Source organism: Pinus tabuliformis, chromosome 7 (assembly GCF_031772625.1).
Source record: "Pinus tabuliformis cultivar Carrire ecotype Pingquan chromosome 7, CPIR1, whole genome shotgun sequence".
Lineage (NCBI taxonomy): Eukaryota > Viridiplantae > Streptophyta > Pinopsida > Pinales > Pinaceae > Pinus > Pinus tabuliformis.
Genome location: NC_142293.1, coordinates 487192741 through 487264829, shown reverse-complemented (window position 1 = coordinate 487264829; position 72089 = coordinate 487192741). Strand labels below are relative to the sequence as shown.

The 72089-nt window shown below is 35.7% G+C and overlaps 1 protein-coding gene across 1 annotated transcript; it reads left to right on the top strand.

Moving 5' to 3' along the window:
• Positions 1-23634: 23634 nt before the first annotated feature.
• Positions 23635-63523, top strand: LOC149248148 (benzyl alcohol O-benzoyltransferase-like). Its single transcript, XM_089447864.1, has 2 exons — positions 23635-23910; positions 63161-63523. The coding sequence occupies exons 1-2, from the start codon at positions 23635-23637 to the stop codon at positions 63521-63523; spliced, it is 639 nt and encodes a 212-aa protein (XP_089303990.1).
• Positions 63524-72089: the final 8566 nt, after the last annotated feature.

Genomic DNA, 72089 nt, shown 5'->3' with positions numbered 1-72089 from the left:
AGCGGGCCATGTCATATGCTTTTCACGATATCACGCACATTATTGAAGCTTACTTGGATGATTTAGCTTCTCGTTCTTGAAAGAGAATTGATCATCTTAAACATATTCAATTGATTTTTGAACTATGTCATTTTTATAAAAACTGGTTGAATTTGAATGAGTATGTTTTAAACATCACATCTGGTTGGTTGTTTGGATTCATCATGTCGACTTAGGAGATTCGTGTAGATCCCTTCGAGGTTGAGGCAATACTTCGGTTTCCTCCCCCGTCCTCTATACGTCAACTTCAGAGTCTCCAAGGAAAATAAAATTTCTTAAGGAGATTTATAGCCAATTATGTCGAGATCACAAAAGGATTTATGAGATTGCTTAAGAAAGGGGTCCCATTTCTATGGGATGATTTCGCACAATGCTCTTTTGATGCTTTGAAAAAAGCATTAACCTCTGCTCCTTTGTTGAGTCCACCTGATTATAGCAGAGATTTCCTCTTGTATCTCGCTGCAGCAGAATCAACTATTGGTATGGTTCTGGTTCAGGAAGATGATGCCTTATGTGAGCATGTAATATACTATCTGAGCCGAGGCTTGGTAGGTCTTGAACTACACTATTCTCCCATCGAGAAATTAGCTTTAGCAGTGGTCCATGTTGTCTAGTGGCTTAGACATTACATTTTGCTTCGAAATTTTTTTGTCTTAGCAGCTGTCAATCCATTTCAGTTTGTTCTTAGTAGGTGGGTGATTGGGGGAAAATATAACAGATGTATTGTCATTTTACAAGAATTTGACCTCGAATTCATGTCAGCTAAGTCTAAGAAATATTTAGTGTTTGTAGAGTTGATCTCAGAGTTGCCTTGTGAGGAAGAAATCATTTATGAGGAAACTTTTCCTGATGAACATTTGTTTCTTATTTCCTCACAAGATTCTTGGTGTGGGGATATCATTATATATCTCTAGACTTCGAAGTTTCCGCTCTCTTTTTCCAAGGATGAACGTAGAAAATTGCGTCACCTCGCTAAAAGTTATATTATTATAGGTGGCACTTTATATCACGTGGGGTTGATTTAATCCTCAAACGTTGTTTAACCTTGGAAGAAGTTGAGTCCATGCTTAATGATTTCCATAGTGGAGCTTGTAGTGGTCATCTATCTGGGCTTGCTACAACCCAAAAGATTTTGTGAGCATGCTACTTTTGGCCTTCGATTTTCAAAGATTTTATTGAAGCAGTCAAGAGATGTCATCCCTGTCAGGTTTATACTCAAAAAATTTGTGCACATATAGCTCCGCTTTTTCCTGTGATCACTGTTGGTCCTTTCATGAAGTGGGGTATTGATTTTACTACTTGTAATCTGCCTTCGGCGGGAAATCACAAGTATATAATCGTAGTAGTAGACTACTTCACTAAGTGGGATGAGGCTATGCCTACTTTCAAAAATGATGGTGAAACAGCAACCTTGTTTCTCTTCAATTAAGTTATTTCCTGATTCGGTATTCCTAAAGAAATTGTCACTGACAATGGTAGTCATTTCCAAAATCAAATGATGTCTTAATTGGCTCTAAAGTTGGGTTTCCGACATGAGAACTCATATTTGTATTATCCTCAGGCCAATGGGCAGGTCGAAGCCTTGAACAAATCCATTAAAATCATCCTTCAAAGGATGATTAACAAAGCTATATCCAATTGGCAAAACATGTTATATCTGGCACTTTGGGCATACCGAATGTTAGTTAAGACTGCCACTGGTTTTACTCCTTTTCAACTAGTTTACGGCTTGGAATCTATTTTTCCTGTAGAATGTGAAATTCATTCCCTTAAACTGGTTGTTGAACATCTTCCTGACACTTCTAGTCTCAAATGATGCCTCGTTCATTTGGAACATCTTGATGAGCAACGTCGAGATGCCGCCATAGTCAACGAAGCTCATAAGGGGAGGGTAAAAACTCAATACGATAAAGTTTTCCGTCCTAGAAATTTTTCTGAAGGCGACCTTGTCCTGGTCTACAATCAAAACAAAGAAGGCAAGTTTAAATCTTTGTGGTATGGTCCCTTTATTTTCAAAAACATTTTGAAAATGGAGCTTATGAATTGGTTGATTTCGAAGGAAACAAGTTGGAAGAGCCCAGAAATGGGCTCTACCTTAAGAAGTACTTTTCTTAGTCTTCGACCTAACATTTACTTGATTGTATATATTGTATTATTGTACATAGCTATCTATGGGTTTTTAGTGATGTCGATATTTTTTATCTGCTTTGGTAGGTATTGATGGATGATTTGATATATGTAGGGTTCACCGATGGTGCCAGTAGACACACCTGGAACCTTTCTTCCATGGCTTGGGTGATTTATTATCCATCTATCCATTTGTTGGTTTCGAGAGGAGTATGTATCGGTCTCACTTCAAATAATATCTCCAAATATACTGATGTTATTAATTTACTATCTGAGGCAATATCTCTTTATATTGATTCATTAGTAGTTTATTTAGATTCACAACTGGTGGTATCTCAACTAAATAACATCTATCACGTGAGAGATCCTTATTTATATCACCAATTTCTGAGAGTGTGTTTATTGCAAAGATCATTCATTTATATCACATTTGTTCATATTCCACGATCAAAAAATTCCTTAGCAGATTCTATCACTAATCAAGCATTGGATTGGCATATAAATCATTCATCACATTAAAACATCAAAATTAATTGAAGTATCATCTGTATATATATATGATCATCATGATAAAACTGTCTGTATATAGATAGAGTTTTTTATGTCCAAAAATAATATACAAAATCGGGACAAAATGTCCTACAAAATTAGGGCTTACCAAAATCATCATGTCTAACAAAAAAGATTTGATCATCTATCTAGCGATCCTGCTCAGGATGAGCACCAAGAAAGAAAACTATGGCATTAGCCACCCATCAAAATAGTCGTACCCAATCCCATGGTACTCCCACCATGCGTCATTGCATCTCCTCTAGTAGGTCCTCTATGGCCACCATAGGTACTTGGTGAGTTAGCCTCACCAAGTTTCTTTGGACTACATGGAGGGTCCTCTCAGTCTCTGTTGCAGCCCCTTCGGCATCTCTTCCATGATGCCTGTGTCAAGGAAGACCATCAGGTCTCACTGGTCCAACATCTGTGTCATGATCAATAATTTTGTAAGTATTTTGTCTCATCAAAAATATATTTTTTCATTTATACTGAAAATCCAAAAAATCCAAAAAAAATCTTAAAATTCAAAAAATAAAAATCATTTATACCTATGGCACCCCATGTTGCGTCTAGTGGCAACACTAAATTTGGATCTCCTCAGAAATCCATGTCGGCATAAGGGTAGTATACAACTGTAATGACTTGTTCCCACCAAAGGGGAAACTCGTCATCAAATGTAGTCTTAGGGACCTCACTGCCCCCTAGTCGTTTCATCAATTCAGCCCACTTGCCCATCTGTGGATCTCTTGCACTGCTAATGGTGGATAATACCTTGAGACGAAGCCTAGGTACTCTCTCAAAAAAGAAGGAACACAAGATGGTTCCGTATCCAAAATTCTTCATCTAACCCTTTTGGATAGAAGTAAGTTGTTTCTTCATATTGGCTAGCAGAGGTGTGCACCAATCGAAGACTGTAGTGAGACAATCCACTACAAGACTCATGGAAACACGTGAAGCCTAATGTAGAGCAACATAACCATTTACCATGGCTATGGTAAAAAGCAAGATTCTCAGTGATAAACTCTCTACGTGCTTGATTGGAATCTGACTTCCAATCTTTTCATTGTTTCTAGGACATTATATGTGAACTTAGTCTTCTACACTAAGGCTATCTCTTGCCCTTCTGGTTGAGTGGACCCTCTCTCCCCTCTGAGAGAAAACTATAATGAAATAGATGTCCTCTATTTCAATCCTCAAGGGCATCTGGTCAATTACAAAAGAATCTTCTTCTGCACTCTAGTAGTGGATTAATAACTCAATCAATCTGGTATTTGCCTTCATATTCGGCGTTTTGAAGAATTTTAACAATCTGCATCCATGTAAGGCATCCAATGCATTTTGATCCTCCACTACCTGATTATCAATTGAACTATGCTCTCTTTCACGCCAAATAATTGACATCCTACAAAAAATGATGTTTTGAATCATTAAAACCATGTTTTTAATTTTGAATATGTGCACACGTAGTTTGTTATTTACACAGTCATGTATAGGGCCTTCCTATATGCAGGTGACATGTATCCAACCCACGTGTATGTAGAGAAACTTTTTTTAAAAATGATTCCTTACGGTCAAATTTATGATAAAACATCTAAAAATCATGAAAACTTATCAAGAGTTTGATTAGAAGGTTATCTGGAAGATTTGAAGCAATTTGAATGTTTGAATTTGATGGAGGAATCTCGCTTGGTTTTTTCTCCACATCTCCTTCACTTAATTGGTCAAAACACAAATAAGAAATTGTGAGTTCAAAAGTCTTTATATAGGTTGACAAATGAAAAATATTTTTTTCTAAACTTGATTTTTCTTTGTGGACTTTTTTACCTTTTGGCTTGGAGTGTTGGGATGGGTTGTTTTTACATGACACTTTGGAGATTTTTTGAGAAATTGCTTCAGTTCCATGATTGCAAACCCGTCATGGTAGGTATCACTTTTTTACTTGAATATAGGTTAGGGAATATCACTTTCCATTGCATTTTTCATCCTAGCCTCCATACTACGATATTTTGTTTTTCCATAGGGTCAACCCCATCATGTCTTGGTTCACAAACCATTTTCACTCACCGACTTATAAAGTCATGATATGATGGTAGAGCCAACCTTTACATGGGCATCTTAGTTAGATCCTCACTAGCATAGGTTTCCCATGCTTCTATATTGAGTAGGCTTGGGAGTCCTCTTTAGTCCCGAAATGACATATGTGTTGGAGACTCATTCTCTTTCTTCTTCACTATTTTCTAGCTTTATACCCTAGAGGCTCCTTTGTGTTGAGTTGTACTACTACAATGCATGTTGACCATTTGTACCTTTTGGCTTTGATCCAGCTTCACTTGGACTCGTGTTTAAGCCACCTTTTGACCATGTCTTCTGCAAAATCAACCTTGCAATCACTTAGCCTTTGCAACTTAACACACCATTTTACCCATGGAAAGAACATTCCTTTGAGTTTCGTTGACCATTTTCATCACCTTGCATTGAGCATAGGAATGTTCCCCTCACAGGAACTAGCGCATATGTATTTGGACACTCGTTATTTCCATTGTACTATATCATTCTTTTATTCAGGCTTCATGAATATGAGAAAGACAAAAAAATTATATATCCCAAAAAAGAGCGAGAACGGGACATTATTACGATAATTGATGGTAGCTAGAGTTAGTTGTGTCTCCCTTGAACAAATCACTCAAAAAATAAGTCTTTCCTCCATTGGGGTGAGCTTTAGTTTGACTTAGGAGAGACTTTACCTTGTTATTTAGTAATTACTCCTTTGATTGGTTATCTCTTCCAATCATATGGAGATTTTCTCATGCCTCCTGCATGACAAACTTATACAAAGTTATCATATGCTGCCATGTAGTCAAATTTGAGTCGTGCTTTTCTTCAAGGGAAGTAAACCTAAGTCGACCTTTCTGTAGTGTCTCTTGACCTATTTTTCAATCTACCATCCCTGGTTATAAGACTCATGTTCCTTATCACATCAACTATTTGGTCCTTTGCTTGTGCTGGTTTAAGAAGGTCTCCATTGACTTCTTGTTGGCGGTTCTTGCTCTTATAAACTATGAAAAAATTCTCTGAGAGCAGACCTAGAGCCACACCCTGGCCCTATTTTCATTATTGATAGGTCACCTTGTGCTTAGCATCGATCAGTATCATGGGTCTTTGACTGAGTTGTTTCCCTTATGTTCAACGTCATATTTCATTATCACACATTGGGATTCGTGCAGTACCTTGGTTTCCATTTAACCCTATTGGTGGATTCCTCGCGACTGTGTCAGCTTTCATTATTGGTTGGTTTAGAGCTTTTCTATCGTGCACTAGCTACATCTTGTGTACGCCAAAAACATGCTTTGGTTCGGATACTACATCTTTACTCATCTGATTCCTCCCACACTATTGGTCTACAAGTTACACTCGCACTAGATTAATGAAGGATGCCTTAATGCCTTCCTTCTAGCGGATCTTTTCAAATCGAATTCAATTCATTGCTATGGGAATAATATCTAGAGTCCATTTGGTAGTACCTTAGGGTTTGCAGTCATCAGTGGCAGACTCCTTCGCTATAAATAGTGGGAAACCATCATTGTCTCCTGATTGATAGATTCTTCTAAGTGTTCGACTACAGCTCATTTATTTGCACTTGTTATATTCTACTAGGTACCTTGACTCTCATCATCATTACCGGTGAGTAGTCTTGAATTTATTAATGGTATACATCAATGACTAGTAATCAAACGATTTCTCACATGGTCGAATTCAGATCATTTATTCCCACTGTGTAGAAATGTACCACAACAGCAGGTGAATACCTTGGGTTTGCATCAACATTTCTTGGTTTTCTTGTCAGTTGCTCATGTTTCTGCTAGTTGACACCATCCACCTTATATGTTGCAGTTCCTTAAAGCGACATCCTATATGTTGGCACCTGAGTTGCAGTGTAGTACCATTTGTTCCACCATTTTACTTGGTACTTTTTTGGACCAGCTTTATGATTTCAGTGATCAGCTTCCTATTTCAACTTCATTGATCAGTTCTTTATATGTGATATTGAGACATGTACTTATCTGGATAAAATCGGATCATCCACTATGTATTTTCAGTTCCTTTATACTTGTATGCATATTGGATTTGCTTTTGAACTTAACATGTAGGCATGATTTATTATCTCTGAGCATGGGTATGTCCACCTCAGACAACAGTTTCTTTCTGATTTCTTTCAATAGCTTGGCAGGATGAATTCTGGTGAACTCCTCTCTAGTCTCGGCATGATTCCTTCTATACACTTAATACATTTCAAGCATCATGTACCCCTTCTCACCTCATATATTAGGGTGCATCTTTCATAGCACCATTTACCACTCTTGGTAGATATGATTCTCTGGTTATGGCCTAGGGCAACCCTTCCTTTCCAGACTTGGTCCAAATTCTAAAAAACAGTGTTTTATTTCCCATACACTACTTTTCCATGTGTTAAAAGCATGTACATGCGGGTCAGTATATACCCAACCTGCGTATATGTATTAAAACACTAAAAAATAATAAATCTCCTTAAATTCGGGCGGAGTTTATGGGTTTTACCTGTTACTCACCTACTATAGTCCATGGCCCAACTGTTTCTCGACTAAAAAAAATAATTTGGAGAAGTATAAATAAACGTCCATGGGAAGGCCTAAGGAGAGGAAAAGAGGAGATATTGATATTACAGTTGATTGATAACTGATCGAGTTTGAAGAAATCCCTGTGCCTCCTGCACTCCCCAAGCTATAGGAAACTTTTGTTTCCTCTTTTGAGATGTCCTTCATCGCTCTTATGACATCCTTGTGTGTATTGATGAAGGAAGATTGCTGAGGTCGGGACAGGACGGATCCAGAGGACAATTCCACCTAGAGCTAGAGGAAGACTCAAGTTGTAGTTTTCCACCTTTCATTTAGCTTACATCAATAAAGAAATGTTGTTCTATTCCTGATATTTATCATGTTTATGGATTGATCCACGTTGTGATTTTCTTATAAATCTTATATTAATGCGTAATTGCTCATTTTATTATATGATCTAACACATATATCATGAACATGATTTCTATTACCGTTGTTGTATATGCTTTTCTTGAATAATTTACAGGTCTTAAAGGCATCAAAAGAAGCAGAGGATTTGGACCCTGCGGGATCGACACCGAACGTAGGACCTCCGGGGAAAACCATTGCTCCCCAGTTCAGTAGTTTAAGCATTTAGATTGTTTTTCTGCACATTTCGTGTTGTTGTATGCCCTCCGCTCTATTGGGGTTTTCAACCCAAGGCCCTAGGGTGTTCCCACCCGCAACACATTTGAATGATGCCAATTGACTACATAAATTGACCAAAATGACACATGCATGAAAGAAAATATCTTCTGAAGTTACGGATGAAGATACACAAAATTCTATAAGTACTTATTAATTTTTTATTGTTGATTATTTTGTTATTTTCCCATGGCTACAAACTTGAAGAAGAGTTTGCAGATGTTTGTTGTTCAAGATTGTAGCCATGAGCAGTCTAAATCTTATAATCAATAATGAATATGACAATAGTAAGCAAGATATTTTTCATAAAAGGGATGCATCAACCATCTTAGATTTCCAGTAGTTTATGGAAGTACATGCTTCTAATATGGATGATGAAGTGACCGATGCCATTGGAAATGCCTCAAATCCTCAGTTTTCTTGATATATAATTGATTCTAAGAACATTGTAATAGATGAGGGAGATGTTGCTAATATGACAAGGTTTGATGAAGAATTCTTGAAGATAACAATAAACATGCAGCCTTTCCCTCTATAGCAGTAAATGTGGGCTTTACATGTCAGTTATACAAATTTTATTTCTTGCACCAAGAAAGGACCTATTTGTCCTTTGTATAAGGTGCAACTAGCTTATACAGTTGAACAATGACCCAAAAAGGTGTTAAATTTGAAAGATGTTGAGGAAAAAGTTCAAAGTGCAAAATATCATCCAGGGAAAGGGCTAAATTTGGGTTCTAACACTAATGCTCATAATAAATATGAAGAGACCCAATATGTTTAATATGAAGCAAGGAAAGTTGCCTATGCCATTAAACTCCAACAATACCAATGAAGGAGAATCTGTTGTCATTCAAAATCATACAAGTCATCCTTAGAAAGAGGAAAGGCTTACGTCCTCTCCAATTATTCAAATCGCTTCTTCTCATCTTAAATCCCATTAAATGTTGGATGTATCATGTGAAAAAAAATACAAATTTGTCACCAAGGAATGGTAGGTTAAATTTTCAAAAGGACATTGAGGTAAAAACATGTTATTTGCAGCAACTCAATATATCCCTGTTCTAGTTAATAACTAAGCACTAGTGTAAATCTCATGAGTTCTATTATATGCTTGTTTTAGTCTAGCTTCACTAGCTTTTTTGGGACATTTAGTTTTTTTTTTTTTTTGGCTAACTAAAAGTGGGGTGGATGGACCTTCTTATTCATCCTCAAGCATAAGTCTATTTTTCTTGAAAAATTTGATGGTTTTGTAATAGAGGTTTCTACCTTCAAAAGTAGTATAGAAAAAGGAAATTGGTTGCAAGGAAAAAATGACATGATGACCAAAAAATGTGAAGGCATAGCTTTGTGGGGTTTATGCCTAAAATGAAAGTGTCATTGCCAATTAAGAGCAAGATAATGTGTCTCAAAATATCACAGCTCACCGTTCATGATCTTTCACAAGTTTGAGCATGCTCTAGTTAAAACATTGAAGTTGGTTATCATATTCTTTATTCTGCTTCCTGACTTTCTGTGACGTCAATTATCACGCTTATGTATGTCACTTACCATGGCAAAAGCATATTGGTAGAGAGTCCTTGTCTAATTAATTTACAAAATATTTTCCACTCTCGATAGTCATTTTTAATCTATAGTTACAAGTGCAAGCATCCCAAAGGCCAAATATATGGTGAAAATGGTGTATATTGTTTGCATATGGGCATCATGGGTGGGAATTTCAATCCAAATCTTACATTTGGAGTGTCGATGATTTATAGTTTGAAGAAACATGTTAGGCATTCTTGGGTTTTTGTCTTATGGTTACAAAACAACTTAATTATGTAGATTTTCTTGCATTGTATTATTGCTGGTAGTTTGACCCTTGAAGTAAAATATTCACCTGCTATAATTTCCATGACAAGGAAGAGTGTTCAAGAAGTTAAAAAATCATCATAGATTATTGTAATTGGGATCAAAATTATTCGATATACCATAGTCAATAGTGATAACCTGCAAGTGAAGCTCCATTAGTCTCACACTACCTGCCTTTCACTAGTAGTTTCCATCCTTGAAATTATTCATCTATATATGTGTATAGGGATTGTATTACTTCTCAGGAAGATACGTCCCTTTTGATATAACTGAATAACAGTAACGTAAATAGTCTCTACTTTCCAATTTAGAGCAATAGTCCCAATCTCTATAAACGGTCTCAAAGTTAGCACACGCGGGATAAACCATTTGAAGATAAGGTCAGTGTTACCTCTTCCACATCTAGAGCATTATGAGGAATAGGAACCAGGAAATATGATGGAAAGTATGATGGGGTTTGTATGTAAACTGATCAATTTGGTAGTTTTGGGAATCATCGTTGAATGCACTATAAATACCAAGAAAAATCTCAACAAAATAAATGAAACTATAATTTTTGTCTCAATTTTGCTAAAGCAGTTGGATGCACAACTGTCAATATTAGAACCTAAGATCTAGTTAGAGAAAGGCACTTTCTTCGCTAAATATTTTTGCATTAGAGTGTTGTAATCTATCCCCTTTGGAATCAAAGGACCCTGTGAAAAGGGCATCTTGAATCTCAATAGAAATAGTAGTTGTGGGATCTTAAGTGACTTCACTACGGCCACAGTTAGGGTTTGTTGAACAAATAAGACCAAGAATTGTGATATGTTAGAAGACATCAAAACTGCAACTAGTAGACAGAGTGAATTTCCTTCTGAAGTCAATACTACTGATTCTAAAAATCCATGTATAGAAACTGGGGCATTGTCACATTATTCTAATTCTAGTTCAACACGCATAAGTATGAATGTAATAATGGATGCAGATTAGTTGTTGTTGGATTTTGAGACAGGTTACAAGAAGCTCATATTTTGACACTTACATAACAAAGTTATTCCAAAAGTCACTTGAGAACACAAACACAAATCTGTTAAATAGTTCTAGGAGATATTTCCAAAGAAAAAATGGTTCTCAGGTATTTATCAATTGTAATATATGCAGGGCCTTGAGCATTTTCATAGTGATTAACTTGGCAAGATACATTACGAGACTTTTAATATTTTCTCATTGATGCACGTTGGAAAAAGGTTCCTCAGTGATATTGTGGATCTCTTATTTGATGATACCTGGAATGTTGGCATGTTCTTAGAACCTTTTTACATTTACCTACAAACTGTATACAAGCTAAATATATTGCATTCTAATGGAATTCAAGAATGTTCCATGAATGGATATTTGAGCTAAGACAGACTCTCCAACCCAACCCAGTATGGAAGAGAAGTTATAATGTCCAGTGCTATGTAAACAAAAATAATAAAATAATAAAAATTAAAATACATATTGACCCATGGTATTGATCTATGGCATAAATGTGTAATATAGCCTATTTAAAGGGGGCAAGACCAATCTACATCCATCTTAACTCAAGATATACCAAGTGCCATGAGGGATCAAATCTCTTCTCACTCTAAAATAGGTTTGCACCTAAAGATATTTGATCCCTATCGACACTTAGTAGATCTGGAATTAAGATAAATCTAAGTTAGTATAGCTACAAGAAAAGCTTGTCATATTTTGGAATACATAATGGCGTTATTTATTAAACATTGAGAGAAGTGTGGTAGGGCTTGAGTTTGGAAGCTAGAAATGGAGGGATGGATGGAATGGCAAGAATTCCATTTCTGACATTGCTATAACCTTCACCAGATTAGCGATTTTTCATTGAATATTGGTTTTTGATAATTAAATGCACAATTATGTCACGTTATGCATGTTGCTGCGTTGGAGTTGTAAGTTCATCACTGAAAGTCATTTTGAGTCTCGTGGAATTAGCTTACCTTAATATACCTAGAACTGTAGGGTAGTTTTCAAGCCTGGGCATAGCTACAGACTGAGCGTAAGACTGTGTATGTATTTTGTATGTTGGCGACTCCATTTGACACTATAAAAATTCTCTACAAGATATTTCCTAATCTGGTATCATGGAAATTCATGGAACTAGGTCACCTTGGCTAGTTTAGTGTCGTGGTTTATCATGATGATGGTTTTCCATGGAACTAGGTCACTTTGGTTTGGGTGGTTGGGTCACAAGGGCCATGTGCCATGTGAGCTATTGGTGTTGATCGATGGACTAAACCTTGAGTTAAACCCTAGGGATTGAAGCATTTCCATAATTGAAGGTTCACTATAATCTAGTAGGTTCTCCAAAAATATTTTTTTATATAAACCAAGCTTGGATGTTGGATGGTTCTGCTCACTTTAGTCCTTATGCTGCAATAACATTGTCAAGAATGTATCCCCCTCAAAAGAATATGGCATGTTGAAAGCGAATATTTTGGAGAGAATGTGCATGAGACATATCCAAGGCACTTTGGAGGAAATATGCATGGGAAAATATTGTGATGGTTTCTTTGAAATGCATTTTAAAAACACTCAATTAATCCTCACACCAAGAGATTGCTTATGAAAGGTTTCATGATAATTTTGCAACCAATTTGAGCTGACAAATTTATAGGTGGCTCTCTAAAATTTCCAAATAAAACCATTAAGGCCAAGGGTTTGTTGTTGGCCATCTTGTGTAGGTTGTGGATAGCTCATGTAGAGATAAGGTGAGGTCATAGGGCCACCTCTTGTCCCTGTTAAAGCTTACATGGAACCAAATCAAGGGACTTTTGAATAACCTTTTACCTCTTTGTAGAAAGTGCTTGGGGTTTGGAAAATCTTTCACAATTTCTCTTGTTTTTTTTATCATCAAGGTGGTTTCCCATGAGTTGGAATCTAATTTATCACCGTTGGACTTGTTAATAAAATGTAGTTTTCCAATGACATTAGTTCATTTGCTTTGATTTTATTCAAAAAGTGCTTATATATGTTCATCTCTAACTAGTCACCAACAACCAAAAGTAGAGGATGCTATTAGTTAGAATCCATCAACTATTTTATAAGAGGGAATTGCTAGCAAGTTGGAGGATTTTGTGATTACTATGGAAATCTGTGGAAAGGAGAAATTAATCCACGACTACCTAAAATTTGCAATTGTTTATTGGTTGAAGAAGTAGTGCAAACAATAAGGCACAACAACTGAAATGGAATAAATCTTGTCATTTAACAAATTTTCATATAGTTGATTGGGTATGTTATAAATTGGGATATGTTATTGTCCTTGAGGGAATTGGCTAAAATCTCAAACAGATGAAAGAAAGGCATTGGGCAAGTTAGTCATCAACACCATTGAGTGTTCCTTCGTACCTGTCAGACCAAGAGTAACTCCAGACTAGGAAAAAAACTGATTCATAAATTTCATTAGGTAGCTATTGTTATATACATGAATGTGACTGATCAGTTCATCTTCTTGATGACTGTTCACATTCCACATTCACCCAATCGTAGAGGATTAGGTGTCAACATTCCTCCCCTTAATCTGAAGGGATGTTGGTGAGTCCAAGCATCGTTCTGAATCTTTCAAGCTTTTCTCTTCCAAGCGCTTTGGTGAAGATGTCTGCAATTTGCTCATTTGTGGAACAATGACGAAGATGGATTGTTTTGGCCTCAACATGATGTCGAATCAGATGATATTTAGTATTGATATGCTTTGTACGATCTTGGAACTTTGGGTTCTTGGCCAACTTTATTGCAGAGGTGTTGTCAATCATGAGTGGAGTTGATTGTACTTGTTTTACCTGCAAATCTTCAAGAATTTTCCTGAGCCACACAATTTCTTTCGTTGCTTCAGCTGCTGCCACTTATTCTGCTTCTGTTGTGGAATCTGCTAGAACTGATTGTTTGCGTGATCTCCAAGAGACAGCTCCTGATCCAAGACTCATAGAATATCCTGAAGTAGATACTCCAGTTTCTTTGTCTCCATCGAAGTCTAAATCAGAGTATCCAATCAAGCTGAAGTCGTCCACCTGTGTATACTTGATTCCAAGGTCTTGAGTTCCCTTCAAGTACCTTAGAACTCTTTTTGCAGTAGACCAATGTCCCTCACAAGGCCTTTGCATAAACCTGGAGAGGATTCCAACTGCAAATGAAATGTCTGGTCTGGTAGTAGTGAGGTAGATGAGACTTCCTATAAGCTGTCTATACATTGTTGCATCCTCAAATTCCTTTCCTTCAATAGATGTGAGCTTTAAGTTTTGTTCCATTGGAGTAGAAAGAGGATTGCACTCTGTCATGCCAAATCTGTTTAACAAATCTCCAATGTATTTCTTTTGAGAAAGAAATATGGATTTTGGATGTTGGGTTACTTCAATGCCAAGATAGTAATGAACATAGCCCAAATCAGTCATTTGAAAACTTTTTCCTAATTCTTTCTTTATGGATGCAATATAGCTTTCATTGTTCCCTGTCATTAAAAGATCATCTACATATACCACAAGATATACAACTGTTTTGCCAACTTTCTTGACAAATAAAGTTGCATCATCAAGATCAAAATGATTGAAGTTGAGTTTCAGAAGATGCTCAGTTAATTTTTCATACCAGGCTCGCGGTGCTTGTTTGAGGCCATACAAGGACTTCACAAGTTTGCATACTTTTTGTTCATGTCCTTTCACAGCAAATCCTTCAGGCTGGGACATAAAAACATTCTCTTTTAGATCTCCATTCAAGAATGCAGTCTTTACATCCATTTGATGGACTTTCCAACCGTTCTGAGTTGCTAGTGCAAAGAGTGTCCGGATGGTGGCCCATTTTGCTGTGGGGGCAAAAGTTTCCTCATAATCGACCCCTTCCTTCTGTGCAAAACCTTTTGCCACAAGCCTAGCTTTGTGCTTGTCAAGTGAGCCATCAGCTTTGTACTTGTTCTTGTAGACCCACTTGCAGCCCATTGGTTTGGTTCCAAATGGAGGGTCAACCAGCTTCCAAGTGCCATTCTTTATGAGGGCATCATACTCCTTTTTCATCGCTTCTTTCCATTCATCATGAGAAGCAGCTTCTTTGAAGGAAGTTGGTTCAAAATCTGTAGACAAGTTCAATTCACAATCATAAGTAACATCCATATCAACAGGTGAATTAGAGTCATCTACATCACCTCCATTTTGTCGGTTTGAATTTCTGGTCCCTGTTTTTCCAATTTCATCAGGATGAACACTTTCAAGTGTCTTTGTCAGCCACTTTGGGGGACCTTTCTGAGATGGTCCAGGTTGCTCTGTTTATTGAGTTGGGACTGAATCAAGATTGAGTCTCCCAATTCTATCAATTACATCACTTAAAGCATCATCCATTGTTGGAGTTTCATGCAGGGGAGATTGTTCTTCAGAAGAAGATTCCACATGTTGTTCTAGTATAGGAATCCCCCCTTCAAGATGTGGAATCTGATTATCAAATTCTTGAAATGATTTCGTTTTTGCAAATCTATCCAAGCGATCAAGTTGCCACTCAACAACATTGTCAGATTTGGATGATTCAAGAAAAATGACATCTCTAGATACAACAAACTTTTTATTTACTTCATCATAGAGGCGGTATGCTTTAGATGTGTTTGAATACCCCAGGAAGATACACTTACGACTTCTAGCACCAAGTTTGTTTCTATGTACCTTTGGTATCAAAGCATAATAGGTGGAACCAAAGATCCTGAGATGTTTTACCGAAGGAACATGTCCATACCACAATTCATAAGGAGTCTTGTTTCTTATAGCATTAGATGGACATCTATTCTTTATATATGCAGCACATAGAACAGCATCAGCCCAAAACATTATCTTTACATTTTTGAAGAAAAGCATGGATCGTACCATATTCAAAATTGTTCTATTCATTCTTTCTGCTACACCATTCTGTTGGGGATTATAAGGTACAATTGTTTGATGTTTAATCCCATGTTGGCGAAGATAGTGTTCAAATTCATTTGATGTATATTCTTTTCCATTATCAGTGCGAATAGACCCAATATGAGATTGTGCATCATTTTCAATCCATTTATGAAAATTCTTGAATGTTTGAAAAGCATCAGATTTGTTCTTCAATAAGTAAACCCAACACATTCTAGTGTAATCATCAATAAATGTCACGATATATTTATTTCCATTTGCAGAAGGAACAGGCATTGGACCACATAAATCTGAATGAATGAGTTCAAGGTTCCTATGTGCTCTTGAATGTGAATCATGAAAAGACTGTTTGCTATGCTTTCCTAGAATGCAAGCATCACATTGCTTATGTTTCCTAGGAATTGTAGGCAAACCAGCAACACCATTTTTCTTCAATAAGCAGAGACTATCATAGTTTAAATGTCCAAATCTAGCATGCCATAATAAACTTGATGGAAGTGTACCTTCTTCATGATGAGAAATATATGAGAAATGTTGTGCATGAGCAGAGGTTCCTTGCAGTTTGAGAAGCCTTTCTTCTTCTATTCCCCTCATGACAAGTGAGTGGTCAGATGCTTTTCTTACCTCAAGCTTGCCATCAAACATATGAATGGAGTGACCTTGTTGGCGGATGTGGACCAAGGACAGCAAGTTTCTCTTGAGCTGTGGGAGATATAGAACATGATCCAGAAGAAAGTCTAGAAGACCAGGCAGTTTAAGCCTGATTTTGCCAAGCCTTGATGGCTTGATTTTTGACTGATCTGCAAAGTATGCTGCTCCATCAACATTGTCAGTGAAATCTTCAAAAAAATCTTTCCTATGAGTCATATGACAGGTTGCTCCTGAATCAAGCAACCAATCATTTTTCGAAGAAGCAAGTGAAGCATTAAACAAATCTTCATTTACTCCAATGTTACATTGTGCCTCAATATAGTGAGCGGATTCAGGTGCTTTACCTTTATCTGTATCATCAGTTTTACCTTTCTGGTGGTTTCTTTTCTGCTCAATTTTGTCCCATGGTATCTTGCATGTAGAAGCATCATGTGATCCATTTCGTTTGTAGCGAATGCAATGCAGATCTGCTTTTTCTCCTTGAGAATGTATGCCCCCCCTGCCTCTGAAGTATCTTCCTCTTCCTCTTCGTCCACCTCTTCCTCTTGTAGAATCTTGAGCAGGATGCTTTTCTTTATGAGAAAGGCAAACAGTCTCTTCAGAAGATTCAGGGACTGTCTTCTTTCCAAAGGCTTTCTCTCTTTCAGCAAATTTTTTCACAAGAGAGTCAAAGGTTATAACTTTAAGATTTCCATTTGCTTGTAAAGACTCAAGATAATTGGAGTAAGTAGGATAGAGTGCCTTGAGAAAAGCAATAAGAGGGATATCCAACTCAACCTTAGTGGATTTGATATCATGCATTATGGATTTAACTTCAGATGCAAGAGCAAGAGGATCATTATTTTTCAGTTCAAGAGTGAAGAGTTTAATCATGAGCTGAACAACTTCAAGTGCAGAATGTGAGTCATAGAGTTCTTTGATCTTTTGTAAAGCTTCAAAGGCAGTTGAATATGATGAAATATGGCGACTTACTTCTTCAATTACAGATGTTGCGATTAATGCATATGCTTTGTTGTTCTTGTTATCCCAAATGACGAGCTCTTTGTCTGATGTAGGCTGTACTGGGTCATTGTCTCCTTCTCCGACACACACTCCCTTCCACAACTCATTGAAGATGAGGGTGTGTTTTATCATCCGGGACCATTCAGGATAGTTCTCCTTGCTAGTGAGAACTATCCCTACCATAGAGATGATTGAATGCATTCTGTAAAAATTCTTCTGCTGAAAAAAAATCCTTATGTCACAGCCTTATGCACTTTATTTTCCTCTAACGTTTGATAGAAGCATCAGCATTTCTTTGTACATATCACTTCAATATATCATGCAATACTACTATGTTGAAAAAATGCACAAGGGATCACTTCAATATATCACTTCAATATATATCAATATATCATGCAATACCACTTTGAAAGCAGCGCAATATATCACTGTATCACTTCAATGTATCAATATATCACTTCAATATATCATGCAATACTATTTTGAAAGTAGCGCAGTATATGACTATATCATTTCAATGTATTAATATATCACTTCAATATATCATCCAATACTATTTTGAAAGCAGCGCAATATATAAACGCTTTAAAAATTTTGAATGATACTGCACAATACTCAAACGTTTTAAACTCTCAGTCTTCACTGTTTCAGCAGATTGAGTCTCTTCCAAGCGCAGAGACAGTGTACTCTGCTCCACCGTCGGTCAATTTGTGAAATTGCTGTAGCGGCTGCAAAACATGGAAAGCGGCTTTCGTTGCATTCTGGCTGGGGATCGCATCTCCATGGATCAAGTTGCTCGGCTCAGTATTGCCAACCCAAGAGTTTTTGTACTCGATGTCTTTCCCTTGCTTAAATGAATCTATGCCAGCCTTTATATAGAGAGCAGCCAATGTATGATACAGATATAATGTGTATTTAGAGAGAAACATGACACACAGAAGTTGATGCTCACCCTCACCCAAACTGCAAACCGCAGATCGAACATCGCTCCTCTTTGTGCAAATATCTCAAAACTTATTTCTGATTCTTAATCGTTGGCTCCTTGCACTTTATAACTGCGTGAATCGATGTCTTTCCCTTGCTTTTGGCATAGCTCTTGAAGCTCAGTCACAGGATGCAGTTCAAAAGCAAACTCGATCGCTTGCGAGTCAAATCTGTGGAGAGTCCAGACCCACTAACGTGTGAAGAGTTTAGACAAGAGATCTACGGCGGCCTATAAAAGTATATACCGTAGAAGGGACGATCGAGGAATATAGAGATTCAGTCTTCACTTTCGTTGAAGGGGTCGGATCTTGTACAGAGGTGTAATCACTGTGGATTGCAGTTCAAGTGTATCTGGACTCACTAGTGGTTCTAACAGCGGCTTGAAATCTCCACAACGGAAGGATTCGTCTTCAATATTTTTCACAAAGTCCTCAATGATCCGTTGCAGAGCCGGTGCATCTTGTGTGGAGAGGCAGCGAATCCACGATGGAATCTTGAGCCTTTGTCAGCGGTGGAGAGGCAGCGAAAAGGGCTCATAACCGATGCGCAGAGAATCAATGAGACGCAGGACAATCAATGAGACGCAGGACAGAGGCAGCGCTCAGGTATTCATGCGCAAAGAATCAATGAGAGGAGTTACGACTATTCTTAGGACTGGCTCTGATACCATGTCAGACCAGGAGTAACTCCAGACTAGGCAAAAAACTGATTCATAAATTTCATTAGGTAGCTATTGTTATATACATGAATGTGACTGATCAGTTCATCTTCTTGATGACTGTTCACATTCCACATTCACCCAATCGCAGAGGATTATGTGTCAACAGTACCATTTAGATTATTGTAAGCATAGGGAACTTGTTTATCTCGAAACACTATCAACTATGTATTGGTATGAGCTTGGATTGATCCCTAAAAAACCATTGCACACAAAGGCCTCATTTGTTATACCTATCCAATATTTTAACTTTGAGAATGAATATTTTTGAGCATGTGATAAGTGTGGGAAAGCATTCAAAACTCATTGATGTTGAATGATAAAATTTCAATGAAAAGTAAATCCCATAATGTAACCATGAAATGATACTTAACCAAATAAGGGGAAACTGAGAACCTTCGATTATAGAGTATCTACAAACCATCGATGTTGAATCATTTAAGATGAAATTTTCATAATTTCATTCTGAGTGATAACAAGGCTATTACAAACAAAATTTACATGTGGCAAAACTGAAATTAGATGTCAACTCCATTCATCTTTACTACATAATAGTTTTTGAAGAAATTTCTTGTTTACATCAACACAATTGGCAAGGGATGGCATGGCTAGAAGGCTATAATCAATGAACGTTGAAAATACACCACTACGATTTGTAGTCGGCAATGAACCTATTCTAGAAGATGTTTTTGAAGACTATCTTTCTTCCAGTTTGAAGGAAAAATTGTACTTTTTGATAGAACTTATAGGTATCTTGTTGGTACAAATTACAAATCAGATACCAAAGTATCCTAGGACTTGTTGGCTTATTTACCAAAGTAGCCTAGGACTTATAGGTTGGAAGGAAAAATATGCAAGTGGGCCTTGGGTGTAGTCTTCTGTCTCTGGTTGGAAAATTATATTTTTTCTTTAACACATAATTATCAACTTCCTCATTATAAATCCATTACTGTCAATATCTAAACTACTCATTGTTTCCTAACAATAAATCTGAACTAGCCATTTCATTTTCCAACTTTGCCCAACCTAGCAATAGCCCATTGAGTCCCTAGATACATCCAAAGATAGTTTTGTGCCTACAAAATCCTCATAAGTACTTGTTCATCTCCTAATTACCTGTTCACCTTCTAAGCACTTTTTCATCTCCTAAATATTTGTTCATTAACATTTTAGTTATTTATTCCTTCCACTTTTAATAAAGAATTTAGCTAAATTGTTTATTTATATTTTGACTTACAAATTGAAATTTTAATCTGATTTATCTGGTGTATATTGTTGAGCTTGTTATTCGTAGTTCAATCATCAATGCATACATGCATATTTTAATGGTGATTTAAAATTTGTATTATGTTGGTAACAAATTGAGAATAAAAAAAGGACATCAGAAACAATTGCCACTACTTAGCAGGGTTTGACAAGAGAAAAATTTAGTGGCTAATATTTACCATGGGTCTATTTCTACCCAATTTCCCGAAAAAGATTCACAAATTAATGAATATTTGCCTTAAGTTTTGGAAAACAAAATTGCATTTTTATTTCTAAAAACGGAAAAAAATAACTTCTTCTGGTGCATTATATATATAACTTCTAGTGCATTTTTTATATATATATATATATATATATATATATATATATATATATATATATTCATATTCCTTCAAATCCAAAATTTCCATTGTCTTTAAGTATGCTGCCATATTAAACAAAAAAAGAAAGACACTAAAGTTTTTGTTAGAACTATAGCTGTACTAATAAAAAAAAACTCAACTATTATGCCCCATATTACAGTCTTCCCTCAATTTTCCCTAGTTTATATAATAATCAAAGATGCCTCCTAGTGTCCTGATGGAGACCCTCTTGAATTTCCACAAGAAGTAATTCCCCAGGTGGTAGGAGAAGTCCTTTAGAAAGTGCATTTGCATGTGATTCAATTCCTTGTAGACATGGCAGATTTGTAAAGAATTTAAGTGACCCGCTATGTCCATAAGGTTAGTAGCCAATGCAACTAAGGTTCTCCAGTCATACATTACTAGCATACTTGGGCATTGGTTTTTTTTTCTTTTTCAGAAGAAAAAGCGTCAATAGATTATATTAAGACAATATAAAAAGCCTGATAAGATACAAAAGGGAGCAGCCCGAGAGGCTACAATAAAAAGATCATCCCAACAGACATAAATATACAGGTGTGCAAAGAGAAACACCCAGCACATAAAACATATAGTAGAAAAAAGAGGAAAAGACTGAGAGGAACGAGTCACAGATTCAAAGCAATGTACACATGATAACAGATGCCGAAAGAAACCTATTCCAACCTGTTGCAATCTATATATGAGCCAAATAAAGCAAAAGCGACAGATATGCCAAGAACAAAAAACACACAATGGCCATAAGATTAACCCAAAACTTATTTGGGCGGCTTTCTTGGGATTGAATCATAGATTGCAAAAATATTATGCAGGATAGACTTGTAAGGGATCTTTGAGTTCTTGAAAATCTTGTAATTTCTCCACTTCCACGCACTCCATAACATTACGCGTAGGCTCCTTTTGCCTGCGCCACCACTCGAACGCTGCATGGATAGAAATAAAAACAATATGAGGAAAACCAAAAGAGGTGGCTAATTCATAACAGATTTGTTGGGAAGCCTTGCATTGGAAGAACATATGAAGATTTGTCTCCTCGTAAGCTTCACACATCGAGCACCTACTTGGGCCATGGCAGCTCCTCTTCCTCAAGTTATCCCATGTCAGGTTCTTATTGTTATACACCAACCATGAGAAGATAATCATCTTAAGAGGGCAGCCCAATTTCCAGAAAGCCATCGAGAATTTTGATCTTGAAGACTAGGCCTTTGCAGCAACAATATCAGAATAAATGTCTTTTACTTGAGCTGTCATATTAGTATTTGATAATGACCATGTTAAGTGGTCTTCTAACCCTGCACGTAGAATCCCACTTGATACTAAAGCGGCTTTGACATTGTTCCAGGATGAAAACAAATCCACTGGCACACTGATATCAGAGGCGTCCTTCCATAAGGGCGAAAGGCCGCTCCAATCAGAAATGAGCTTGTCCCGTGTAAAATAACCAATCCTATGAAAGGTAAAGATGAGATTGTCTGGAATGGATATGCTTCCCTGAGAGCAAGCAATAGGATCCAAACCAATTAAGATATTTTTTCCAGAGAACATCCTCCATTTTAGATTCTTCAAAAAATATTTCTCGACCTTCCTGAAGCTAAGCCATATGGCAGATCCTTGTTTAGTTCCAATTGCACTTGTTTTGAACCAATATGTTGAGATAGTGTGTAGTAAACCTACAGGCTTACAAATACTCTACACATTTCCATAAATTAAAATGAATGTATTATTACAGGGTTACAACCTGGTGTAAATAGGCTTTTCCTTACATGCTGAAGCATTATTCATGAGGTTTGCCTTGCCTCATACCGAGATATGAATTGCAGGTCTATTTCCCTAACACAAAGTATAACGTGGGTAGGGATGAAATCTTGAAATAAATGAAGTCTCCCTTTATTACTAGATTGAAATATTGAATGTAGAATGCAGAAGCTGAGGGGAAAATGTCATTCGTGTCATGATTTATTCAGGTTTGTGGAACCTATAGTTAATATATGTCCCAAGACAATGACTATGTCACTTATATGGTCTGCGATACTGTGTCCTTTCTTATATGGACCATTTCTAGGATTCGGGACTCCATCTCACAGGGTTATTTCCAGAATTGTAGCCATTTTAAGCCTCCTAGCCTATTGATCTGAACATCGTTAAATGCACCATAGAAAACCATACGGAAACCCTAACCGGTTATTACTCTGGAAACCCATACAGAAAAATAAAACATGTGATGGGGTTGATTTTGTACCTCATATGCATACCACCAATGTCCCTTCAACAGATGGGTGGATTGAGTGCTTAATTCTGCACAGTTAAATAAAACCAAGTACAAATATATAGGTATACTTTCAAATGACCTTTGTCTAGCATGCACTCAAATTTGTATTGGGAGTGTAAGCTGAATGGTAGACGTATAAGTGAAGTAGACTCAGTTATGTGGATTACACATTCACGCATGAGATGTTTCCATCAAGCACTTCTACAAAACCTACACATTTCACCTAAGATCTTCCTGAATTCTATAGAAGAATTCTCATGTTTATCATCAATTAATCCAAGCTATGAAAAATATCTGAAGGTTTAACATTTTCAAAGAGTAACATTGACATTTTCCTACAACAAATTTGGCCTATGTGCAATCACCACATCACCTCCTTTCACAATTTGCTATTAATTAATATTAATGTCAAATCTATCCAAGAAAGTTCTCAGAATGCTGATTTTGACTAACATCTTGTTGTTGTTCCTGTAAGAAATCCACTAATATTTCATTAAGTGATGTTGTCTCATAGAATCATGTCTATTTGTTTTTTCAAATCTTGATCAGAACATTTTTGTCATAGTCCAGACTCTAGACAATGTATTGTTTCAAGGCCAGTGCGGAGATGGGGAATGAGAGGCCGAGAGAAGTGATACAAAAGGCTCTGAGGAAGGTTTTAGTTGCCTATTATCCTCTGGCAGGAAGAGTTGGCATCAACCAAGAAGGAGAGTTGAATGTTCATTGTACTAGTGAGGGGGTTGTGTTTGTGAAAGTTGATGCAGACTGTGTAATCGAGGACATTGGAGATATGACAAAGCCTGATCCTTCTAAGCTGGAATGTCTAGTTTACAATATTCCTGGTGCCAAGAATATATTAGAAATACCTCGTATTTTTGTCCAGGTATGTTAACTTTGTTTAGATTATCATTTTCCTTCTTTCTCCATTGGGATTCAAAGATGAGGCAGATTTATTTTGTTATGTTATCCTTGTCGCAAAACCAATTTATTTGGCGTTTTTTGTTTTTGAATAGGATATATTCAACATGGATATCATTGAAAAATCATGTTTCTCACAACCTGACCCCAAAAACCATTAAAACCACTATTAACTTGACTAAGTCAAATTTACCTGAACCACCCTAAAAAATTTTATAATGTCTTATTATGTATATAAATATTTCAGCAAATTGGAATATGGTTCGGCCATGAAATAACCTTTCAGAATTGTACAACCTTCACCGAATTTCCTTCTCTATAGCTTTCACCAAATCACCTCACCTAACTTGAAATAGATTCAAGATATTTTCATGACTTCTGACAGCTTTCATTGAATTACCGTACACAAAACAGATCAAGAATTTTCGAAGACATAATTTGCTCTTATTGTTTTGTCCACGAGGATTCTCATTCCTACCGTTGCTGGTGGCCATCTTCACATTTTTTCGGCCTTGTCACTTAAATATGTACTGCATCCAGTTTGAAATTTATTTTCTTGGACAACAACTGGTGACTTTTATTGACAATCTTTCCTCCTATTCTTCTGAGAAAGATTCATGGTCTTTCTGGATTAATGGAACATCGTGATATTTTCTTGGCAGGATCACTGAAATATGTTCTTGCTTCCTTCCGCGCCAACCTATAACTTTTATCGACAAAGAATCAAGGTTTTTTATTGGATTCTCGTCATGATCATGACAGCCTTTCCTTTTATTCTTTTGTCTGCGAATATCCTCATGCCCACCATTGGTCGTTGTCATCTTCACATTTCCTCCACTTTTCTCCATCACATTTATAAATTTTACCAAATCGTTTGACTAGGATTGACAAATATTCCAGGGTTGTTCTCCGATTATCATCATTATCATGACAGTTTTTGCACTTAGTGCAGAAAGATTCAAGAGTTTTTCCTGAATTCTTTTCATTATCAAGACAATTTTTCTTCTTATTGTTAAAGTAGGGTCATTTTCAGCATAGGTTGTGGCAATCTTCACATTTTAGGATTCACAAGTATTCCAGATTTTTTAGTGGATTATCATCATTATCATGAGAGATTTTGCACTTATTGCAGAAAGCTTCAAATAGCTTTTCTTGAATTACCAACATTATCATGGAACAAATATTCAAGAAGTTTTCTTAAATTCTTCTCGTTGTCATGACAACTTTTCATACACCAGTGACATTTTCTACCATAGTTTGTGGCAATCTTCACATTTTCCAAACCTTATCTTTTAACTATGTTCTCCATCATCTTCACATTTTTTTCTCTTATAGTTTTGTCTATTAATCTCGTATTTCCCACTATTGGTTATCTCTTCACAGTGTGTACATTTTTTTGTCCCAATTATATGGCAGTTAGGTATGACATCAGTTTTAATATTGGATGGACAAATGATGGGATGTTACTAGGATTGTGTGTGACACTCCAGTCCAACTTAAATAGTAAAAACTCCTCGTAATATTTACAGTAAACACTCCTTAGAATATTTTATTTCCCTTAGATATAGTTCTCACCCTCAACTCCCATTTATAAAATTTAATGAAATGTAAACTTTATCACTTGTTCTTCACCTATGACTTTTATTAATAAATTGGTTTTTTTCTACTTTAAAAAACCCATAATCCTTGTCCTTAGGAAATCTCTGAGAAAAACATGGATCATGGCATTCACACCATATATTTCTTTGGAAGGTAGATTCTAAGAGTACTTCTCGTGCTAACAATGGTTAAGGAAAAGGCTTTAAAACTATTCACATGCCAATAAATGAGGTCAAGCCCATGTCCTCTATTTGGAAAAAGCAACAAAAACATTAGTGAAGAGAATTAGACCCCTACTCAACATATCAATTGCATTGAAATAACTACTTCATTCTGGTATTTAACTGGACAGTCTGTTTGGATTTTGGTTGGTACTTCAACCAACTAAGGTAACATCATGGAATTTCTTGAATACATGTCCCTTCCCATAACCTTATATATGCCACATATTCAACATACCCTTATATATGACGCATATTCAACCCAACTCATATAAAATATTACAGAAACACAAACACAAAAGTTACATAAAACAAGAGAGGCATAGATATACATGGTTCACCCAATTTGGGCTACATCCACGAAGAAACAGTCAGTCCTTCCTTTTATATTATCCATTAAAATGAAGATATACAACCTACAATAGATCCATTGTAATTTTCTCTTCGCTCTTAAGCAATCTCCTCTCTCTTTCTCGCTGAGAATACACATATACATAGCCACGATACAATTCCCTCACATATAGCAAGCGGTTGCCTTCTAGGAAAAAAAACCCTAAATTAAACATAACTTCTACTATCTGATCTTCGCCAAATGAATGGCTTAGATTGACTACAAAATTACATCATTTTACAAAGCAATTTTACATCTATTTTTAGCTTTGGGGGTGTTTCCCCCGAACCCCCGCCAGGGGGGGGTCTCATAAATTCTTCATCACTGCCCCTTGGACCCCCTTGATGGCAATTAAACGATGGGCGGCATTGTCACCCTGTTTGAGTAAGTGAGTAGGCATATACAAGGATGAATGATCGTGTGGTTGTGCAAGCCCAAGCAAGCCCGTAAACTCTCAAGGTGCGCAACAAGTAAGCATCTCAAGTTCTTGCTAGCAAAGGGGGCATACCCTCATCTACAGATACTGGAAAGCAGCTCCAGCCCTCGAGAAAAGTGTGGACCCTTCTAAAGCACTTTTATCGCTCCTTTCCCCTCAATGATCATACTAAGAGGATGGAACTGGATAAATCTTTTCTATTTCTAAAGGGATAGAAAGTGATAAATGAGGAAGGGTGGCGAAAGATGCATATTCTCTATGAATATGCCCGGATATGAACTGGGGTCCAACGTGCTAATACCTCTGAATAAACAATATAATCAGGCTCCACACCCAACAATCTTAAGTAAATACTATGGCAATTATATTATATAAGATATATACCTTACTCTAGCAAGGATATTATGGAGTGGCTTAAATTTTGACATCAACCTGGAAGTGCCTAATTCATCAAGTTATGTACCTCTGGAATTGGAATTTGGTTAAGTAGTTACCTAACACTTTGAGTTCTCTTCCAAGCCTAGGTACTTGCCTATGATTTCTGGCACGTATGCAAGCCTTGAAAGTGTGAGAATATGCAAGAATAAGTTCAAGGGATAAATACCCATTTCACTCTAAGGTCTCCCTTATGGTTGTATGATGTTGTGTGTCATCAACAATGGCATTAAGGGGAGGACTCTCCCATGACAACCCAAATCACTAGTGGAGAGAAGAAACTACTACTGAGCTCAATTCCGTAGAAACAGAGATCTCAACGAGTTAAAACTCAATCCATGGACCATTGAAGTGTTAGACTCAACATTCAGTAATTGCAATAAGAATATATGAAATACAACAACCGTATCTATGCATTCATAAGAAACATCTAACAACCACCTTTGGCATCTAGCTTTTAGTGCTTTACTGGAAATGCATGAAGCATTATATAAACAAAATTCAATCTTTTTGGAAATCCATTCAATGCTTTCACTAGTGCAAAAGGAGATCTAGTCTCAAATGGGATGTTTACAATAAGAACAATAATTTATGGATGAGAGACTCATTGTCTCCTCTAAATGTGATGAATATGAATGGCAATGCATGATTATCAAATTATCTTGGTGGTGAAAATACAATTTTTTAATGCCTAGCCTATAGTTTTGAATCATGAGATATTCATTCTAGACTCACAAAAGAACTCATCGTAGTTGTACGATGGTTTACAATACATGGACATAATCTCTTGTTTGTAAGGCATCCATGATGAGACACAGAAGGAACATTTCGTGTTGCGTTATTTCTGATAGGATTTATGTTGATAGAGGCTACATAAAACGGAGGAGTGCTAGCAGGGAGGCCATTGTGTACATTCCCAATTATGATTTATGTAAACCTATTCCAAAAATGCCTACAAATGAGATCCAGCGACTTGGTGTTATGCCCACTTCCTTATGTTGAATCAAGAATGATTGTTGGCATTGGTATGAAAGATGGAGTGTGATCTAAAATCATTGTGCCTCATCAATTCCATGAAACCTTCCAGTTTCCCAATGAAACCATCCTAGCAGAAAACATTTAGTGGGTTATTAGTGTGGGTGTGACACAATTATTTTTCCTGGCACCCTTGTAGTAGAGTGGTGCCTTTTTCTCCAGTGTACAGCCTTAAATGTGAGGGTGATGAGCCATTTATTCCATGTTCTAGAACTTCTAGAAGCATATATGTAGCTTCAGTGCATTCTCCCTATGAATAACATTTTCATAACTGTATTTGGAAATTGAGTCTAAGGGGGTGTGTTGCAGATTGTGTCCATATTATATTTAAAGGTAACAAAAGCATGGATAACCACTTTAGCTTATGATTCTATTCATCTTTTTCCACCTGGATTCAAATCCTTGACCCCCACAAAACAACCTGACATCCACCTTAGTTTATGAGTTTTTGTTTTTTTTCCAGTAGTATTCGAACCCTCAAACCCACTAGTAAGAAATTGCCTCTAAACAAAGAACACTTCAAGCACCACTCAATTCTACAGTTTGTATCAAAATTCTAATATTCTATTGTGCATAGTTTCATTTTCTATGATTAAAACATAGTAATCTTGAACAGATTGAAACCTACACAAATGTTCAAAATACAGAGCATATAAACATACATGTTTTTTTCTACTTGAGGACATGTATAGCCCGTGCTTTGATAGTGTTCTGAGTAGAATTGGATCAAGTCTTCTTGAGCTGCTATTTGTATATGCAGAGCTCCATGTCCAATTTCTTAATATTTTTGTTAATCACATTATCTCTCTTGTTCATCTGCCCCAACCAAAAAGGGGAAAAAAATAAATTACACAGTGAATTCCATCACAACTTGTTCATCTCCCCCAACCAAAAAAAAAAATTACACAATAAATTCCATCACGACTACTTAGTCTGATATTCCAAAGCAGCGACATTAAACACTTACCTTCTCATATTCCAGGGGCATGCTTCTTCTTTTTGAAACTGAATAATCTCTTCATCATATTTTACTGAGTCAAACTCTCATCACTTCATCTTTTCCTAAGTCGAACTCTCCAATGCACTATTCTATCAATGAGAGAGGGTTAAGGCTCCCCTCCTACAACTCTACTATATTGTGTTGTTAATGGAATTTTATTGGTGTCTGGTTTTCCTGCGGATCCTCCTTGGCCATACCCTCTTAAAATTTACCGCCAATCCTCCTTGGCCCCTCTTAAAATTTAGGTGGAGTGGGAAAATGGAATTCAAATCAATCAAAAGAATTTTAATTGAAGGGTTAGAAAAATTTTATTATAATAAAAAAGTATTATTATTATTATTATATAAATAAAACAATAATAATAATAATAGTAGTAGTTAGTGGAATATAATAAATATTTTAATTTTTTTAATTAATTAAATACTATAAATGTTTTAATGTTTTTTAAAAGAAAGGTAGAAATCACGTTGAATTTGTAAGTCATTTTATTTTTTTACTTTCTTTTTTATTTTACGACCATTTTAAATCCATTTTAACTTCAGATCTACCAAGTGCCAAGAGGGATCAAATCTCTTTTCATTCTAAAAGAGGTTTGCACTTTAAGAGATTTTATCTCTCCATCTCAGTGCTTGATAGATATGAAGTTAAGATGGATCTAGATTGGTTGACTCAAAAAATCTCTTGTGATTTTTACCAAAAAAATTTCAATATACACAATATGGATCACAGAAGCCTCAATTAAGAAATTATAGTTATAATTATTAATTTTATGTTTTTTATTGTTTAATTGAATTTTTATTTTATTTTGATGGATTCAAAATGTTAAAGAAGACATTTCAACATCTCTACAATGGGAGAGGAATACAACAATGGAGAAACCCTAGAGGCCCATGGAAAAAATGCAGGCAAAGAAAGGGGTGTGGATTTTCACATTAGAGAAGAGTGTAGTTTTGACAAAGAGAGAATGGGCTCTGGACAATGTTAAGCTTTGATATCCTTGTCAAAATGTGAAATAAGGTTAAATGATAACCATGAGTTTTTTATCATATATATATATATATATATATATATATATAGAGAGAGAGAGAGAGAGAGAGAGAGAGAGAGAGAGAGAGAGAGATTTTCGTTATGATGAACTCTTTGAAGACACATAGCAACTCATCAAATATGCTTTTCAAATGAGATGTAGGTTTCTTCCTATCAGACCCACATGGAGGAGGAGGTGTTAGTGGATTATGCATTGGAGGAGGGGGTTTTCAACAAATTTGGGCTAGTCCCAAGGATTTTATCCATTCACATTTGGAAGTCATAACAAAAGGTCACCATGTCGTAGTTTTCGGGCCTACCAGGTATTTAGAAAGTGAACTTAATAATTCAATAAAGTAGTCATTTGGCAGTTAAGAGGCCCTAACCCCTACTCCAATTGTGCACTATTCAGGTCCTCTAGTTCCGGTCAACACATGGGCTGAGGTCATTTGTTAGGAGCTGTAAAACTCTTCTTGGGGTTCTCTAGCTCCGAGTTTCATTTCCCTTTTTTCCTAGAGATCGAAGGAATACATACAATGTGTTACGAACTTCTTAGGGTTTCCAGAAGTTTCAAAAGTTACGACTTTCTATGGTTTATTTTCTTAATTGACCTTCATCTCAAGTGTCATTTGCCTCACCCTCCTTAAGCGAATTGGTGAAGGAGATCCTTGCCTTGATTATGGAGTAAGATTGAACTCATGTTAAGAGTGGTGTTGGGGTTTTCAAGGAGAAACCCTCTTGTGAAAAAGGAGGAGTTGTGATTCAAAAGGATTTTGAGAAGGAAATGAAGAGGAAAAGCAATCGTAGTGTCAAGAAGAAGAACAAGGTCCTCCTTTCTCTGGTGTTGGGAATCAACATTGTCATTCATAGGACTAAGGAAATTTCCTAAAATCCATGGTGGGGTGAGTAAGGGGTCGAAAATTCAAGTCCTCAACCCTGAAAGTGTGGCAAATAAGGAAATTTAGCCTATTGTCAGATGTCCTCCAGAGGTGTCTTTGGTGGCCCGAGGTTGGATTCATTTTTGCTTCTAAGACACGACCCCTATTTATTGATTGTTGAAGTATTTGTCTAGTTTGAGGCATGCCCCTAGGGATTAGTATACAAACATTAACCATTTCTTTCAATCTTGGATTCAAACATTGTGAATCTAATCACAATATCTATGTATTACATGATCATGGTGATACTTTGATTATCATTTCATGTATTGGTGATTTAGTTATAACCAACAATAATCTTGATCTAATTCTTAGATTGAAGAAATTATTTACTCTCACTTTTGAAATGACAAATCTTGGGCTTATGCACTACTTTCTTACTCATGATGTTTTAACTCTATCTAATGATTTATTTATTTCTCAATCAAAAAATGAAATGGATCTGTTGAAATGTTTTTATATGGGTAATTGTAATCCATGTGGCACCCCTCTTCAATTAGGTGTCAAGTTGTCTAAAGATTGTTTGTCTCTCAAATTCAATGCCACTCTTTATTGATAGTTGGATGGTAGCCTTATATATTTAAATCATAGTCGACCTAACATTTCTTTTGTTGTCATTTATAGTAGTAGATACATCTCAAAAACAAATTCAAATAACATAAGTTGCATTATATAATATTTTGGACAGGTATGGACAACTTGAATGTTGTACACTTTACATATGTATTTGCAATGTTGTTAGTTCCACTGTAGCCATTTTTGATAAAATACTTTACCAATTCCTATTAAAAAAATGAAATTTGTTAGGTGCATAAGGTATTAACATCAATCCCAAAGAAAATATAGAGTTTAGTTTTTCTTGGGGGATAGGAGAAAAAACTAATAACAAAGCAGAAGTTTTAGCAATATTTGAAGGGTTAAAGTTTCCATAAACTCAAAGTATAAGGAGGGTGACTGTTGTAGGAAACTCCAACCTTACTATTAGACATTTCAAGTTTCACGCAACACCAAAGGATGTGACTCTAGCATGAAGAACATGCTTGAAAAATTATAACAAATAAATCAATGATAAATATACATTATGAAGACCAAACCTAGTTACAATTTCAACAACTTTACAGTAACATCTACGAGATATTTAAGAAGCCCATGAAACAAAAAATGATCACAAGTAGACTCGAATAAAATAAATATTTATGATAAGTAAATAAAAGTATATATCTATGCATATACCTTTATCTATAATAAAATATCTACATATCCATACTTCTAAATAGAAAAATATAGAAAGAATTCAAGAACTACTTAACACCTCTCAAAACACACATGCCCTTGAATGTGTATACCAACAACAAACTTTGTCACAACGAGAGCCTTCATTACTACCTTGATCATCACATTAATTAGAAAGATAGATAAATTATGAACAGATTGGTAGATACCCATTTTTTATATATGTAAGCTAGATAGACACTATATATACAAACTGACATAAATATTTTTATCAAATATGTTTTATATTTTTACCCAATTTTACATTTAGATGATAAAACCCACTTGGGGTTTCTATAAAAGATAAGAGAGAACAAATTATTACATTTTCATCATTTTCACAAAAAAAACCTTATTTTCAAGCTAAAAATAGACTTGTGAACTACTACATATACCTAAAGTGTAAGGCTCATTCAGCTACCCCAAGTTCACATATGATACTTTTCCTACTACCTAGGGACAAATATTAAGCACTTGAAATAAGGAGCTCACTCCCCCCAAACCAAACTATTTGTCTTTGTATACTAGAGCCAGAAGGAGGTATGTTAATGGCATTATGAGTGTCTCCCTTGTGTACTTGCAGAAAAGAAAATGTGCAAACAATGAAAATAAGAAGGGATAATGAGTAGACCAATGAGCTAAGCATCATTTGTTATTGTTGCAAAATATAGCATATACATAGGTATTTTTCTATATATTGAGCTTGTATTGCAGTAATTATTTAGCTTCAGTTCCTACTAGTATAATGCACTATCCATAGAATATCAACAGGCTCACATATAAGCAACTCTGAAAGGAAATTAATAATTCCATAATCCAAATCCACAATAAAGATGGAGAATATTTTTGGCATAAAGCAATCTAAAACAACCATATGAGTGGTCATATATTTGGACCTAACCTAGTCTAGCTTAGCTTCTCTTAAAATCCTTGACACGAATATCACAACAACTACTAAATTCTATTAGCCTATAAAAAGTCTAAAGCATGTTCTGAAATAGCGATATTTGCAAGTATTATCTCATAATATGAGACCACTAGTGGTCATTAATTTAATCCTATGACACATCTTTAACCATTTATACATGGTCGATACATTTAGTTCTAGGTTAACCATGAATGGTTACAAAACAAGGACTTAGGAACAAGATCATGACAATTATGTTTTTAAATCCCTTCCCAATGTAAACTTGAGGTTTAGTTTAGATTTGGTTGCCTATATCTTCTATATATCCATGCATTATATTCCGGATATGATAATCCATCAAGAACCTTACTTCCTGGATACCCCATATGCAAAAATATTATAATATGAGTTGTGTTTCCTCCTTGTATTTTCTCATATTTTGTAACTATGGCAAAATGTAGTAGTAAAAATATTGATATCTTATTTAACTAATCAAACAATGATTTTAAAATTCTATTAAAGCTTCTAATGATTGAGTCATGCAGAAAAAGGACCGAAGGACAAAAGAAACATGCAACATAAAATCACAACACACGTCTGCAGGTGTTTGCAAAAATATCAGAGAGCTCATAAACTTTTAAAAGTGTTTATGTTCCTAACTTCAAACTAGCATAAACATCAAAATATCTAGCATCCATTTGCCTAATTTAAAAGACAAAAACATTTCAATTTTGTTTTCTACTAATTTTAGGTCGTAAAATGTCATATCCATTACTTTATGTAGGTCTTTTGTAATCTCCTTCATGTTCTCGTTATTACGTGATTTTGTGTGTGCTTTTCAATTCATTTATCTTGAAATATACTTTTCTAATCCCCCTGCTTACTATTTCAAGGCTCATAACTTTTCATCTACGTTCCTTTCAGTACAATTCACCATATCTTGTCTTTTCTTAGACTAGAGTTCAGCAAAAGTCTACTCAAAAAAAAATTGTTATATGTGATATCTATCTCAAGGAGTCCCCTACTATGTTGCTAAATTCACCATATAATTAATCTCAAAAATATTGATTCAACCTTTCTTTTATACTAATACTAGTACAAGGATACCTCACCCCAATCTTAACATGTTCAGTTTTCATAATCATATTTCCATAGACCATACTCACCTTGGCCTTGGCTTGAAAAATTTAGAGTAGCAGAAACTTCCTACCTAAAAGAACGTTGTGATTCTAGATACATATCCAAGCAAGCCTCCAACATGTGTTGCATGTTTATCATTCCTTGCTCCACTTGTTCCATCTTAGTCCTCAAGTCTTTTCCCTAAGTAAATTGTAGAGAAACTTGAAACCAATGTCTTAAAAGACTTTCCTAATTCACTTCAATCAATGCCTTATTTGTATTAATAAATATTTTATTACAATTTGATAATTACACTTGCGAAAACACCAATGATCATGACTGTGGCTGGGCTATGTTAATTTCCTATGGCCTCACCCATGAAGGAAGGATTACAAGATTTTCATGTGATTCTGTTTTTAGGATTAGGAATTCTCATCATAAAATTCCCTTTGATTCTCTTTAGTGTTTTCATTTCAACTTTCTACTGCAAGTTTGAAGCATGGTGCTAGATTTTAATGGGTGAGAATGCTCCATTCACTTTCAGCCATAGAAGAATTCCAGAACTACCACACATCACAGTTTTATTCTTGTTTAGTCTGTTGATTAAGCTTTAAATTTTAAAATTTTGATGTAACATGGGTGATCTGTATTGCAGCGTTACAAATATTTTAAGTATGCAAAAGGTTCTTGAATATTCAAACTAGTAAAATCTTCTAGAAGATTGTTAATCCATCATCTATGAACAATTCAGTTGATTTTTGTTCTATTAGGCCTTGTAAACATGCATTTTCTAGAAAATATAGTGATAGGAGATCAAATCCAATTGGGTTGATGCTATAGTTCAACGGTTTAGAAGAGGCAAGCTTTGGAAGGATGTGGCAAGCATATGGAAAATCGAAAGACTGGACGCACAAGTCCGGGCACATCTAGTAAGAGGAGATTTTTCTTTATTTTGTGTGCAACGGGTTTTCCATTTTTGTGTTTTTATTGTTGGTGATGTGGATAATAGTAACAAATTTTGGTCCGAAAGTGTTTTTAGCTAGCTAGGAAAACACTTTTCATGTTATGTATATGGCTTGTGGTTTCCTAGCCCCTTTGTTTATTTTTTACTTACATTTGGAGAGCTTAGATTGGATGTATGCTTTCCTTGGGATCATTGCTAGCAAGGAACACTTCTTGATGTGGTAGTTGGCTTACATGGGTCATTTGGCATCTTCTACAAGGTTGCACTTTCTGAGGAGCATTGGCTCTTAGCATGTGAAGTAACTAGTCTGAAGGGGGGTGTTAGGCACTTGGAGATTGGGTGCTTAGCCTTTGAAGCATGTTACCAGCTTACACACAGTTTGAGTTGAGTACCATTGATTAGAGATTGCACCATCTTAGAGGAGGAGAGCTTGACATGTGTACACCTAGCTTGGAAGGTGACAAGCTTGGATTCAAAAAAACCATAGTGTGATATGTGGACACCTTGCTCTAAGGAGAGCTCCATCTAGGGATTTCCTTGTTGACTTAAGCTAATTATATCATATGATATATGTCCAAAAACTATATGAAATCAAAATGAGTCATATAGTATGAGTAAATTATCAAACCATATATGCCTAGCGTGAATAAACAAAGGTGTTTTGGTTAAACATCAAAAATTCAAATGGAGAAACTCCTTTCTTTGAGCAAGAGGAGATGTATAGCCTGTAGCATGAAGGAAAAGGAAAACTTGTTAGAAAGAGATGTTGAGGACCATGAAATGTGCTGGGGAGTACGAAAATACGAGAAATAAGCCATGTATTCCCCAACTGGAGAGTGATTATTTTCTACTGTATTACAAAAGATTTTTTTTGGTGTGTGTAAATTGAGGTACATGAAAATTGTGTGTAATATGTATGCAAAAGATGGTCTTGAAACTAGTAAGTTAATGAATCCATAATATTGTAAGGTCATTGGCATCATCATAATTGTTTCCATCAACTTCATTATCACTGCCATCATTGTTATCACTATTGTCATCATTAGCATTATCATTATAATCACCATTAATGTCATCGTCATCATCATCATTATCATGATTATCAACATTATCGTCAATTGTTCATAATTATTAGCGTCGTAAGAAATATCATCAACCCAAAAAAATGTGATGAGTGTTAGAAAAGGGTTGTTTAGGACACATATGATATATGCATGAGAAATAACAACTCTATTTTTTAGAGATGATCATCATCATCATCACCACCATTATCATCATCATTATCATTGTCATCATCCCCATCATCATCATTAATGTAATTTCTATCATCATTGTTGTCATCATTGTCATGGACATCATGATCATCGACATTGTCATCATCATTCATGCCATTATTATTGTTGATGATGACCTAGATGACAATGATAATAATGATGATCAGGTGATGATGACTTAGATGATGATGCCAAAGATAATGATTATGATTATGACAATGCCAACATTTAAAATTTGGAATATTTTCTAAGTTCAGTAGCTCGTCATCATCATAATCATTGTCGTCAGCATTATCATCATCATCATCATCATCATCATCATCATCATTGTCATTGTCATTATAACCACCATCATCTTTATTATCATTGTCATTATCATCATAATCGCCATTCATGTCATCATCATCATCTTCATTATCGTTGTCGTAATGATTATTGGCATTGTCATTAATTTTTCATAATTGTCAATGTCATAAGAAATACCATCAATGCAAAAAAAATTGATGTGTTGGAAAATGGATTCAAAAGAAAACGCAAAAATGGGTGAAACAATGGATGTAAAATTGGTTGCAAAAGTGGATTCAATAGAATTCGATGCAAAACAAGACGCAAAACTAGAAACAAAATTGGATGCAAAAAAAAATGCAATAGTCAATACAAACTTGGACACAAAATATGATGCAAAAGTGGAAGAAAACATGGGTGCAATAGTAGGTGCAAAACATGGTGCAAATTGTGGTGAAACAAAAGTGGATGCAACAACGGATGCAGAAAAGGACATAAACTTGGATGCAAAAAGGAGGTAGACTTGGATGCAAAATAAGATGAAAGAAAGGATATAAACATGGATGCAAACATGGGTGCAACAAAGGACACAAAATCAGATGCAAAAGTGGATGCAATAGAAGTAAGTGCAAAAGTAGATGTAAAATGAGATGCAAAACCTTATGAAAAAATTGATGTAAAAGTGGATGCAAAAGGGGATGCAAAAACATACACAATATTCAATGCAAACATGGACACAAAATAGGATGCAAATGTGGATGCAAGAGTAGAACCAAATGTGGGTGCAATGGTAGGTGAATAACATGGCACAACAAAATTGGATGCAAAAGTGGAGGAAATAGTAGACAAAAAAAAAATTCAAACTTTGATGCAAAATAAGATGCAAAAATGGAAGAAAAAATGGATGCAAACATTGGTGCAACTGTGGACACAAAATTGGATGCAAAAATGGATGCAACAGAACTAGATACAATACAAGAAACAAAACTTGATGAATAAACCTGACACAAAAGTGGATGCAAAAAAAAATGCATTATTTGATGCAAAAGTAGAAGCAAACATGGTTACAACAGTAGATGCAAAACATGGCGCAAATTGTGGCAAAACAAAAGTGGATGCAATGATAGATGCAAAAAAAGAAGAAAATTTTGATGCAAAAAGGGATGCAAAAGTGGATGTAAACATGGGTGCAACATTGGATGCAAATTTGGATACAAAAGTGGATGCAACAGAAGTTGATGTGAAAGTAGATGAAAAACAAGATGAAAAACAAGATGCAAAACCTTATGCAAAACCTGACGCAAAATTGGATACAAAAAAGGATGCAAAAATATATGCAAAAGTAAATGAAAACTTAGACACAAATGGGGATGCGAACATGGATGCAAAATTAGAAGAAAAAGTGGGTGCAAAGGTAGGCGCCAAACTAGGCACAGATTGTGGCACAACAAAAGTGGATGGAATAGTGGACACAATAATGGAGGCAATAGAAGATGAAAATGTGGATGCAAAATTAGATGCAAAACTACGCACAAACGTCGACGCAAAACTTGGCACAAAGGGGTATACAAAAAAGGATGCAAAAAATGAAGCAAAATAGGATGCAAAAAATAATGAAAAAGTTGATGCAAGTGTAGGCGCAAAAAAATGGATGCAATAGAGGATTTAAAAGTAGGTGAAACATAATAAGGTGTGAAACTTGATGCAAAACCTGGCACAAAACTTGGTGCAAAACCTCATGCAACCTGGTGCAACAAATGGTGCTAAAATTGGTGCAGGACTTGGTGCAAAACTTGGTGCACTTTTTGCATCAAGTTTTGCACCACATTTGATAAATGGATGCTAATAACACCAAAAATGGGCTCTATATGCAAAAAGGAAGCAAAAGGGTATGCTAATCACAGGGTTTTGTTGTAGTTTAAACCTTTCCTCTTTAACAACACAGGAAAATCAACATTCATCTTCATTCATTCAGGAAAATAACATACCTCATCATTATCATATGCATTTTAACAACATAGTAACCATTTGTATAGTAATTATACAAGATTCACATACATAAGAAATTAGTAAGGCATGTATCTTATAATTAGAAGTTTGGAAATTGATATTGGGATTATGACTCTCCATCCAACCTTATTATGATTGCAGCATGGAATTCTTGTAATTGGTCACCCCCGATCCAAGTTCAAACCTTGAGGAGAAGTGCTCAAAACATGAATGCTCATAGAATCAACACCACTCAGAATCCAAAGATTAAACATCTCCACCAAACAACCAATTTCCCTTAGGGATCCAGATATTACCCGTATCTATCCAACAACTATATACCACTGAGAATCGAGAGATTAATAATCTCCACCCAGCAAATAGAATTTGATATCCTAGTTCCTCCGCCCTAGACTGGGAATCCAAAGGACGTTGGAACACTCCAACCTATCAGAATTTGATCATTTGATTGTGCCTTTGTGATTTCAGTCTTTCCATCAATTGGTAAGAAGAACTGCAAGAAGGATTTTTCATGATTTCTTGCTAATAGTGTTCTTGACCATCCATCTTTAGGAAAAAATAATTTTTTTTTTATGTTCACAGTGTCTGATGAAGAGATAGGTTTAGTGATATATTGGCTATAGATTGTCCATTTTTGTTAAACCTCCTTGTGAAAAAAATGCAGATACAAAGCGACCATGGTCCTTTTCTTTTTCCTTGATTGGTTTGGGAAAACATTTGTAAGGATATGCTTTCAAACCCCACACTAATTAGAAATGTTTTATTCTCTTGTTATATCTTCAACACTTTATTGGTGTTATTCACTCGTGCACAAAAAACACTACTGGAAGTACATTGTAAATACTCCTATGAAAGAAGGAATTGTGGCCACTTAGATCCATTCCAGTGAGATTTGTATGATCAAATATCCCTTGAAGAATTCTTCTAAACAATATATCATAGATTTTTTATCATCTTGTTACTAGCCCAAAATGTAATGTATGTATTATTGAATTTTGTAGCTATGGTTGGTCTTTATAATGTACAATTTGTACTTGTAATGATAAAATATAAATTATATTTGTGATGAAAAAAATTATTTGAAGCATGTTCTTCATGCTTGTAAGAAAAGAAAAAAAATATATTGATTTTATATTCAAAATAAAATTTTATAAGGCATGTTCTTCATGACCTTATCAAAAGCGGGAAAATGAAAATTTGAAATTGTATTCTAGACACCATAGGATGCTCGGTTCAGCCTCCCAGTGATGAATTCAGCCCTACCCCAAGAGGAACCTATTAGAACCCTTTCATTGTGTACATATAAAGAACACTTGATCTCCAATCCAAGGAAATTCGCATCTCATCAAGAAAGTATATTTATGATCTAGCATAGTGAGGAATACTAGAAGGAGCATGAGTAAGGAGAAAAGGAGGAGTCCAAGTTTAAGAGAAACCCTTGCACATGTGACATTATGCTGCCCTCACACATGTGAAAATGTATGTCCAAATTTATTTGATAGAGACTGAGTTATAGGTCTGAAATTCTATTGTGAAGAGGACGTTGAAATTTGGCCCTAGTGCAGACCTAGAGTGAGTTTGTGGAGGAGATCCTTGAGGTGATTTTGGTGAAGTTTGACTTGGTATTTTGAGGCATGTTGTGGCTTTAATCTCGTTATTCAATTTGAATTTGATGTATCACTTGTTGCATTGGTTCTCTAAGAGAAAGGTTGGCTAGGGTTTTCCTAGGATAAAATTTTGTTGTCTGTTTGTGCATTATGATCTCTATTGTTGTATTGTATTTATGGTTTAATTCTGAATTATTTATTTCTCAATGTTACATTGGAAGTGTTAAATAAACATCTACATCATTGGAAGTAATTATCAAGTTTCAAAAATAAGTGCTCGTATAATTTGCACTCGAAAAATCAACATGTATATCTATCTCTCACTAGGTCCTTTACAATCGAGGAATATTCTTGATGCATTCCTTTGGTAAGAGATGATTAGTAATTCAATCATAGGGAATACAATATTAAAAGGAAATTTCATTTATTGACAGTTTTTTGGTGCAAATTAGGGTTAGGTATATGAATGTTCAAATATTTAAAAACCATCGCTTAAAACAAACCTAACATTCGTAGCATTTAGCATTTTCCATCTCATAACTGCATATGTAGGTCATTGTCAATTAACACTTTGTATCATGGTAAGGGACATTACTATTTTGGTGGCGTTATTGTTTATCATTCTTCCATATGTTGTGGATCTCCCTTATTCTGAAGTTAATCTTATGTATTTTTCCATAGCTTTGATAAATTCATCGATTACACATGCAAGGTGAACACCAATGGTTTATGTACAATATTAATTTGTTATTGTCTATTTGGATGATATACTAGTATAAAATGCTACCTAGGAAGAACACATCTCACATTTGACGTAGGTGTTGGAGACATTAAAGCACCAACTACTAGAAAATATCAAGAAGTGTGAGTTTGTACAACATTGTTTAGTGTATTTGGGGTATGTGATAGGTGGAGGAGAGCTAAAGATAGATCCTGCTAGGATGGAGGTCATCATGAAACGGTCGGTGCGTACTAATGTTTCTGATTTTGGGAGTTTCTTTGGGGAATCATGATACTTGAGGAAATTCATACCCTCATTTTCAGCGGTAGCAACACCGCTCCATGCTATAACAGTGAGTGGCAAGAATTTTGAGTGGGGAAGGGTCAGCAAAGGGCTTTCGAGGAGCTAAAGAAGAAATTAGTGAAGCACCAATTTTGGCATTACCAAAATTGCATCAACCCTTTGAAGTGGAGACAGATGTGAGTGGGTATGCTATGGGAATTGTCTTAATGCATGAAGGAAGGTTTATATTGTACCACTTTGAAGTATTTCATGGGGCGGTTCTTAACTGGCCTACCTACGACAAGGAGTTCTATGCCTTGGTGCAAGTTGTGAAGAAGTGGAAGAACTATCTTATGGGAAAGGAGACAATAATCCACATAGATTACCAACCAATATAATACTTGCAAGCCTATATTAAACTATAGCATACCAGGAATTACTAGTGGATGGGGTTTCCATAGGAGTTTCATCTGGTGACCACGTACAAGAAGAGCAACACAAGAAAGTTGGTTGACATGCATTTAAGGCCACCCACACCAAATATCATAGCTTTGGTAACTATTATGCACATGGAGCCATTAAGTCATGATGCATGTAGAGAGGCATATTCAAAGGATGAGAAATTCAAGGAGGTGTTTCAGTAGTTGCAAAGTCAGAGTCATGTGCACGATGGCAATAACATTGTCGACTACCATCTCCAATATGGGTTACTCTATAGGTTGGATAAGTTATGTGTTCCTAAATGTGAATGATTGAAACTGATTAGAGAGGCTCACACCTCCAAGGCTGCAAGGAACTTTGGTTTATCGATGACCATGGCCAACTTATAAAGGTATGTGTATTGGCCCAAGATGCAAGAGCAGGTAGCTAGGTTCATAAGAGGTTGCATGATTTGTTGTACCAATAAGCCCAACAATAGGAAAGATGATCTATATCATCCCTTCCCTATACCTTCTTGTCCTTGGGAAATAATTTCCATGCACTTTGTGGGAGGTTTACCAACAACCAGGAAGAGACATCACTATTGATTCATGGTAGTTGATACTTTCAACAAGATGTGTGTTCGGGTGCCCTATAAAAGGACCATCAATGGGAAAGAAGCAGCACACTTGTTCTTTTACCAGGTTTGGGTGCACTTTGGGATACCAAGGAGCTTTTTTTCAGACATGGATACAATATTTATTAGTGCATTATGGACTACATTATGTGAGAAGAGTGGACACAAAGTTGAAGAGGTCTACAACATTCCATCCAGAGACAGACAGATGGAAAGACAAAAGTAGTCAATAGGACTTTGGTACAACTTCTGAGGGGATACAACTAGAAGCATTCGAAGACTTGGGATCAAAGTATGGTTTATATACAACATTCTTACAATGGAGTAGTCCACACTTGTACAGGAAAGTCCCCATTTGAAACCTATTTTGGACATTTTCCACTTTCACCTTTGGACACTTCATATGGGCAACAAGGAGGAGTGAGGGAAGATCTTACAAGAGATGCCTTGAGGGCTTAAAAGTTTGTAGAAAATATTAGGCAGATCCATCTACAAGTACAAGAGACACAACAAAAGTCGTAGGATAAATATAAGGCCAAGCATGATCAACATAGAATAAAGAAATCATTCAAGGTGGGAAATAGAGTATGGCTATAATTGAAAAATGAGAGGTTACAGAGGCCTAGTAATAAAATCAAGGCTCTGAGGTACAAACCCTTTGAGATACTTGAAAAGGTGGGTGATAATGCCTATCAACTCAATTTAACACCATATATGTGCGTTTACTCAGTTGTGAATGCAGAGAATCTAAAACTATATGAGCCTTCCATGCTAGATCAAGAAGAGGAACAATTCCTACCTTCTGTGGAGTATTTGGCACTGCATGCTCAAGCAATGATGACAAAAGATACAGTTTTGCGGAAGAGGTCCAAAACTACAAGACAAGGGCAGCATGACCTTTGGGAGATTGGGTGGAAAGGACAACTTCCAAGAAAAGATAAATGGTACAACAAAGAGAAGGTTGAGGAAAAATTTCCTCACCTCATTTTGTAGAATATTTTGGGGACCAAATTCCTCTCAAAATGGGGAGGTGTGATCTATATTGGATCATTATATTGCTTATCATCCATCTCAATGCTTTCATAGTGGAAAAAATGAAGGCATCAACTCACGAAACCATTTTTACCGGTGGGACCTAGTTTGGGAAAACAAGGTTTGAAACCTTTTGGAAGAATTTTGGGGTATCAAACGATGTTTTTTGGGGGTAAAACTTTGTCGGTTTAGCATCACATTTTTTCATGCTATTATACACATAGGTATCCTCCCAGCGATGCATGAATTCCATCAATCAGAGTTTGTATGTGAAAGTTATGCCACTCATAAGTTGACCTTCCTCTATTTACCACCATAATTCAAGAGGATGCCACGTTAGCCCCAAATATTCATGGAAAATGGGTTAGACACATGATTATGATGTAAAAGACTCTAGAATATTTTATATTGTAACTCTAGTTAAGAGTTGAGGTAGTCAAACCTAACCACTAGTTGGTTATTGGGTTATGTTATAACCAGGCCACTAGTTGGAAAACTGGATTCCATTATTCCAAGTGCATTTCTTCCATAGTTGAGAAAAAATAGCCAAGAGGGATAGGAGGTAGAGCATACAAAGAGGATTTGTGCACTATAGTAGCCCACAGGCCACAAGCCACACTTCTTTATACCTACAGTGATATTTCCTGATGAAGAGAGAAAGGATCGACCTTAGATTCCAACTGGGTTTTCTCTTGAATGGGTTTCCTAGAGCATATCTTGTGTCTTATGTGTGTGAGAGATTTTATTTTTGGGCTCTCTATTTTATGCATAATTTTAATTTCCATGAAAGAACTATTAGCAGTAAATCTATAGATCTAGAAATTTAATAAAACTATAATAGTGTAGACTCTCAGATCTTAAATATAATTTTATCATATTTATTGTGGCAAATTGTTTAATGGAATATCCACAATAGTTTACAGATCAATCAAGGTGCATCATTTGCTAGCTCCATCCCGAGTCGTAGACCCATTATAGTACAAATTCCACATCTTGGTACAACTAGAATCTAAGCTAAAATTGTTTACATCTAAAGTACATAGTTCATTACCATCAGTTGGAGGGCAAGGAAGGAGTTCTAGATGCATATATGATGAGATTGGTGATTGTACAACTTCGTAACAATTGATGTCATATTCCAAGAAACATATCCCCAATTCTTCCTAAATGAAACTAATTGGCCCATTAGGTGCTTTCATCTCAGTGACTGTGTACTTCATGTATAGTTCACTATTGACTCTGATCTGATTTTTCTTTCCCTTGTAGGGGAGCCACAAATGTGACCAGCCTGTAGAAAAATATCCCTAGAGCTTACTAGACTAGTCTCTACTTGGAAAAAACCCATATGCTTTAGGGATATCAACAACCACAATATCTATGAATTGATTCACTCTTGAGTCAGAAGTCAATTTGATCAGTACATTATTAAACTCTCCAACAAATTTAACTTGGGATCTATTAAGCTAGATGATTTTTGCATCTGTCTTTCCCGGTTCAACATTAAGTTTCTTGCAAACCAATAAAGGCATGATGTTGGTGGATGCACCAAAATCAACAAGATAGTTGTGCACATTATCGTTAAATATCTCAAAAGTCAATAGGCAAGGAGGAGTTGATGACCTATAATTAGCATATACGACATTGAAAATGGGTTCAATATTTACTGATGCTTTAGGCTGACCAGAGTAAACAACTTTGGAAGAAGCAAAGCCTTTATCGACAGAAGACATGGAAGCAAAGGTCTCGACGATCAAAAATTTTCTTAGGTATTCTTCATGCCTTCAATAATGTTGTATCCAATATCGAAAGGTGTGGTTTCCTCCTTAGATGGTTGAGTTGCGCTAGCCGGCTTAGAAAAATTGGCAGTAACTTCAAGAGCATTAGAGTTAATATTAGTGCTTGTCGACGAGTTCTTTAAGGACTACCCGGTTGAATACTTGGTATCTAAAGGCTAGGAAAGGTTGCTCAGGGAAACATTCTTCTTAACAATGCCTTCTTCTTCTCTTCTAGATTGGGTTAAGCTATTAGAACTTTAATCCTCAAAATATAATTCTTTGTAGGTTTAGTAGGAGGTGTTTTCCCAACCGATGCTTCTTGAATAGACTGAAACTCACCTCCTCGAACAACTTCAAACATCATCATAGAGTAATCAGCATGGTTTTCAGACATAAAGGCTTCTTCTTCTTCATATTTCGCTTGTTCATCTTCATGTCCAACCGTTTGATCATCAAGCACTTTATTCACCAAAGCGTTCATATTGTGTACCCATTGTGAGCACATCTTATTTGAATGAGTAGCTTGGTGGAAGGTGCAGTAGTTTTCCATACCAAGTTCTTCGACATTAAGATTCACATTAAAGCTCTGAGTTGATTTCATCAATGGATTCATTAGGGGATTTTTGAGGTCTAAAATGGGCCTCCTAAGGAAATTATAAAATAATAGTGGAAATAATAAAATAATATTAGATTACATCATCAAATTTTAGAGGGAAAAAAAAAAAAACTATTTTTTTAACTCGTATTTTCAACTTATATCCCTATGGGCTTACTCAAATTTCGAGCAGAAACACTCGTTGGATGAAAAATTTGATTCCTCATCCAATAAATACCCATGCTGCATACTTTTGATGGAGCCTACTACACGAAAACTGAGAATACATGAAAAAAGTGATTGTAATCACGTGTTTCATGTATTTCTCTTTTTTCATGTAGCAGGGTCCATCGAAATTATGCAACATGGGTACTATTTGGATGAGGAATCAAATTTTGCATCCAATGGGTATCCCCCCCCCCCCCCCCCCCCTTCTAAATTTTATTAAAACCTTAGGGAGATAATTTAAAAATACCAGTTGAAAAAGTAGTTTTATTATTTTATTATTTTTTAATATTTTTAGTTTTTTACTCCAAAAATGGTGAATCATCTCCCATGGTTGACATCATCATCTTGAATCCTATTGGGTTTATAAACTTTATTTTTTTGTACATTTTTCTTAGGAGGCCCATTTTAGACCTCAAAAGTCCCCTAATGATCACTTTTCTTGAAGAAAGGCTTGTATGGTTTGCTACCAAATGAGCTCTCACGTGTCTTCCTATTCAACTCAGACACTTCATTAGTTAACTTCTTTAAATATTTTGCTAGAGCTTCAAAATCAAAGGAATCTTTATCATGAGATTTACTAGATGAGGCCTAATATTTCTTATCAGTGGACTTTGAATCAATTCGTTCTTCATGCTCAAGAATTCCTATGGACATTAGGTCCTTCTCAACTACGATATATTCTGCAAAGTTCTCCACTAGTGTAGTTTTTTCTTCTCTCGTCATTAACATAGTGATATCGGGGGGCATGGATTGGGTATAGTAGTCAACTGTGATGGAATCATGGGGAGGAATGTAAGCCAAGAACTCGTTCGATTGTAGTGAATATTTGATTCAAATATTTAACCTTTTCCTTCTTCCCCATTTTCAACAAAATCAACTCTGAAAGAACTATGGATGGTATCTTATCCTCAGCAAAATTTTCAATAAATGTTTTAGAACTCAACCCAACTCTGATTAGACACTATGGGTAGGGAATGATACCATGTAGCGGCCTTGTTTTTTGAGGTGTACGAAAACAGCTTACTTGCAACATCATCATGTTGCACTATCATCATTTGTAATGATAGATAGAAATTACTGATATGATCTTCAACGGTAGTCCCTTTCTCTAGTCATATTTACAAAGATGCTTCTCTAGATGTCGGGGCATGTCATGAAGTGGATCTCGAATGTCCATAGGATATTGTGCCATCCAAGCTAGAAGTTTTTATTGATTTCCTCATCAGATATTCCATCCATATTGTTGTTATCCTCCTCGTCACTCTCAAAATCAAAGTCTAATCCATCTCTTTTGTTGGGAGGATTCCTTTCATTCCTTAGATTCCTTTTGTTCCTTATATTTTCTTCGTTTCTCAAATTTTCTTCATTTCTTAGATTCTACTCACCCTAAGGTCTTTCAATGTGCTCAACATTCTCACAACATCTTCAGTTTCTACCTTCCAAATTTCCTCCTTCAAGATTCTCTTCTTCATTTTGCTCAAAACCAGTAGGAATTTCTAGGCCTTCTATTGAGCGTCTCTCAATAGTGTCTGCAAAATCATCCAAAGCCACAACAACCAATTCTTGAACTGAACTTACTAAGAATATTTTATGGGAATGGTGAGGTTGAGTATAGAATGTATGGTGTAAGAGAGTCGCAGTAAGGATAATTTTAAGACTCTTATCAAATTGACAAGTAATCGGGCCTAAGGCTCTCAACTCATTATAGGTAACCTCGTATGATGTTTCCTTATTATCAAGAGGGGCTTCAAAAACAAGTGGTTCTTCTAGAGGAGGATGAGAAAGAGATTGGTTTCTAGCTTGTTGAGAAGGCTCATGACAAGAGTGGGGATTTGTACTAGCCATACAACAATAACTCTTCTTCTAGTGCCAAAAATATGTTGACATGGCATAATGTACTGCTAATAGTAAGGGGATCTCCCCAGTATAAAATCCAAACTAGACTCTACAACATATGATTTGGGAGTTCCATTCATTATGTTGGACCAATAGCCATCATGTTTCTTAAAATTTTCTTTCGATTAAACAAACAACAATTGTTTAAGAATAAATAAAACCTTCAAAAAATGCAAATGAGTGGCCTATAGAAATTAAACATGTAGAATGTTGTGCATATAAATATGACTAACTAGTGTGATGTGAATCCTAAGAGAAGAAGTGTTAGAAAAACATCAAATAAAACCCATGAATTCAATAAAGATTAGTTCGTTGATCACAAACAAGTTCATAATCAATGACGCCATGAAAGCATATAGAAGCATACAATCCTACACATAATATATACTTAAATCAATAACATAGTTCATTAAGATAAGAATAAAATAAGCACAATGTATACCATTCGATCACCGCAGGAGGAATTTCACAATGATTGATGACACATGAAATAATTGCACACTTAGGCTCAAAAAGCTTCAAAAATTAAGATGAAATATCCATAGCATCATCACATAGAAATCCCATGGAATCCATGAGTGGAAGTGCGAAATCATCACTTGTATTCACAAAAGGTCTATTACCACTCAAACAATTTGCACCGAATTAGTCCAAAACTAAAAGTCCATTACATTAAGGGTATAGTTATAGAATATAAGGTGACATTTCACCTTCCATGACCTTTCATCTACCCTCAATGACTTTTCATATTCCACATGAATTTTCCTATTCTATGGTCTAATGTATTCTCAACAAACAAAAAAATTACATTAGTCTTAAGAAAATAAATAATGTTAATCAACTAATCTTGTAATATAAAGGTTTGGAGCATTAATTTGAAACTCTTGAATCAAATACTCCTGCCACAGCTTGTACTCTCCTGCAAGATTCAAAATCTAGTGCTGCAACTCATCCCCATGTCTTTGTAGGTCCTCTAGCGCATTTGGTACTAGGGTGGGATTTTTTCCTTGTATTTGGTGTGACATAGTCATAAACGTAGTGTATAGCCTTACAGACTCAACCACATATTGAGTGATCACCTCCTTTATAGCTTCCAAGTCATCCCTTGGAATGACATGTTTGATGGGCTATAAGAATACTTGAACCTCTTGTTTTAATTCCTCTTTTCTTCTTTTTTCGCTTAATCCACTAATAGAAGGAACCTTATGCAATTCAACAAGAGACTCTAGCAGTCCATGCAAGTGCATGCATGATGTTATTCCCTTGTCCATATCTTTGGCCAATTTTTCATGCGATTTCATATTGATATGCACAACCACTCTATCATTTTTTGTTGTGATCAAATGTTTCCTTGGAAGATCCTCAGGTGCATTAAGATATAGATCAGACCATTCACCTATGTGCTCAACTATTGTAGTGGCTACTTTGATCATCATTCCCCTTTCTTTTGACTCTTTGTGCATTTTTAGAAATGGAGACATGAATTGATGTAAGTTCAACATTTCATTATAAACTAAGTCCATTTCCTCCACTAGTTTATGTAAATCATCTGAAATAGATGCCTATAGGCCCTTACCTTGGAAGTGAGAGGTGGGAAAGGCTTGATTCTCACCTTGTACTTGTACAACCTTTTATTTAGAGGAAACAAGCTTTTCTTTCCTTTTAGATCAAAAATTAGCCTATTAAACCGATTTATATTTAACATCATTGTTGTCACAAAAGAAATTCCATCCAATGCTATCATCTCTAGGTTCAATAGTGGTTTTTACAAAATTTTCCTTCTATGTAATCACTAATATAGGATTCACTAGGTTTTTAGCATAGCGCTTATGCCTTTCTTTCTTAATTTTACATTGGACATAATCAAAGGTGAGCCTAGAAATGAAAATACTTCTTCTTCTTCCTCCTCTGGAATTCTTGATTCCTGTAGCAGAAAATGTCCACCGATGATAGGAGTGGATGGATAAATGTTCAAGGTAGTAAATTCCAACTACATCTCTAAACCATGTAGTTGCTGATCATTTTCTACTTTGCTCTCCCATTCATTGAGTAGATCCTGCTCAATTTTTTTGTCTGGGGATTCTTGAGTTCTTCTCTTCCAACATCTTCCTCATTTCCTCCTCTTTTTTCTTCTTTGTTGCTTCCTTTCTCTTATTTTCCTCCTCCTGCTTCGTTAGGTTTTCCTCCTACTCTTGCTTCCTCTTTAGTTCCTCCTCCTGCATCGTTAGGATTTCCTCCTACTCTTACTTCATTTTCAGTTCCTCCTCTTGTTTCTGCTAAGCTTCTTCTTCTTGTCTCTTCCTTCTTTTCTTCTCTTCTTGATCATACTTTTGTTTCTTTAGCTTTTATTTATTTCTTCCATGTCCCTTATTTATCTTAAGGATGACTTCTTGTATTTAAGACTCATGCTCTCCTTGGTATCATTATCTGATTGTTCTCCTTAATTTTCTTGTTGCACATTTGGACCTACTTCCCTAGAAGCATTATAAAAGTTCTTAATCTTTTCTTCTTCATCATCAATGAAGTGTGTATATTCCCAACCAAAACCAATTGATTTGCAATGTTTTGATGTAATAGCTTTTGTGTCATATTTACGGAAACTTAATTCAATGAAATGGAAAATATTTAAATCATGGGCTTCCACTTCAGCCTCGTTAAAGTTTTGGATGTTATATGCTCCAATTGTCAAAGGGAACATCGGCCATGGTCCCTTTTTACCTTTTGTTATTTTCTTGGACAATGCAGTATTCAATCGATAAACTATCTCTTATAAAACCACTTTTTCTGTCACTAGCATGGGGAGAGAATGAGGAGGTTTGTAGGCATAGAAAACCCTAATATAGGTTGCTTCTCCAATTGGGAAGCAATCTACAACATCATTGTAACACCTCCTCCCACATTTACTCGCTTTTACAAGCTCCCCATCGTAAACATGAGATGAGTGCTACTATGACATGACCTAACCTCCAAGTTGCAGTGATGGAAGTGGGGCCTACAACTGAAAAATTCTTGACATCTCTCGAGGGCTACAAACCACTTAGAAGCCAGGTAACCACCCTAGGTGATCGATCCCTGAGCTGGAACCCTTTTTCATTGACCTGACTCCATAACCGCAACACCTCATGCATGTGGTTATGAGGCTGTAGTGACACTCATAAACCTAATTCCATGTAGTTATGACCCAAACATCTAGTTATGTTCCAACAGTTTTGAGATCTGAACCACTTTTCCAGACTAGCCTCCAAGCCACTGCCCAAAACTGCATGTAACTTTCTAGAAACATAAACAATATGTTAAGAATGCTAACCATTTATAACTTGAACCAGAACTTTACCTAGCCATGCCAAATCCATGACCGACATTTCGTCAAACATATGATAAACATAGAAGCTATAAGTCATGAATTCATATATGATCATAAGAGCTTGCACTTCATTTGATAATCACCAAAAATTTATAATTCCCTCTCAAGATAGCTACAATAACACTTGTTAGCCCATGAATTCATCAACCATTTAATAACTTATAGAATCATGAACAAGAGCCATAGCTAGAAAACATAATAAAGTCATTCATATAACTGGCATATAACCAAAATAGAAACCATGACAAATCAACCATAAAATCCTCATAATAACAAGTACTTGTGCTCATAAATCACAATAGGGAAAATATCTTATATTAACATATGAAAAATCCAACCAAGTTAAGGACTTCCACATACCACCCGACCATAGATTGGGTTGAACAAAATCTTTCTTTCAGCAAATTACCCTCATGCCATATTCCAAGCATGAATGTGGGATTTCATAGTATAAACCAAGACAAAATCAAAAACAGAATTCAAAGGTTAAACCAACTCCACCCTCAAGCTACCATGATATCACCTAAACCAGTATCAAGATCACAACACCAAACCAATCTTGGATGTCTTAGAATTCCTTCACCATCCCTTGAGGAATTTTCCTATCTGCACCCACCAATTGACGACTTCCTCGATAAAACCATATCCACCCTTAATTCTTGGGATTTTCCTGAGACCACCTCACCTAGTTCTAAAACCTTCCGGAAATCCAAAGCTCAACCGAGAATGAACCCCATTACACCATGGTTATTAAGGATATGGAAAGGTAACGCTGAAACCACTATCAAACTAGGAAAACCCCATGTCAATGACAAAAGAATTAACCAAATAAGCAAATGCATGTACCATGCATTCACACCTTAGATAGGAAATCACACATGAAACTTGTTACTTGCAGAATCCTCCTACTAAAGCTATTATCCAACCTTCTCCTTGAACTCCCTTACTTTCCTTTTCTTTCCCTTTTCTTCTTTTTCTTTCCTTTACTTGTTTTCTTACTTTCTCCTCTTGGAGCTCTCTCTTTCTCTCTCAATTGATCCAAGCCAAAACTGACAAAAGTTGCGAATTGTTTCTCTAGTGCCTTTTTATTATTGGCATCTCCTTTTTCTTCATTTTCCTTCATTTTCCCTCTAATTTCCCTTGCATGTATATTTGTGTCTCTTCACCTTCCTTTTCTCCTATTTTCCTTTATTTTCATAATTAAATGTCAATTATTGCCTCTTTACCTTTGCAATTTCCTTTTCCTATTTCCATAGCCATTATTAAACCACAAGTGATGCCCACTAAAGTGCTTACCCAACATTAAACTTCGAATAAGTGTCCCATGACCTTGTTTTTATTTTTCCTTTATTATCCTTTATTGTATGAAACTTTAACCTGAGGTTGGTACAATCAGGGAGGGAGTTCTTTTCCCTTTCAAAAATGCATGGAGGATCTTCTCCAAAGAGTGCATTATTCAAAAGAGCAATGAAATAATGTGCAATCATTTCGTACACGCCTTTGTAACATGTTCTCTAAAATATTTTATAATGGATATAGACAGGCTCATGTAGTTTTGGAGTCTATTTTAAACTCAATCCTTCAAAGTCACATTTTTTGCAGACTGCATAAAGGAGATAGGAAGCCATATAAAACTCTAATTGTTGACATTTTGTCAGGTTCTTGGCTACCTAGATATTTTACTTGAGAGAGGATGCAGGAATGCTTGCCTGATTGAATCGTGTTCCTTTTGTGGCAACCATGTGAATTAGAGGGACCCATGATCCTATAAAAATAATAGTGTTTGCCTTCCCGTAAAGCCTATTCATAATGGAAGTTATTAGTTGGTATACCTTCTAGACGCATTTTCTTTTATAGACCCAATTTTCTTTAAGCCTAAATTTGGTTGGCTCCTGCCAGAATGATTTCAACATATCTTTAGTAGGTTCATTAAAGGTTGATAATAATTTAGTGTTGAAAGCTTCTTCATACTCAAGAAGCTTAAAATAGCTACTAATATCAACAGTGGTGAAGGATTCTATATATCTTCCATCATGTCCTCCAATTACCCAGTGATCTTCATCCATATCCTGCAATAGCACATGGAAAGACTAGTAAATGTGTTTCCACTTTATGCAACCATTATTTCTTGATGTTGATATACACTTTAAAATATTCTTAATCATGTGGGATGCCCTTGTTTGCAAATTATGAGTAGATGTCCCACCAAGTTACTTTCGGTGTCTTTTCAATATTACAGGAAGTATCACCATATATGGGAAGCTTTGGTGTACTCTCTATGACCCCTTATATGATTCTCCCGACTCTACCAAAACTCTTTCCAGATCCTCTGACCATCGATGGAACCATCTCTCCAGAATAATCTGATATAGTAATGCAAACTAAATTGATCATACCTTACATTTCAAAAATATTACCCAATGACATAGATGTTAGCACAAACAATTATAACCACCAATTGACACAAAAATAAAAGTGTCACTATGAAGCTTCAGGGTAATACGGTATAAGAAATTGGCATGGAGAAGGGATTTGTTTAAGTTGCATGTTCAATTTATAGGACAGGTTGTAGTTTTATTTCTCTTTTTAGGTCGCATTTCACTTATACAGAGTAGGTCACACTCTATAATTGTAGGGAAGGTCACACTTCATTACTGCATTACTATGGAATATGGGTGTGATCAAGGACCAGGTCATGATGAATTTTTTCTTGGTAGGTCACTTCAATAACTCTCATCACAAGTCAAATAGTTGTAAACCTTTGTTAGAAGGTGAGCTACGACCTAGCATAGATTTTGATTCACAATCACAACTGAATCACAACTTTGGATGCGAGTTGCAGGAAGCAACAAGCGATAAAGGGTTGACACATGACATAGTGGATTGTAACCTATGACCTAGGGAGCCATTTGGTTTTTTTAACACATGCATACCCTCATAATATATGCAAACAAATCAAACTCCTTGAGACGAGAAAGGTTCTTATCGGTAGTGCGATAGGAACCAAATTCTAAGAAACTCTCGGGAGCACACACAATGAATTTAGCACGAATATCGTAAGGCATAATCGAATGGAACGAATGCTAATCCCTACTCACACTAATGAAGTGATTTAAGAGAATGGATGGTATGGTGGAACGATACCATTGCAAGGGAGAAATTTAGCGTAGAGACTCTTGGAATTAAGAAGAGGAATAAAGGGTTACAAGTTGGGGCTAAGAATGGGAGCGATAAATATAGCATATGAGGTTACAAGGATCAAAGCCACATATTTAAACAAAAAATAGAGGGTGACCTTGTATTGAATAAAAGAAAATGTAATAGGGCCTAGTGAATGACAAGGTTTAAGGTGCATAGATGATAAGAGATTAAACACCCAAGAAAGAAATATGCAAGATCACGACATCAATAATTCAACACATGTCCATTTGTAGGAAAGAGTAATGATTACAAAGGGTGTGTATTACTTACCTTAGGTCATGATCATTATTGTTAACTAGAGGTGAGATTCTCACTCGGGCATGAAGGGAAATGATATGGGGAATGGGAGCGCAGGTATTTTATAACAGGGACCCCACATGTGAAACGAGGTCAGAAATTGGGTTTGCACAAAGATTTTATCGCATGAAACAATCCTAGAAGGGAGGTCTCATATGGAGGTTAGGCAATAAATTTATCACATGTGATGAAAGGAATGAGGTCATAGGTCACAATATTTTCATCCAATGGAGAGGTTGCATGTGAGAGTTGTGTGATGTTCTCATCACATGCGACCAGCATAGGGGGATTGCAAGTCGCACAATCAAATCATAGTGATGTGTGAATAAGGACCAAGAATGTGGCTTTGCAACTTTGGATAAAGGGTGCATAAAATAGGTTACAAGTCAAAATTTTAACGTCTAGTATCATTGCCTCTATAAGATACTAGTCCAACTAGTGACTGGGAGCAATGGTCGCAAGTCAAAATTTTAATGGTTAGTGAAACACAACTATAAACTGCAGTTGCGACTTGCGACTTGCTGAGTAAGAATTTAAGTTTCAAGGTTTTAGGTTGCTAGGCTTAGGTTTTATCGGTCTAAGGGAATACCCTAAATAGCTCAAGGAGGAAGAGAACCCTAGGATACTATAGGAAAAGGATGATAGAAATTTTAGTATGGGATGTCGCCAAAATTTTGAAAGAGAGGAAATGTTGTGGTTGTTATAGTGGCTACAAAATTTTATTATTTCTGAAGTAGTGTGTTTTATTTAAAAATTTTGTTTCATGCTTTCTTTGATTATCTTTAACTTTTTTTGAAATCCTATATTTTGACTTTTTATCTATCTTTAGAACTTAATCATAAAAATTGACAACCAATCTAACCTTGTTCTTTATAGATTATATCTTGCTTCTAATTTTATAAACTAAGAAATTGATACAAACATTATGTATTACTATATGTACTTAAGTTATATCAACAATACATTCTCAAATAATATCATTTTTTTTGCCTCTTGTCCTATACTTATCCCAAAATTGAATGGGGGGTTCCAAGGACACTTGTTTTTGTGTGCAATTTTGTAAGATTTTGGATGTGTGACACTAAACTTTTGTGTCTAGTTTGGAACTTTATTTCTCAAGTATTTACAAAAAATTCAAATCAAATTAATCATTTCACTATAAAATTTGAAGGATAAATCATTCGCTTATGCAAAGGGAAAAGTTCCAAATCCTTTCAAAATTATGTGTGAAAGTTATCATAAAGACCTACTTGAAATTGAATAAGGAGGTCAACCAAGTCATCATGTTTAGTCATTGTAATCAAAATTTAGGGTGCATGATTGGTAGTAATTGACACCTTAAGGTAATATAAATCAACTGAGCATTAAATATAAGGATATCATCAAGTGATCAAGTATAAGTGAGTGTGACAAGTGAGCATGAGAAAAATGTGTAAATGAGGAAAACATGTACAGAATGCATCTCAAGAAATCAAGGATTTGCAAGAGTGAAACCATAAATTGTAAAATCAAATTAAAGCACTTGAGCGGGACTTACAAGATAAATAAAACATCATTTTCCCCATGGTTTATAAACTAAAATTAACAAATAGTCTTCAAAGTGATCTAGATATGAAAGATTGTTTGATTGGTGCACTTCAGATAAAATTAGGAGAAAATCAAGACCAACTTGATGATATGCTTAATGAAACATTTAGAGCTAAGATAGATGAAATTTGTGACATATAGGAGTTATTATAAAATATTGGTGAAACAAATGATATAGACTATCTTATCCAGAAGTTTGATGTAACATGTGAAATGGATGAAGCCTTGGAAATCGTTGATGCTCATTGTGATACATAGACTCAATTGAATCATATAGTGAATTAATGAATGAAACAATGAACGAAGATAAGTCATAATCACAAAATGATGGCAAAAACATTAGCAAAAGAAAATGTGAAGAAGCACAAAAACAACATCAATATCTTTCCAAGATGTTTGTTAGACCTTAGGAAGAGATATCATTCAATATAAAGCGATACGGCTTGGGATATGACAAAGGAAAAAATGTTCATATTCCACATTATACAAAATAGTTTATCTTGTGAGCGTAGGATTTATTGAATATGTTCAAAATATTAAAAACAAATACCAACGTTGTCAAAGAGTTGGTCACATGGAGAGTCAATGTTTAGATCTACATTCGTGTCTTCATTCTGGGAAGACAAATCACTTATCAGAAAAATGTTGAAAGTAGAAGTAGGATAAAAGGGTGGTTAATTATGGATGGATAAATGATTGGAGATGGAATCTACATGTAAAGAATCTTCGTCAGTCTCACTCCCTAGTCAAGACAGAGTTAAAGACATAGAAAAAAAAAAGAAAAAAAAAGCAAAAGGCTATCAAGAAAGTATTCCAAATGATTTTGGGCATGACCCAGATCTAATTCTATATATTCTCTAAATTCAAGGACGGTACTGCTAAGTCCCGATTTTGTCCATTTTTTATAATGTTCTAAGGCCTTGCCCCCCCCTATTTTGAACTATTTTTGACCCTTCATGACTCTCTTCTTGCAATATCCTATGTGTTTTGACCAAAAGGGTGTTGTGGGCTTTAAGGTATGCAAATTAGTCTAAAAAGTATCATTTCCCTTTATTCTTGAGTATTTATGAAGTTAAATGATACCTAATCGAAATATCTACAATTAAAAGAGTACTGACCGAATCATGTGCATATCACTTATCTTCCGAAGCAGTTCCGTGATTTCCTGCAGATAGGCAGATTTCCTGCAGCATCACCGATTTCCTATAGATACGCCAATTTCCTGTAACTACTCTGATTTCCTACAGTGATCTTGATGATTGAGTATGTTCTGGTCATCCTCGAAGAGAATGAAAATATGGGTTTTGTCAAGAAATCCATCTACATAGAGGTTGTCCTATTGGCTGCCTCAAAATGTCCATCGAAACTGCCTAGATATTCAAACCTCTCATGGACATCTGAAGAGGGAAACAACCTCAACAACCCAACGAGAACAGTTTGATCCATGCTTGCAGTCATGGATCAAACTCAGCATTTTTACTTTTATTATATTTTCTAGTTATTATTAGAAAACAGTTGTAGTATTTCAGTTTTCCTAATTCAGGCAAGTTTATGCCTTTGTATTTGTATAAATACTTTCATGTCTCATTTTCATGGGGGAAGATATATCAAACGTCAATACTAATGTAGCACTTGTTAACATTAATACAAAGTTCATGTTCTGTTGATCTTGTTGTGTAAACTCCTTTAATAGTTGAAGGAGTTGTGAGTAAGGGAGGGTCCCCTTTACTCACAACTCCCATAGTTACAGATTGTGTTCTTTTAATTATTTTCATGAATTGATATAGTTTTTACATAGCTTTTGATTCCTCTTTTCTAAATTATAGCAGCACATGTGTGATGATTAAATGGTGAAGCTTATGTGATGAATATGTTTGGAGTAATTGAGTAGGATTTAATCTTACATTGCAATTTGTTGAATTGATTTAATTGTTGTTTGATTGATCTATTATCTTTTTCTGATCGACATCAACAATTTTCAGAGCTTTAGAGGGATGATTAAATCTGCTCCATAGCCTTTGCTGCTAAGTGTTGATGGGGAAAATGGACATTAGAGTTGTGTGTGTATGTGATTTTGTTTAGGAAAACACTGAAAGTATTAGCCTGCATATATTTTGTGTAGCATCTCACAAGATTACCTAGCCCTGGTTGAAAATTTATGTTTGTCAAATTATAAGTCTATAATTTTCCCAAACATTTTGGCGTCGTTGCGGGGAGGTTCTAAGGGATGATACTGAAAATGTTTTAGTATGATTTCTTTTTGTTTAAGTTTTTCAGGACTGGGGGATTTGAAGTGGTAAGACGTGGGGTAAGGCCTACGCACCTGCAGAGATCATAAATTTTCTAAAGCCACATCCTGATTATTTGGTAAGTAGAAGTTTTTGATTTTTTTATGGGGGGCAATATAAATTTTCAAGCATTTTCAGTGGTGGTGTGAGCACCACTTCATTCACTAATAAACTGGCAGGGAAAAAGAATTTTGCAAGAAACAAGGTGGAATCTGAACCAAGGACTGACAGTTCTGAACTAGGATCGACAACTAATCCTAATCAAAGAAATACCCCCACAGGAGAGAAGAATCCTTCTAACAGAGAATCCTTTGTTGCTGCTCATCAATAATATCCTCTTACTATGAGGACATTGTCTTTGCCTAGTAGTCAGCCTAAAGAATAATTCCTCTTCAATCCTATTCAAGAACCAAAGTTCCAAGCAGCTGACTCTGAAGGATCTGTAGTTCACCAAGGTCCCACTCTTTTTTGGTTTAATATGGCTCATTTAGAGGGTATTGGTACTACATATGGGGACTTTCATGATATAGAAGGGGAACCATTTACATTTGAATTTCCTATCAAAGATTCTGTTGGGACCAGTCAAATGAAGAACACTCCTCCATCTGCTTCGCCTAATTTTTGTGGTACCTCTAGTGAAGATCTCGATGCTTTCTTATTTGAGTTTGATGTATTGTGTAGGAGATATGATTACTCTTCAAATGCTCAAAATTTGAAGTTGTTTCCTGCCACATTAAAATATGTAGCTCTCATATGGTTCATGGGGCTAACTACGAATTCCATTTCAACATGGGATGACATGAAGAAGGTGTTCCTGTAAAAGTACCAGGATTATTGTAGGACTGGGGACATCAGGGAAGAAATATTTGGCATGACCTAGAAGGAGGAAGAAAACCTGAAAGACTTCCTGGAAAGATTCCAGTATAATTTGCAAAAATCCAAGGTGAACCAGCTGAATAAGGAAACCCTGAGAACAATCTTACTGAGAGCCATAAGATCGGAATCTCTCGAGGTTTTAAACTTGATGGGAGTAGGTGATGTATCAAAATTGAGTTATGATGTTGTGTGCGAGTTGTGTCGATGGTATTCAAGGGGAAATTCTAAGGTTGGAAAATGATCAAGAGATACCTCTTCTATATTCACTAAATCAATCGCAGGGGCTGGGGCAACCAGAGCTAAAATGGGAAACTTATTTGAAATTTTTAAAACTGAAATTCTTAGAACTTTGTCTTCACAATTAGATGTTTTACAGGCTAAGAAGAAGTAGGAGGAAGTGGAGAAAGTCTTGGTTTTGTTCTGCTCCAAGTGTAGAAAAGAACATCCCTTGAGGGAGTGTCTTGCAGATAGTATAAAGGTATGTCGAATTTGTGAGGCTGATCATTCTATTGATTAATGTCCTTCTCTTCCAGAGATTAAAGTAGCATATTTAGGATATTAGAAATTTTTTAATTCACTCTATACAATGGCACCTCAGAAACCATGGTAGCCACGTCCTATAGGTATGTCACAACAACATTCTCAATCTCCTTATGCCCAGAATTAGATGTGGAACATTCCAATGCCTTGGCAGCCGTGGCCTCCAAAACAACCTTGGTAGGGGAATTTTCCTTATCCTGCTACACTAAATTATCCCCACCAAAAATTTTATTCACCACAGCCCATGCCACAACAAATGGTTTAGCCACAATAGTAGCAACTTCAATTGCCTGCCCCACCAAATCAACCATGACCCACACAACTTCCTACCTAGCCAGTACCCAATCGCAACAATAAATCCGTCCAATCTACTCACAATTTTGGAGTGGCAAAATATCCCACTTTTCCTACCTATTTTATATCACAACAGCCTCTGTAGGAAATTTATGTTCCTGTGCTACAGAAATTTCTTGTGGTGCTGTAGAAATTTCTTGTGTTAGATCAAGAAAAGTGGTGACTCAACCCAGAAAAATCTAAGAGATTATAGAGGAAGAGACTATGGATACACCCGAAGTAGGAAATACACCAGAACTAGCCAAACAAACCATTCCAAAGTCACAAGAACCTTCCTCATCTTATACTGTCCAGCCTCCTTTTCTAAAGAGGTTGGAGATGAAAATAAAAAAGGTTGAGTGCAATCTTGTGTCTGAACTAAGAAATGTATGCATTAAGATCCCGTTACTACAGGAAATTAATGATATCCCTATTTATGCCAAAACAGTGAGGGAGATATGTACTAAGAAACTAGGGAGACAGAAGAAGGAACCTTCTACAATTCAAGTAGGTGGAAAAGTTGCAAGTCTTATGTCCACCGGATTTTTTACTGAGAAATATGAAGACCCTCGGATCCTTGTGGTTACCACCTTTATCAATGGGTATCCAATAAGAAACACTATAATTGATTTAGGTGCAACTATAAATGTGATGACCATGGATACATTGTCTCACATAGGATCCTTTGACTTACTTCCTACTCCTACCATGTTAGAATTGGCAGATAGGTCTAAGGTAAAGCCAGATGGTGTATTAGAAGACATTGTCATTTCATTGGATTCCTGGGAATACCCTATAGATTTCTATATTATTCAACCTAAGACCAACTTGGGAGGGCATCCTTTGATCTTGGGGAGACCTTGGTTGGATATGGGTGATGCCTACATAGGGTGTAGGTCTGGAAACATGACCATCACTCATGGGGCTGAAACTAAACACATCAACCTATACCCCCCTGCCAAACCTCTCCTAAAATCAGAAAATACCTATTGGGATGATGAAGAACATAATTTAGAAGCTATTCACCCAGTATTGACAATAGCCCAAGCCATGAGCCTTAACGAAAATTCAAAGGAAAATTTGATAAATTGTTATATTTCTAATCCTAATTTTTCACAGCACTTAGAGGGGCAGTCTAGTCCTAATCTAGATATCATTACTAACATGCATAACTCTTATAAATATGATACAAAATTTGAATTACATTCAGCCCTCTTATATTCATTTCCTCCATATTCAATGACTGAATGTGGAGGTAAGGTAATTGAAATTTCTTTTGGAAAAACCCTAAATATCAATTTTGCCTTGACTCCTAAACAAGAGGAGCAATTAATTCAGGCATTGAAAGACTTTTCAAATACATTTGCTTGGGAATACATAGACATTAGGGGTATTCACCCAGATACATGCATTCATCATATCTGAATAGAGGGAAATGCAAAGCCTATGAGACAACCACAAAGGAGAACAAACCCCGCTTTGAGAGAAATTGTAAAAAATGAGTTGCAAAAATTGTTAAATGTAGGGTTCATTTATCCTATTTAAGACAGCCAATGGATATCCCCACTGGTTATCATCCTAAAAAGAATGGTAAATGGTGAGTGTGTGTGGATTATAGGGAAATAAACAAAGCTACATTAAAATATCACTTTCCTTTTCCTTTTATAGACCAAGTGTTGGACACTCTAGTAGGGAAGATGTATTTTTCTTTCCTAGATGGGTTCAATGGGTACAACCAAATTAGGATAGCTCTAGAGCACCAGGAGAAGATGACATTCACATGTCCCTGGGGAACCTATGCATATGAGGTAATACCATTTGGTTTATGCAACGCACCCGCCACATTTCAAAGGATGATACTTGGTATTTTCTATGATCATTTTCATGATTGCATAGAGGTTTACGTGGATGATTTTACAGTAATGGGTTATAATTTTGAAGAAGCTCTACATAATCTTAGGAGAGTTTTGCAGAGATGTAGAGAAACTAATCTTTCATTGAGTAATAAAAAATGTTTCATGATTATGAATGAGGTTATTGTTTTGGGTCATCATGTTTCTGTTGCAGGAATTAAAGTTGATCCGGCTAAGATCGAAGTAATTGAAAAGTTTCCCCCACCAACTAGTCAAAAGGGAGTTTGAAGTTTCCTTGGACATGCAGGCTACTACAAAAGGTTTTTTGAGAATTTTACAAAGGTAGCCTCACCATTGTTTATATTATTGACCAAAGAATCTGAATTTAATTGGAGTGATGAGTGTTAGGTTGCATTCGATACACTCAAGGAAAAACTTTCTTCAACACCTGCCTTGAGAGATCCAGATTGGAAATTTCCCTTTCATATTTCCATTGATGCCTCTGATTAAACTATATGAGTGGTATTAGGCCAAAAGGAAAATCTCGTAACCCATGTTACCTATTTTGTTAGTAAAAATTTAACTCCTGCATAAATGAATTACAACCTAACTGAAAAAGAGTTCCTTGTTGTAATTTACACTATTAATAAGTCTAGACATTACATCACTGGTTATGAAGTTTTTTTACATATTGATCATTCTGCTATTCGATATCTCATGAACAAACTAGTCACTAATGGCAAGATTACTAGGTGGTTTTTGCTGCTGCAGGAATTTGATGTCACGATATTGGACAGGCCCGTAAAAGGAAATCATGCCGTTGATTTCCTATCTAGGCTCAATCATGCAGGTGAGGATATTCCTGTTAATGATAACTTTCCCAATGAGAATTTGTTTGCTATTTCTATCAAAACACCTTGGTTTTCAGACATGGCCAATTACCTTGCTACAGGAAAGTTACCACCCTACTTCTCATCTAGTCAGAAAAAGAGAATTATTAGAAAAAGTGTTGATTACACTTCGATAAAAGGAGCCTTGTTTTGCACCAGACCTGACTTGATTATCCACATGTGTGTTAGAGAGGATGAGATATATGATATCTTGAGAGCCTATCACGATGAACCCTGTGGATAAAATTTTGCAGATAAGCGGACAACCTATAAGATCCTTTGCTTAGGTTACTACTGGCCAAGTCTTTTCAACGATACAATGGAGTATGTTCGTAAATGTGATAGATGCCAGAAAATAAGGCTACATGTTCAATCAGATGAAATGTCGTTGCAACCACAAGTTCTCATAGAACCATTCGAAAGGCGGGCTCTTGATTTCGTAGGTCTTATCAATCCTATGTCCAAAGGTAAGAAGTATATTTTAGTTTGTATTGATTATGTTATGAAGTGGGTGGAAGCAAGGGCACTACCTAGAGAAATGGAGAAGCCAGTGGTAGAATTTCTTTTTTCTGATATTTTTGTATGATTTGGAGTACCAAGGGAAATTGTTATTGATTAGGGTACTCAGCTTGTGTCAAAGCTTATGCAGAGAATTGTACATAAATATCATATTACTCATCGGAAGTCCACCCCTTACCATCCACAAGCCAATGCGAAGGTGGAATCAACAAATAAGGTGTTGGAGACAATCCTGACTAAGACAGTGCAATTACATAAGAAAGATTGGTCTGATTAGCTTTCCGAAGCATTATGGGCCTACAAGATCACGTGGAGAAACACCACTAGCTTCTCTTCGTAAGAATTAGTGTATGGAAAACAAGTCTTATTACCAATTGAATTTCAAATCAAAACTTTTAAGATGGCAGCAAATTTGGGCATAAACCTTGATGAAGCACAACAGCAGAGAATCATATAGCTTAATTATTTGGATGAGATTAGGCGAGATGCCTTTCAGCATACTGATCTAATCCAACAACAACAGGATAGATGGCACGATAGATACATTAAGAAAAATCAGTTCAAATAGGGAGACTGGGCATTGTTGTTTGATTCAAAATTTAAGAAGTTTAAAGGGAAATTTAACACACATTGGATTGGGCCCTATGAAATTGGAATTTTTTTTTTTTTTTTTATAATGGATATGTTCGGGTTAAAACAATTGATGATGGGAATTTTACCTTCTTATTGAATGGGAATAGACTCAAACTATATCAAAAGCCCCAATCTAAGGAGGAATTTGTGGAAGATATCGTGAAGAAGAAGGAGCTGGAAATGATGGAGAAGGAAGTCATTCCTTTCACTACCTCTTCTTGATTTTCTACCATAATAAACTGAGCTTACTTTGTTCCTTCTTGTGCTCAGTAAACCATGAAAGGAAAGTCTATTGGGTATAGGTTTATTCCTTTTTCCAGCCCCAATATACTAATTATGGAAAAAGGAGCCCCTTGGAGTCTCTTTTTTCAGTATTTCAGACTCTCTAAAATTGAAATATGGCGAGCATGAACTGCCCTGGGCTCGTTAAAATCACAGGACAATAGATCCTTTGGATCCTCAAAATAAAAAAATTCTTTAGTTAATTTTTGGTTTTCTCGTGTTGGACTGATGTGGGATCTCTTAAGGCCCTCCTTCCAACAATCTTGGCCCATCGACATCAGCAAATTATCTAGGTTCGGGATTAGATACTTTTGGATGCCTTGAAGCTTGTATACCTCAATGATAGGCTATCTTGTCAGTAGCAATGGGGATTTTTCATGGCTCCTTGACAACAGGATCCTACAGGGGGTTCAACAATAGCTCATACATTCACACCTGATAGGATGCATCAGAAGTACCTTGGTCCTCGCTGTCATTAATGGTGATGGACCTCTTATTGGTTAACAACTGACCTTAATGGGTGGTAATCCAATGAGATTACTGCACATTCAACCTCATCTCCTATATTCATGTGCAGTAAATTGTACAAGAAAGGGGGAGAACATGGTTTCCTGTAGAAGGATTTCCTTCATAAAAGTTTGGCAGTTGAATTTCTTGCAACAAAGCACTTATTTCCTAAAGAACAAATTTCGAGCAGAACATTTTTTAAGGAATATGGTAAGTGTTGATCATCTTCATTATTAGTTGAGGTTACGTACTTACATGATCTGGCACATGATATGGTTTCAAAAGTGGTTTATGATTATAAAGAGAGTGCAGTTGTCACCCAAGGTACTCGACCATTGTAAGGTAAGATCAAGCAGGTATGTTTGGCCTCAGAGTACTTAAGGAAAAAATATAATGGTACAAAAAAAAATCAATTTGCATGAATATAAGTCACGGCCACCCTCGCGGAATAAGGCGGTAATGAGTCGTTATGTCATGACACGAGTCCCCCATTCCCAATTATTATTTTGATTATCTTCCAAACATTTATCCCGCAGAATGGATCATGATGTCAATCATGATCATGTTCCGTGTTGTTTGATGTTGCCTTATTACCCTACACCTTTCCTAAATAAACATTCTTGTTTTTATCGGGTTTGGATTATTTTGCTTGGTCTCGGAGGCATATCAGTGAACTGATCGAACTCTGCTATCTCCCACTCCTAGCCACTACTAAAAATGCGGTCCGTCGTCAGATTCGAACCTCAGGATCTAACATTACTTGACGCTTACCCACAGAGTAAGAAGAGGTTGGAGAAGGCAGGATGGTTGCCTCTGTTCTTAAAGTTTAGCAGGCATAATTCAGAAGTGACGAAGTCTTTTGCTTTAAAACTAAATGGCAACAGGGTGCATGTGGGTAACATTAAGTTAGATTGACAGAGGAGCTGGTGGCACGAGCTTGTGGAGTTCCACAGGAAGGAGAGTGTTGGTTTAAAAACCAATGATTCAACAAGGATAAGTGTGCACCCTTCCTCAGAAAAGAGCATGCAAACCTGGACTGGAGCAAGGGGATTCCATAGGATTACCTTAGAAGTAAGTACCGATGGCTCTTGTCCCTCTTACAGAAGTACATCACCTATGAAGGTAATTTTGGGTTAGCTTTCATGTTTCATATTTGTCTCCTTGACCATTTCCGAGACAAACCCTTGAATTTACCATATTATCTTAGAATGTCATTGTTGAAGATGGTTGCTTCTGCCAAAGAAAGGGTATCACATATAGAGGAGAACCTCTATCATCACGGTCTTGTTAAAATTGTCATGAAAGAGGTTTTGGCAAAACAGGATAAAATGTGGGAAGAATTTTTAGTGGAAAATTACTTCGTGGATTACGAGAAAGAGCCTGACTTACTGGAAACCAAAGAAGTAGAACTAGCAGAAAAGCCGAGAAATAAAACCCAGATCCATGGTAAGTTGACATATGAGGTTAATAAAGATGAGGAGGTGATGGTGATCAGGCAAACTAAGGGGAAGAAGTCGAATTTTACAAAAGGTACCCCTTCTCCTGCTAGATGTTTTACGAGGAGCCAGGCAACAAAGCTAGAGATAAAGGAAACTGCGAAGGAGCAGGTGCAACAAATTAAAATTAAGAAGAAGGATAAGAAGCCCCGAGACTTCTCTAAGGGGAAGCAAGTAAAGATTGAGTTAGTTGTGTTCGTTCAAAAAGAAGAGTTGGAGTCCGCGTCTTTCCAAGACCCACAGGAAAGTGGGGAGAAAACAATCGAAGGTTGCAGAGAGTAGGAACAACCAATTCTGCCTTAGTCCTCTCAAGGGTAGCATGGGGATGGGGAAATCTCTAAAAAGTGGCAGTCCCTAAAGGATATGGAGGAATCTATCACTAATCTCACTGTGTCTGAGCAGGTTCTTCAGAGGGAAAAAAAAACTCTAAAAGTGAATAGCCTATGTCTGCAGAAAGAACTGGAGGAGTGGAAAGAGAAGCATCAAAAGGCATGCCAAGTCATGAAGAAAAACCAGGCTCAGATCAAGCACCTGGAGAAAAATAATGAAGAATATCAAGGTAGGGTTCAGGAGGCTGAGTCCAGCAGGGTGCAACTGGATCACCTAGCTATAGTAGCTGCAACGCAGGGCACAAAATGATTTTTTTCTTCCGATGTGCAACATTGTTTCTTGCATAAGGAACATGCAAGGAACTAGGTGTGGGGAGATGTTGAGTCTCGATTTTGTCCATTTTTTATAATGTTCTAAGGCCTTGACCCCCCCTATTTCGAACTATTTTTTACCCTTCATGACTCTCTTTTTGCCATATCCTATGTGTTTTGACCAAAAGGGTGTTGTGGGCTTTAAGGTATGCAAATTATTGTAAAAAGTATAATTTCCCTTTATTCTTGAGTATTTATGAAGTTAAATGATATGTAATCAAATTATCTACAACTCCAAGATTACTAACCAAATCCTATGCAGATCACTTGTCTTCCGAAGCAGTTCCGTGATTTCCTGCAGATAGACCATGATTTCCTGCAGAGTCGTCGATTTCATGTAGATATGCCAATTTCCTATAATGCTCTGATTTCCTGCAGCGATATTTATGGTTGAGTATGTTCCGGTCAACCTCAAAGAGAATGAAAACATGGTTTTTATCAACAAATCCATCGGATGTTGTCCTATTGGTTGACTCAAAATGGCCATCGAAACTACCCAAATCTTCAAATCTCTCATGGATAGCCGAAGAGGGAAACAACCTCAGCAACCCAATGATGTAAGTTTGATCCATGCTTGCAGTCATGGATCAAACTCAGCATGTTTATTTTTATTATCTTTTCCAGTTACTATTAGCAAACAGTTGCAGTATTTCAGTTTTCCTAATTTGGGCAAGTTTATGCCTATTCATTTGTATAAATACTTTCATGTCTCATTTGCATGGGGGGAGATATATCAGATGTTGATACTATTGTAACACTTGTTCAAATTAATACAAATTTCATGTTCTGTTGATCCTATTGTGTAAACTCCTTTAGTAGTTGAAGGAGTTGTGAGTAAGGGAGGGGCCCATTTACTCACAACTCCCATAGTTACAGATTGTGCTCTTTTAATTATTTTCATGAATTGATATAGTTTTTACATAGCTTTTGATTCCTCTTTTCTAAATTATAGCAGCACATGTGTGATGATTAAATGGTGAAGCTTATGTGATGAATATGTTTGGATTAATTGAGTAGGATTTAATCTTACATTGCAATTTGTTGAATTGATTTATTTGTTGTTTGATTGATCTATTATCTTTTTCTAATCGACATCAACAATTTTCAGAGCTTTAGAGGGATGATTAAAACCGCTCCATAGACTTTGCTGCTAAGTGTTGATGGGGAAAATGGACATTAGAGTTGTGTGTATATGTGATTTTGTTTAGGAAAACACTGAAAGTATTAGCCTGCATATATTTTGTGCAACATCTCACAAGGTTACCTACCCCTGGTTGATAATTTATGTCTATCAAATTATAAGTCTATAATTTTCCCAAACAGGTACTCTCCTCAAGGAACAAATCACAATGATAAAAGGAACTCTCCTACACCTTTATGGGGGCGAAGTAAATTGATGAAGTCAAGATTGTGGTAAAACAAAAAACACCACATCATTAAAGCTAGATTGATTAATGGTCATCCACAAAACACCACATTATTCAAAGTAGATTGGTTAATGGTCATCCAAAAACCATTACATTATCCAAATCATATTGATTAGTGGTCATCCAAAAACCATCACATTATTCAAGTGAACTAATTAGTGGTAAGCCATAAACAACTAGTATCCACAGAATATGGTTAGTGGTAAGTCATAAAAAACTAGTATCCACAGAATATGGTTAGTGGTCAACCAAATAAACCACAAAATTAAGAAAATATGGTTAGTGGGCAACCAATAAAACCACCACCTAAATAATCCAAAGTGACATTGTTGTCATACAAAAAATGATCACCTAGCCACAATTATTAAATGGATCACAATATGCCATGTAGTATGGAATTTACACATTAAAACTCACTTTCACCTAAGGAAATAACATAAGGAATCACTTTTCCTAATCTATTTTCATTAATTAATTCACTTGCAAGAGAATAACACATAATTCATTAATTTTATGTTATTCTCATAATTTTACCTATTTAAGTGAAAATAGTTCAAATTATTTTCACTCACATTTTCCGTTTCCATAGGAATAATTCAATAAATCATTTATTTATTGATTATTCCTTAATATTTTAAATATCCTCATAGAGATATTAAATCATTATTTATAACTTATTTTACCATTTCACCTAGAAGTAATTTAATAAACCCATTGTTTATTAATTATTTCTACTAATTTTACCCATTCTTATTAATTAACTTAATAAATCATTTTTTTTAGTTAACTATCTAAATAAAGGTTATTGGCCATTTTCTTTGACCTTTTCCTCTCATAAATAATAATAAAATACCAAATTGGTTAGACCTTGATTTGGTCCAAAAAATATTTTATTACAGTTGACCTCATCAAATCTAATCTAGCATTTTAATTTATAAATAGAGATGATTTCCTCCTCATTCCACATGATCCATTTTCATCATCCTACCTATGATCCTAAAACTCTTAATCATTCTTAACTCTAGGATCTCCATTTTTATTTTTATTTTTGTTTTTGGATCATGTTTCCCTTTTTAGAGAGAGCGAACCACACAATTTTTTGCATAGGAAACCTCTGAAGGAGGAGTTCATTTTTAAGCCACTCCTAGAATAGAGCTTCTCATCAAGTGAGAATATAATATAATAAAAAATTCTTCTTTGGGTAAAAGGAATTTTGGATTTCAGGTATAGCAATTTGTACCTGTTTATCTTTTATTTCCATGGATTTTGTTTGGGCTTAGTATGTAGATCTAATGAACAGTTGCACTAACATTTTCTATTCTTAATGTTTATAATTAAATCCTCATTTGTTTATTGTTAGACTGCTAACTACCTAAAGGAAAAGTGTTTTTGCTAACCCTTGTGTAGGAAGACATCTAACACCTAGGTTGGATCCTTTCAAGAATGTACTATTGAAAAATTCTCATCATCAACTTGATAGGGGGGAATCCAATGTATTAGGCTTCAAGATTTGAAGTAAACCAATTGGAATTTGGTAATTCCATCATATAAATTGGTTTCTTTAACAAAAATCATTCATTGTGAATGTTCAAACATAATAGTTATTCACTTCCAAACATCTATATATTGGCATTTTTTAGGAATATGTTCTTCGAACCTCAACTCAACAATTTGAAATTGAAGATAAAAAAAAAATATTGGTGCAATTACTCAGACATATGATTGAAAGGGGGAATTTTATAATGTGACTCCCTAGACAATAAAAAAGTATGAGAACACGTAGATATGAGTCACAAATATTATCCTTAATGACGTTCATGATCCACTAATGAGTTGTCAATGAGGTCTAGATATAGAATCGTCTAGTTGGTGTATTATTAATTTATATCTTGAGTTCAATACAATAAGTAATAGTATGCTTCTAGGTCTTTTCCACCATTTCGCTTTTCTTGTCTTGTTCGCTTAATGCTTAACACTGGTTATTCATGAGCAAAGTTTCTTATAATTTGCTACCAACTTTCTTGAAATTCACTGGGTGGGCGAAATAATGGGACTATGACCTAGGTTTATTTCCCTAAATTAAACTATAATAACATTATATACAATGGATCTATACACAAAAATGAAACAAAAATATGTGTAGAAAAGAAAAAGAAGAAAGATAGGTAACATAAACAACGTGTATGTCATGTAATGTAAATAAGTTGAAATTTGGGAAAACTGAAAACAAACTAATAAATGAAATTCCAAGTATATTTTTAGGATGATACCATGTTAGCCATAAGACGACGTAGTTATGTCTTGAAATATGACATAGATTAACTAAACATTTTAGCCATTAATGTGAGAAAAATATGCTCATAAGTGAAAACATAAACTAAAATTTTTGGTGAAATATGTGAGAAAGATAAACTTTCAATCGTTGATTTTATTAATAAAAATATGAGTACAACATATTGTTTTGATTTATTCCTATGAGAATCTAGATTGGAAAAAAAAAATCAATGTCTAAGATGTAAAAAGACTCATACATAGACACTCTGAATGCCAAAAATTAACTAAGACAAAATGTTGGGAACATTGGACTCTTTCAATAAGATTGGATCAATAATATGTTTTGAAAAAAGTGCACCAATTATCATTGATATAACAGATATCAGACCTTTTAACAACACAAAATAATGCAAGAAATAAGCAACAATATTAATAAAAGAACGATATATTAATGAGCTCACTTTCCTCTTGTAACTCCTTGGATGATTTCTATTCTCACCAAAATAAGTAAGCTCTTATACTCTAGAATAACTTTATCAGAGGAAAAATGAAAACATTAAAACTTAGAACATACCTCTCCTCACTATTATCACCCATCCTCCCTTCTGTGCCTTTTGGTTGGTTTTATATTCTTCTTGGGTAGTTGGAGTGAAAAATTGTCTTATAACTAATGTTCTTATCATGTTTTTTAATACAGGAGAAGGCATTTAGAAGGAGTCTTTTTAATTAATTAAATTTATATTAGTAGGTGGGGCCCCTGATTATGTCTAGAAAATATTTTCATTAAACCTTGTAACTTCCATGAAACAAACCATGTGTAAACATGACATCATCGAGAATACCATCACCATAGAAAACATGTATATTAAGCATTCTAATATCCATCATCATACATAAACAAGCATGTGAAATAACCCTTGTTTCTTTGATTAGCAATAATGTCATCAAAATATGTATCATAGTCAAAAAAT

Excerpts from the sequence above, each read along its gene's own strand:
- LOC149248148 (XM_089447864.1), top strand. The coding sequence starts at position 23,635 with ATGGGGAATGAGAGGCCGAGAGAAGTGATACAAAAGGCTCTGAGGAAG. Across the intron at positions 23,911-63,160 it reads TACCTCGTATTTTTGTCCAG|GAATTTGATGTCACGATATT; the intron begins GTATGTTAACTT and ends TTGCTGCTGCAG.